At 37.5% G+C, this 50,794-nt stretch overlaps 2 protein-coding genes across 2 annotated transcripts; both read left to right on the top strand.

The window, feature by feature from the left end:
* The first annotated feature begins 3,394 nt into the window (after positions 1 to 3,394).
* Positions 3,395 to 4,634, top strand: LOC120257027. Its single transcript, XM_039264670.1, has 2 exons — positions 3,395 to 3,838; positions 3,927 to 4,634. The coding sequence occupies exons 1-2, from the start codon at positions 3,397 to 3,399 to the stop codon at positions 4,529 to 4,531; spliced, it is 1,047 nt and encodes a 348-aa protein (XP_039120604.1). The 5' UTR covers positions 3,395 to 3,396; the 3' UTR covers positions 4,532 to 4,634.
* Positions 4,635 to 23,860: 19,226 nt separating this feature from the next.
* Positions 23,861 to 27,891, top strand: LOC120257026 (LEAF RUST 10 DISEASE-RESISTANCE LOCUS RECEPTOR-LIKE PROTEIN KINASE-like 2.1). The gene is made up of 4 exons (XM_039264669.1): positions 23,861 to 24,629; positions 26,377 to 26,415; positions 26,510 to 26,605; positions 26,888 to 27,891. Exons 1-4 carry the CDS (start codon positions 23,861 to 23,863, stop codon positions 27,889 to 27,891), a joined length of 1,908 nt encoding a protein of 635 aa, XP_039120603.1.
* Positions 27,892 to 50,794: the final 22,903 nt, after the last annotated feature.

Raw genomic sequence — 50,794 nt, forward strand, 5'->3', positions numbered from 1 at the left:
TTTAAATTTAAATGCTTTGAATCCAGCGTTTGCTAGATGGGTACCTCTTAGTTGTTGTTTAAACATATTTGTGTTTTCTTAAGCACGGGTTGTCGTGATAGGTAACTTGAGTATTGTTTAACTTCTGTTTTACAATGTCGTTTTTTGTTTCCCATTGTTTTACTAGGTCTCTTTTCAGTTCATGATCGAATCACAGTTTATTCAAGATTTTGACATTTACAACATTTACAACGAATTTATTTACAACATTTACAACAGGACTTTGGTCACGACTCGACCCTGTTCTGAGCAGGTCGACATTCATGTTACTCCAACAGCGCATCAACCGACATGCAAAGCGTGCAACATTAAAAGGTAAGCAACACACATTCATGGCTATTAGTAATCAAGTAGGACTTGGCGATCGGGTGGTTAAACATGAGCGTATCGAGTTGTATGGCGTCATTTCTTAAGCGTTAACGATCTTCAGTGGTAAATGTCAACCCGTCTTAAAGGATGTTTCATGATCTCCCTCCTCTAGAAATCCTCGTTATGCGATATGTGAAACTTTCTTTCTTACCAGAGTGAAATGCTCTCTTAATTGCTTTCGGTCATCTTGTGGAGATCTGCATGGGGCGATTGTGGGGAGGACTTCGGCTTGCGAAAAATGGTTAACTGTTTGGTGATTACGGCTAGTGGTTCAAGGATAAGGAAGAGCTCAAAACCGTTTCTGATTAGAGTGGTTGTCCATGGGAAGAAGGAGGGAAGAGGAGGAGGAGGAGGAGGATGATGAGGACGGCCGAGGGTGGTTGTCCATGGGGAGGGTTCTTCGTCTGCTATGTTGCTAGAAGTCCATAGCGAGTCGACTCTTCGTGATCCCGAGAAAAAGTTAAAGCGACTAGGTGGCCGATATCGACTGAGTGAGAACGAGCGGGTGTCTCGGAAATTTTATAGTCAAATATGCGTGCATAAGAATTAATGCCGCATTAATTCTTACGCACTGGATACCATAACCTTTGCCACGCGCCACGTACCACGTGCCAGCAATTCGGATCAAGCGAAAAAGATCGCGTTTCTGCAGAGACTTTGAGAATTTTACACGCTTATGAATAGTTATACATGTAAAGATAATGTTAAAGCGGAGATGGGAAGTATTAAGCCGGATATGACAATTATTAAACATATTAGTAAAATATTTAAAGCGGATAATAGCAAATAGTTAAACATTATTTAAAATATACAAATAGATAACCATAAGCGGAAGAAGAACATTACATGAAACGAAATGAACTCTCGTCGTATCATCTTTGTTCTTCTCGCTCGTAATACAACTTTACAACCATAAAGCGAGAAGGCGACGATGGCACATGCTGCCTTTCGACTAATAAAAATCGACTACGACTCATTTGAAGATGAAGTGCGCTGACCAATCCGATGGAAAATCAATTTCATTTTCGCTGAGAAACCGAGTTTATATATTTCGGGTATGATAATGAGGAGAATAACAAGATGTAATGTAACTCTGGCATTGTCTATCGAAAGCAAGACCAAAGCCCGTTGAAAAGGTCATGAGCAGTGTGATTTTGGCGCTTCCTTTCCCACCATTTTCGGGGCTAGTGGGATTTCACAACATGGACCCATTTGAAGTGAGCGGTAGGGGGTAAAAGGGAAGTTAAACACTAACGGAAGAAATCTGTCCAGTGGTGTGTAAAAGTAGGAGGGGTTTTGGGAAGTTTTGAAAATTACGAAAGTGAGCAGGTAATTTTTCCCTATATTAATGTGTGTTTTTAAACTTAGAAAATTATTTAACCATCTACATATAGAGTATACCTAATCGGTAAGAATTTCACGGTTAGAATTTAGGATCGACTTCAAGATGAGGAGAGAGTAATGAGCGGCTCAATGGGATTTGAGAATTTGGGTAAAGAAGGATGATATTTAAAAAGATCTTTTGAGTTAAACCCTAAAAATAATTTATAATTTATAATTTATAATAATTATAATTTATAAGTTATTTAAAACTCATTGTCTTATTGTATTTTCAAAATTTTAATAGGGTTACATATTTGTAAAGCAAGTGTTTTTATTTGATTCTCATAATAAAAACTTTTGAAAAACTTTGGATGCAACTCAATTATCAAAGTAAAAAAACTTTCCATTTTAATTATTTTTATTTTTTTTTTAATAAATAGCCACAAGTGCTCCCACTTAATAAGTATTAAAGCGACGAGGCAGGTAGTGCAGATGCATTTGTGACGATAGTTTCAACGACCTCATAAGAATTTCATCAGGTATGTGGTGTACTTTACGTGCATAGAGCTTCAAATTTGTGTCGCCTTCATTCACTACTAAGGTGCCTTATCACTAGATCATGCTAGTGTTAGTGATTTTAATTATATTATACGAGACATAAATAAAAATCTCACATTTTCAAAACTTTTCATCCAATTATTAGAATTTACAATTTGAATTCTATTTAACCCAATACAATATGAATTCTATTTAACCCAACTCACAAAGCTCACAGTGTGATTTATGTAATTTTTTGAATTATGAAAAATTTTGAGGATCTGTTATGGCAGAAGAGGGATCGAGTCTCTTGATCCCCTTCCCTATGATTGCAAATCCTATTGAGAGTTTGGCAACTCCAACCTTATAGGATAGATTTGTTCAAAGAATTAAGGTTGTAAAAATACATCTAAAGAGTAGTAGAGAGTCAGGCCATAATTCATATAGAATTTATGTTAAATCAACTTGTAATCGACTTGGATTTATTTAAACATATTTTCAAATTTTATTATAAAAAATAACTTTGGCAAATTGACACGTTGTCATTGTATTCAATTTTCAACATAGTTAAATCATTTCTTCTTAATTCTTTTACTCATTACCTTCTGTTATTTCTTTTAAACAAATAATTTTCAAATCACATAATGCTACACATATAGAGTAACTTTTGTTCAAATCCTTTTGAACTCCAAATACAAATGTACCATAACACCTCTTAAAGCCAACTAGATTGAAGCTATCTTCTAATAATCAAGAACACCTTAATTACAAGCCAAGAACAAAGTACACAATAGATTTCATTTCTCAAAAAGAAAGAAAAACCATTAAAGCATGTAGTATCCCATCTTAGACTAAACTTTGACCACCTTTAATTATTTTCCCAAACATCATCTAACTCATCAATCTAACCCAAAAGCATGCACAACTCCCATGCTACATGATTCCTGAAATCAGTGGAGCATATGATTCTTTTGCAGCCCTAAAAAAGAAAAAAAGCATACATGATGAGCTCCATCCCACCACTTAGGACCACCTTCTACAATAGAAACCATTAAAGCACCACCTTTGAACCTTCACCAATAAAGAACCACCATCTTCATCACTCCTCCAAGCTTCCAACCTTCTCCAATGGCAGATAAGACAAAGAAGAAGCTCCACACTGAAGCAACAGAGAACCACTCTCCAAGAGTACTGGGTTTGAAGAGCTTCTTCAGTTGCAAACACCACCATGGATGCACTCGCTCTATCTTCAACTTGAAAGACCACACCAACACTAACAACAACCTTGTGGAGAGTCCTAAGAAGAGAGTCTCAATGGGGAGTGGAAGCAGAAGCAGTTCAAGTAGGTCCTTGAAAGCTCCTCTGAGTGAAATCAATGGTGGTTCTTTCAGAGGGATGCATTTGAGAAGGCTTTCTGGTTGTTATGAATGTCATTTGGTTGTTGATCCTTTGAACAATGGCTTTTCTAAAGTCCCTTCTTTAAGGTCCACCATTTCCCCTTGTCCTGACTGTGGAGAAGTCTTCATGAAAGCAGAGAGTTTAGAACTTCATCAATCTGTTAGACATGCAGGTAGATATATACTTGCTTTCATGTTTCTCATTTAAATTCTCATTATCATGTTTCATAAATGAGTTGTTTATTTGTTTCTTGATTTCAGTGACAGAGTTGGGAGTTGAGGACACAAGTAGAAACATAGTGGAGATTATTTTCCAATCAAGCTGGTTGAAAAGACAAGGATCAATGTGCAAGATAGAGAGGATTCTCAAGGTACAAAACACACAAAGAACATTAACAAGGTTTGAAGATTATAGAGATTTGATTAAAAGTAAAGCTAACAAGCTTGCAAAGAAGCACCCAAGATGCATTGCTGATGGGAATGAGCTCTTGAGGTTTTACTGTACTAGTATCAAGTGCTCACTTGGTATCAATGGTTACACAAACTTGTGTGATTTGATACCTCATTGTAGAGTTTGTAGCATTATAAGAGATGGATTCAAGACAGATAGTTTTGGCAAGATTAGAACAATGGCAACAAGTGGAAGAGCTCATGACTGTTTCGAGAATTCGACGGAGAATGATGAGAGAAGGGCAATGCTGGTGTGCAGAGTGATTGCAGGGAGGGTGAAGAAGAGCCAGGATGGAATGGAGGAGTGTGATTCTATTGCTGGTTTGGCTGGGATTTATTCAAACTTGGATGAACTATTTGTGTTCAATTCTAAGGCAATATTGCCTTGTTTTGTTGTGATTTATGAAGGGTTCTAATTAAGTTCTAAGGTTGATTATTAATTATATGTGGAAAGTTTTGTTCTGTAAAACAGGAACAATTTCTGTGAATGACTTTGTGTTGTGGTGTTGTGTATATGTTTGTTTAAGTATAACAGGACAATTGGAAAAAGAAGATTAATTGGAGAGGAGATGAATGGATAGTTGTCAGGATGAGGTGGGTGTGCTCTTTTTGGTTTAGGGGGTGGTGGACAGAAGGGAAGAGTGTGCATGAAGGACTGAAAAAGATCACTGAAGCACCTGACTTTGTGTTCCTCTGTTTCTTTGTTAATAGGATGCATTTTACATATTCAGGAAATGTGCATTTGAATGCAAAATAAAATAAATTATTATAGAGGGTTTTGGTTTTAAGAAATGTGATAGAAAACACTGATTTGAAACAGCACTATTTAACTTAGGGAGGAATGTTTTTATTTATATATATAAAGAGGACACAAGCACCCCTTTATTAAAAAAAATTAGGGATGTGTGCGAGGGTAGAGCGAGTGTAGAGCGTAACCACATGTTCATAATCACCTATACTCTCACTTTGGATTTAGAATTCAGATCCTCTGAAACGAATACTCTCTGTAAGAGATTCGGTATTTGTAAGTCAAGAGGGCATTGGTGAGGATGAAATATCAATTTTTTTATTGCACATGTGTTTTTGGTTTTTTTTTCAACTTAATGTTGTTTTATAAAATTGATTATAATGATTTTAAGGTAATTTTATTTGACGGAAATGGCATTGGGGCTATCTTGTTGAATGCCCAATCAACTTTTTATGCTAAATGATTACCAAAATCTTTGGGCTTTCTTTTTTTATTATTATTATTTTATTAACTTCAATTATTTTTCAAAAAACATCTTTGGGCTCTCTCTTTTTAGTTAAATGACAGCATTACTGTACAATATTTAAATATATAAATATATATTTTAAAAAATGTTAAAATTCCCTTTTCATATATAAATACATAATTGATATATATATATATACATATATATATATATATATATATATATATATATATATATATATATATATATATATATATATATATATGAGCTAATCCATTCCCTATCTAATATTGAATAATAATATGGGAAAATTACTGTTTATCTCTCGTGAATTTGAAATATTCCTAATCAGCCCCTCCAACTTTGGCAAACCCCGAACAACCTTTCCGTTATTGTTTAAGTTCCTTTTTACCTCCTACCGTTCACTTCAAATGGGTCAATGTTATAAAATTCTATTTTTGCCCTTGAAAATAGTGGGAAAAAAACCACCCAATCACATCATGTTCGACATTTATACATACAAGTTTGCATTTTTTTTTGCCTTTCTACTTGCTTTTTGTCAAACAAAGTTTAGAAGGCTCATCACATCTTTTTCCTCTTCTCCTCATTTGGTTTGTTCGATTTGAGTTCTACTGGTTTCCTGATAAGGTGAGAATTTCTTCGTTGCTCTCACTTTGATCATTCTGCGGGAGGGAGGGAGTATTATAAAAATGCAGGTTTATTATGGAGAGTTTTTGTGGTATTGCTAGATACAACGGGGAGGGACGAGTGCTAATGTTCACGGCGCTAACTTCTTGAGAATCGGTGTTAGCTGAGATATGTGAGCGATAGGGACTCGATGTTTCCAGTGTCAGGGTGAAGTTTATCACACCGATGGATATAAAATGGTTTGTCCAATAGAAAACGAAGTTGACTTCCAGCGGATGTGTCACGTGTACTCCATCTTCAAATGCGTTGTAGTCGATCTTGTTGTCAAGACAAACAATGTGCCATTGTCGAATCCTACTGAAAACTAGTTCCTTTCATTGTAAAGTTCTTCTCTTTTATGTTTATCTAGTTGTGTAAGTTAATTATTGTTTAACTATGCCAGTCTCTGTTTAAATATATTACGTTTCCATTTAAACATTGTCTTCTCCGTTTAATTTATTTTGTCTCTATTTAAATATTTGACTTAATGTTTAAATTTTAAATTTATCATTTAAACACTTTATGTCTATGTTTAAAATATTGATCGTTTTTGTTTAAACTGAAGTGTTGGGAGAAATTTGGATTCTGCCAGAGCTCCGGTCCCACCCCATGGCAACCCTGACGGTGTGGGATGCCTTCCTTCCTCATCAAATTAATCTGAAGTGTTGTCGTTGGATATCGGACAACGGTTTGAAGGCGTTGAACATTTCAGGGACGCACTTCGAAATTTTGCAATCAAACAAAATTTTGACTTCAGATTCATAAAGAACGAAAAACACTGGGTGACTGTGGAATGCGCTATCGATGGTTGTCAATGGCTCCTTCATGCATCAAAAGAATATAATAAAAATACTTTTAGAATCAAGACAATCAACCTGTCACACACTTGCGGTGGTGGAATTGGATCGGCGTCACATCCGAAAGCAACCAAAAAATGGGTAAGCGCACGAGTGATTCAGAAGCTCAAGGACCGGCCCTTGTACAAGGTCATCGACATTCAGAAGGACATGTATTCAAATGTCGCGGAGTCGTTCAATGCGTGGATCAAAGAAGCACGATATTTACCGGTGACGAAAATGGTCAACTCCATAAGATATTTTCTGTGTTTAAATATCGCAATCTTCGTTTAATTACCTACATTAACATTTAAAATTATTTTCTTTTGTTTAAGTATCAATGTCTTTGCTTAATCTTGTTTAAGTGTTTGTGTTCTACGCTGTACAGGTTCAAGTTGATGCGCCTGTTATGCAACCTCCGTGAGCAAGCGGACAGATGGGAGACATACTTATGCCCAGACATAGATTCACAGGTAAAGCTACTTATTGCGAAAAGCCGAAATCTTAATGTTGGTCGTTGTGTCGACGATCGTTATGAAGTGATTGACCAGTGCAGCAACTCTGTAGATCTTACCAATCGAAATTGCTCATGCCGCAGATGGCAAGTTTATGGTATCCCGTTCACAAGAATTAATGATGCCATTGAATTTTCTAAAATTTAACATAAATATCGGAAGCATAAATATATTTCCTCGTTATCAGTCAAGTTTGGACCCCCGTGCGTTTCCCTTTTTTTTCTCGGATCTGAAGCGTCAACTGGCTTGTGGACTTCACACCATAAATGAGAAGGAAGACCCCTTCCCCTGGACACCTCCTCCTCCTCCTCTGCTTCTTCTCAGATGAGTTTCTTCTTCATGTGCCCAGGATATTTGCTTCAGTCAAACCACATTTTTTAGATCAACTCTATCTTAAAGGATGTGTCATGGTCATTTTCTTCAGGAGAATCAATCAGCTGCAATCATGTAACAAGTTTAACTATCTTTTCCTGTTCAAGTCGTAAAGCCTCCGTTATTGCCTGAAAGGGTAAGCAATGAAGGACAAGCAATTAAGCAAGCATTTCGACTTGGTCAGGAAGAGAAAGTTTTCACTCATTGCTTGATTATGGAGTATTTTGTAGCGGAGGATGACCATGACACATCTTTTAAGACGGAGTTGATATTTAACACTTAAGAATTGTTCTTATCATTTAAAAGCTTTTCCTTACTGTGCAAACATTATTGTCTGTGTTTAACTATCTTCGTTTAATTTCTAATCATTTTCATTTAAAAATATTTTTTTTCTATTTAAATATCAGTGTCTTTGCAAAACCTTGTTTAAGTGTTTGTGTTCTACATTGTACAGGTTAAAGTTGATGCGCATGTTATGTAACCGCCGTGAGCAAGCAAACAAATAGGAGACCTACTTATTCTCGGACATACATTCGAAGGTAGAGATACTTATTTAGGAAAGCCGAGATCTTCATATTGGTCTTTGTGTCAATGATCTTAATAGACGAAAAAGGATCGAGTCGTAAGTGTCCGAGGTCCGACTAGGCATTGTAAATAAATAAATATTTTAAAAGAAACAAACTTATTTGAGTGTTAACTTTTAATATTTAAACAGAGACATTCTCTCTTAACGTTTTACTTAAACATTTTGAGGAACAAAAATGGCATTGTAAATAATCAAAAAGTTAAATAAAAACGCTTAGTATTTAAACAGAGACAATGGTATTTAAACAACAAAAAAATGATATTTACACAGCGAGACAATGTTGTTTAAACAGAGAAATCTAGAAATTAAACAATGACAATGATATTTAAACAAAATCAATTATATTTAAATGAGATACAATGTTATTTACACGGTAATTCTGTTTTACATAATTACATATTAATCTATTTTCACCTGGGTCGAGGAATCCCCTTTCTCAGTAATGCCGGCTGCGCTCCCTTCCTTAAGTATGCGCGCCAGTAAAGGACGTCCGCTTGCGGTAGCCGTAGCTTTTCATCGTTGAGTAGTTGTTCGATAAACCACATGTTTTTAAGGACGGCGCATTCAAATGCCCTCACCCGAGCAACAAGCCGAGGAAACTCGGTCATCAGTACTTGGCATGCCTGCAGCAGACGTGTGGTAATATCGTCGCCAAAGGGGCCAGGCGAGGTAGTGCGGGGCTCCTCCGGTGCCGAGAAATTCATGCGTGGGTTGGGGGCTGTCATTAAGTGAACGGCATCGAGGGCGCCTTGAAGAGGATGGCCTTTCATCCTGCCTTCGCGCCAGTGGTTCGAGAGCAATAGCATCCCCCCAGAGGATGTCCCGAACAAAGATTTCTTCATCCGCATTCGCAGCGACCAACTCAGGAAACTAACGTAGATAAATAGCACAATGTCAGTGAAAGCATTCAATTTAAACAATAACAAATAGTTTTAAACAGTTAACTTAAATGTTTAAACGACTTACATATGTTTTTAAACGATATCCAAAATATTTAAACAGGGAACCGATAGTGAAACACTAAATCACAGTTTTTAAACATAAAAGTTTGATATTTAAACAAACACTCATGATTTATTACCTCCTTTCTTTCGAGCGATGACAATATGGCTTCTATCGTCGGTTGCTTCCGGTAACTATTTTCATTGTAGCACAGCATCCTCGGGGTCTTGCCAAATCTCTTTCGATCGTGTACAAAACCCTAGACAAAAATGAAAATGAAAACAAAACCCTATTCGATTAATCTCCCTACAGACTTCAATATCATCCAATAAAAACAGAACCACAAAACAAAAACCGAAAAATCTTATTTTCTAACATAATCATTTATAAAAAAAAATCATAAATACAACTTCTTCAACGCCGTCCACCTCGGCTCAATATCTCACACTGCAAACTAATGAAATACCGAATACTTGAGCGAGAATTCTTCTTCGAGACAATGGTGGAAAGCGATGAAGAACTTCGAGACAAGGATGCCCAGGCGAAAAGAAAAGCTGAAGAAGCGGAAAGAGAAAAAAAAAATATAACCAGCGCCAGTAATGGTTGTCTCTAGAGATTACCCCCTATCAGTCACTTCAAGTGAGTCCATGTTATGAAATTCTTTTTTTGCCCTTGCGATGGAGGGAAAATACTGCCCAATCACATCATGTCTAACCTTTATGCATACAATTATGCACTTTTTTTTGCCTTCCTACTTGCATTTTCTGAAACAAAGTTTAGAAGGCTCATTACATCTTCTTCTCCTCATTTGGTTTGTTCTTTGTTTAGTTTATTTTGTATTTATTTAAATATTTAACTTGACATTTAAATTTTATAATTTATCATTTAAACACTTTATGTTTATGCTTAAAATGTTGATCGTTTTCGTTTAAACTGAAGTGTTAGCAGGAATTCGGATTCTGCGAGCGCTTCGGTCCAACCCTATGGCGACCTTGACAGTGTGAGATGCCTTCCTTCCTCGTCAGATCAATCTGAAGTGTTGTTGTTGGATATTGGACAACGTTTTGAAGCCGTTGAACATTTCAGGGATGAACTTCATAAGGAACGAAAAACACCGGGTAACTGTGGAATGCGCTGCCGATGGTTGGCGCCTTCATGCATCAAAATAATATAATAAAAATATTTTCAAAATCAAGACAATCAACCCGTCACACACTTGCGGTCGTGGAATAGGATCGGTCTCACATCCGAAAACGTCCAAAAAATGGGTAAGCGCACGAGTGATTCAGAAGCTAAAGGACCGGCTCTTGTACAAGGCCATCTACATTTAGAGGGACATGTTGCGGGAACATGGTGTCCACATTGCATTCAAGCAGGCTTGGTTGGGAAAAGAGCATGCCCGGGTGATCCTCGACGGTAGTGACATTGATAGTTGTCCCGCAAGTGCACGGGGTCGTCAAGTAATACCTCTCGCACGAGCACAAGAGGGTCATATTCCCTGGGTCCAAGGAGATACTTACTTCCTTTTTACTCGTTATCCAACCTACAAATTACTTGATGTTTAAAACTACTAACAAAAGTAAAACTAAGCAAGTAATTGCGAAAGAGCCTATTGAGATGAGGAAAATCAAGAAATGAGGGAGATCACGGATGTGGATCCACCCGAGGTTACTAAGGGTTAGAAGAATTCTAGAATTGCTAAGCATGTGGTGGTTCAGGCCAAGAGAGATCCAGAGATAGATCACCCGGATGATCACGGCGATGATCCTAATCCCATACGAGTATTGGCTCAAAATCTTTTCCGGCCAAATCCTTTTATGATTGCAATACACACAAGAAAATATCTAATTAGGGCCAATACTCAACCTAGGTCCAGCCCTAATAGTTGGAGGGGTATGAAACACCCGATGGTCATGGCGTGTTCATATATAAATCCCCATTAAGCAAGGTGTGTCTAGTGCAAGGGCGATGGTCACGCGCCGAGTACAACCTAGAAGTTGAAATACAGAGTTCTCATGCAAGATCAACACATAAAAGTGCACCAAGCTTAAACCATGAACAACCTACTGCATTAAGCAAATCAGAGCATTCAACAACACAAGTTCACCCCAAGGTTCACCGACATCCGGTGACCTTGGGGTTTAGCCGTCCATGTATGAAACTACACAAAATAGGTTCATGAAAACAACTAATAAATGCATATAAAAACTCCCTCAAACAATGAGAACAAGAAAAGGAAGGGGAAAGGCGTGGATCAAAATAGCTTGGCATTTACCAGTGACGAAAATGGTCGACTCCATAAGATATTTGAATGTTGATTTTATTTACACTTAAGAATTGGTCTTATCCTTTAAAACATTTCATTACTGTTCAAATATCATTTTTTTGTGTTTAACTATTTACCTCATCATTTAACTTATTATCCTACGGTTTAAACAAATGTGTTTCTGTGTAAATATCAGTGTCTTTGCTTAACCTTGTTCAAGATTTGTGTTCTACGTACAGGTTCAAGTTTATGCGCATGTTATGCAAGCGCCGTGAGTAAGAGAACAAATGGGATACCTACTTATGCTCAGACATACATTCGAAGGTAGAGATACTTGTTGAGGAAAGCCAGAATCTTCGTGTTGGTCGTTGTGTCGATGATCGTTATGAAGTGATTGACCAGTGCAGCAACTCTGTAGATCTTGCCAATAGAACTTGCTCATGTCATAGATGGCAAGTTTATGGTATCCCGTGCAAACACGCTTGCGCTGCAATAATGCAGACAGACACCAATATTCATCGATTTATTAGTGGCTATTTCACCGTCGACAATTACAAACTGGCGTATAAGGAAGCTATATTCCCCATACCCGATAATGACAAGCCTACAAATGGAAATTGTGAATTGCGTTTGCGACTGCCTAAGACGAGAAGTAACCTGGGTGTCTTAGATGAAAGAGGATCGAGTTGCAAGTGTCTGAGGTCCGCGAGTTACATTGCAGCTGCTGCTACACCTTCGGTCACAATCGTAGATCTTGTAATGAAACTGTCGCCGACTAGGCATTGTAAATAAACAAATTTTTAAAATGAAACAAACTTAATTGAGTGCCAACTTTTGATATTTAAACAAAGAAACTCTTATTCTTAACAGGAAACACATATATTTAAATAGAGATATTGTTTGTTTAAACAGAGACTACTTTATTTTAAACGTAAACACTGATATTTAAACAATAAAATTGAAAGTTAAGCAAAGAAAGTCAAGTATATAACTATACAGACTAGTAAATACACACTAGTAAATTTACATTGAAAAATTTGTCATGCTCTTCAAAAACAATGAATTAAATTTAAATTTATAATGACAAAACTGTTTTACATTTGAAAACAAACAATATCATGTCAATTATATTTCCCCTCAGTCGAAGACCCCCCTTTCTTAGTGATGCTGGTTGCGTTCCTTTCTATAACTAGTGGGTACTTTGTGGTCACCGTCTCACCGAACTCCATATCGATACAAGTGTCGAATAGCCTCCGCTGTCGAGGTATACAATTTGAGATTAGAATACCGATTATTTACCAAACACTATTAATCAAACTCTACTTATCAAAGAACTTACCATTTCTAACGCGTCTTTATCGTACTCCACACTTTGGCATGAAGAATAATGCATGTATTCTTGTTTATTATTGTCAAGGACCACAACATGGAAGTGGGCATTCATGATTATCAGGATGATGACAATGTCAACATGATGCAGGTTGTGCGCGGCATCTCCGATCATAGCGAAAATCGTGTCAACCACGTCTTAATGCTTTGACATAAACAGCGCCAACGGTCGTATGATGGAGACGTGCTTCTTATAAGGATATGGTACTCTACTCAGCGACTTTTGTATTATGCATACGAAAGCGTCCATCACATTGTCTGACACTATCTCCTTCCCGCCAAGCAGCGTGAATAGTCTGGACCGTGTGGTGCTGAGACAGTCATTCATCCACACGATAATCCTGCGGTTAAACGGTAACAGATATAATTAAATGATATTGTAAATATTTAAATGATATCAAAAATATTTAAATGATATTGCAAATATTTAAACGGTAACTACATAAATTAAAGGTTAACATATATATATTTAAACAATAACATAAAAACTTCAAACTTACTTGTCCATAGAGCAGTTGAGGAAGATCCTTATCAACTCCTGCTCGAATTTGTTGAGGTGTGATTGTCCAATGTATTTTTTCTTCTTTGGAATAAAGTCTTTCCGAACTTCTTTATATTGTTGGTTGGCAAGGTTCATATCTTTCGTTGTTTTTTCGGTGACGTTCCCTTACCCCTCATCAACATTTATTTTGGGATCATCGTGTAGCACTGTTGTTAACGGTTGTCAGTGTTCAATACCAACAACATCTTCCTTCGATGCGGGCATGGCGACAGCATCAACTGGAGATATATCCTTATATGCTTCTTGTTATTGTGTGATTGTGTCTGCCTTCAATGCGGTACTGTCAGCCGCTGGTTCTACTGTGACTATGATTTCATTGACAACAGAGTCAACGATCTTCTCAACCGCGGTAATGTCAAAATCATCTATGATCTTCTCCACCGTGATGGGCATGTCATCAATAGTGACAGACTCAATAACAGGATTAGCCGCCGATGGTGCTGCTATTATTTCATCGTTAGCCGGTGGTGGATAAAGAGGCATTATTGTTTTCCTCTTTTTTGCAAGTCTTTTCAAACGTGGCCGTTTTGGAATGGTCATCCCGATGAAGTCCTCGTCATCAAATTCTGACACCTCGTCCGTCCTGGGTGCTTCATTTGTTTGGAGGGACGACGCAGTCGATTGTGACCATCCTTCCAATGCCTCAACTCGAGTGACAAGCCGAGAGAACACGATCATCAATATCTGGTACGCTTGTAGAAGAGTTGCAATGACATCGTCGCCTAGTGCCGTCGGGGGGGTTGCTAAGGTCGGGAAGGCTGTCGTTGTCATGGTCGGGGAGAGGAGAGGGTGTTGCAATTGGGTGGGATAGGGGAAGGCTTCTCCGGCGCCGAGGAATGCGTGTGTGTGTTGGGCTGGAAGTAAGAGAAAGGCGTTGAGCGCGTATGGAAGAGGTTGGCCTCTCATCTTGCCTTCGAACAAGTGGTTCCATAGCAATAGCATCCACCTTGCGGTTGGTCCGAACAAATATTGTTAGTTTTACCGGTGTGGTTTGTGGGTTTTCAGGAACACTCAAGCACTCATAGAAATCTCACACAAACCAACAAAGAAAGAGACATACGATGTTGGTAACCCAGTTCAGCGTCCACTCGCCTACGTCTGGGGATCCAAGCCCGGAGATAAATAATCCACTAAAAGAGGTAAAAATACATGAGTACAAACACTTGTCACTCACACTCTTAAAACAATAAAGATCACTACTCTCTCTTGATTGTCTTGTGCACCCACTCTCTTTAGCTCCGGTCACACATACAATCTACGAGCAAGGTAGCTTATATAGACGCCTCAATATCCCAAATATAGCACATACCTCTTTTAGAATCTATGCGGCTACTAATTTAAAAACCTTCCGAAATTAGCTGTTGCAACTCCTGTTGTAACATAAGTTGCAACATGGCCCTGACTGCTAACTTAACTGAGTTCTGGTTACGTTACGGACGACCTCAAGACCCATCAACCTCCTGATCATGCTTAGTCCGAGTTGATGCAGCCAAATCTCCCGATCCCGACTGCCGGCAACTAGCCTATCTCCTCAGTTCCTCATCACGCAGTCCTCTCGCAAAAGTAGAGATGGCAATTTGTACCCTACCCGACGGGATATGCCAGAGCCCGTGCGGTCAAAGAGGGTATTACCCTCGATCTGGGACTGCACGGGCTAAGGGTAATACCCGTTAGTTTTTTTGAGCTGCAGTCGGGGCTGCAAGGGTATGCCTCACCCCTACCCTGCACTCTTACCCCTTACCCCTTACCTGTTGAAGAGGGTACGGGTAAAAACCCGTACCCTGCATTCTTACCCTTTTCATATATATATATATATATATATATATATATATATATATATATATATAATTTTTTTATTAAACTAAACATTTACTCAATATCTATTTTTCATGGTGATTAATTTGAAAAATAATACTTCAAATTTTCTCTTAATATATTATTTTTAAATTTTTATTTAATTTCTATATTTATATTTGATAATATTATCAAAAATTGAATTTTTAGATATATATTAAAAAAATCATAATTAAATTTAAAAAAATAAACAAATATAAAAAAATAATGTTATAATAATTTATTCTATAAATTATAAAAACATCCCGAAAAAAATAAGATACTAATAAAAAAATCAATTGGATATAACTTATGAGAATTACTTATAATATTTTTTTATATTCAAAAATCTTACTAGATATTTATAAAAATTTGAAGCTATATAAAATATAAATAGTAGATATATGAAAAAATTTAAAACAAAAACCAAGATAGTTAAACATGAACAAAACAAAAAGGTAGAGTTACCATTGAGTTCTAAATAAATGTCATTTTTTATGTGATTATATAATTTAAGATAAACAAATATATATCAACTTGTAATTTTGAATTTATGGAAATGTGTTTAAAGATTGTAATATAATGTATAATTAATTTATTTTTATTATTATTTAAATTTAATTCGATAATTTGAACAATGGGTAACAACGGGTAAGCGAGTACCCTGCGGGTATACCCGTACCCTGCGGGTAAGGGTAAGGGTATGATTTTTTACCCTCGAAGGGGTGCAGGTGAGTAAGGGTATGGGGTAGGGGTTACGGGTACGGGTAAGGGTTTTGGCATACCCTACCCATACCCTACCCGTTGCCATCCCTACGCAAAAGGCCCACGTCCTTGTGCGTCTTCATGAAACTGCCAACAACTATTCTTCCACTTTTCAAGTCTTCTTTCAATTTGTTGCACTTGGGTCTTATGTGGCCAGTCTCTCCACAATGAAAGCATGCAGGCACTTCACTTTTTGGTTCTACCCTTGCTTTGACTTGTTTTTCTTTAATATTTTGTAGGGCAGTTGACTTGCCAAACACAACTCCTAAACCTTTTGTCTTGACACTTAAGCTTTCTCCAATATACCCAATACCATGTCGGGCTTTACTAGTTCTTTCAACTGATAGAATCTCGTCAAGCTTGCATAGCTTTTCTTTACATATACTCAACTCTTCCTCCAAGCGTTGGTTTTGCAGCATCATTTCATTGAATCTGTTAGTTTATAACCTGTGAGAAGGTCATTTTCTGTTACCTCATTGTATTCACTGTCAGTTTCAGTGGATGTTGTAGCTGATGTTGCAACATATTCTGCAACAAACGTGGATCCATTCGTTACAGCAGGAAAAGATGTATGATGGTTGCTTAGACTTCCTTCATCTTCTTCCTCCAAGCTGCCGTCTGAATCATCACTCCATCTATCATTCAGTGATTTTCCTTTCTTTCTTAGCACATTCGGATTGATAGTGCCCAAAGCCACCACATTCTCTACACTTGATCTTCATGCGATGATCTTCGACTTTTTCCTTTTTGTGATGATCTTCGGCTTCTTCCTTTTCTTTATTTAGACCATCTCTTCTTTGGAATTTCTTGCCTTGTGTCTTGTATTTTCTGAGCATGTCATGCATCTTTCTTGACAAGAAAACAAATTCTCTATCCTCTTCATCTTCATCTTCTGTTACAATAGCCTGTTGTAACTCCTTCTGCTTTGTTGCTTCAACCTTCAAGGCTATATCTTCTACTCTTTTTTCTGGATTAAGGTTTATCTCATATGCTTGCAGAGACCCAATCAGCTCATCTAGTTTCATAGTTAAAATGTCTCTTGCTTCTTCTATTGCCGAGATTTTTGCATCAAATCTTCTTGGAAGTGATCTAAGAGTCTTCTGGACTAGCTTTTTATCCGAGTACTCCTTACCGAGCTGGTAGGCTTGATTTGCAATGTCCATCAATTTGGCATTGAACATGGCTATGGTCTCATCTTCTCCCATCCTGAGATTCTCAAACATAGTTGTCAACATTTGAAGTTTAGATTCTCTTACCAAGTTGATGCCTTCATGAATAGTTTAAAGAATCCCCCAAGCTTTCTTGGCGCACTCGCATGTTGCAATATACTTGAACTGGTTCTCATCAACTCCTCCAAAGATTGCATTGAGAGCTTTCCCATTGGCATTAGCTTTGCGCATATCTTCGACACTCCAACTGCTTTTCTTCTTCATGATCACGTTCTCATCTTCATCAACTAGAGTCGGAGGGGACCATCCTTCTTCTACGGCAATCCATGCACTCTCATCTATGGATTTGATAAACGCCTTCATATGTGCCTTCCAATATGGATAGTTGGATCCATTTAGCAATGGTGGTCGTGTGACGAAAGCTCTTTCCTTTCCGGCCATCAATGAAACTTGTTAGGATCTCGCCGACTTTGAAACCAAAGTGAAAACGGCGACCAAGGCTCTGATACCACTTGTTAGTTCTACCAGTGTGGTTTGTGGGTTTTAGGGAACACTGAAGCACTCATAGAAATCTCACACAAACCAACAAAGAAAGAGACACACGATGTTGGTAACCCAGTTCAGCGTCCACTCGCCTACGTTTGGGGATCCAAGCCCGGAGATAAACAATCCACTAAAAGAGGTAAAAATACATGAGTACAAACACTTGTCACTCACACTCTTAAAACAATAAAGATCACTACTCTCTCTAGATTGTCTTGTGCACCTACTCTTTTTAGCTCCGGTCACACCTACAATCTATGAGCAAGGTAGCTTATATAGACGTCTCAACATCCCAAATATAGCACATACCTCTTTTAGAATCTTCGTGGCTACTAATTTAAAAACTTTCCGAAATTAGCTGTTGCAACTCCTGTTGTAACATAAGTTGCAACATGGTCCTGACTGCTGACTTGACTGAGTTCTGGTTACGTTGCAGACGACCTCAAGACCCATCAAACTCCCGACTGCCGGCAACTAGCCTACCTCCTCAGTTCCTCATCACGCAGTCCCCTCGCAAGGGGCGCACGTCCTTGTGCGTCTTCATGAAACTTGCCAAACTTAGTCTTCAATCTTCCAAGTTTGTTCTTCAAAGATTCTCCAAACTTGATCTTCAATTTACCCAAGTTTGGTTCTCAAATCTTCCCAATAATAGATCTTCAATCAATCAATTCAATCATCAAGGATTCTTCAAATCATATCTCCTTCATTCATACCATAAATAGATATTTATTTAAATAAGCTCAACCATATTTAGTCTTCAATCATATCTCTCTAAGAATGGTCTTGATATGATCTTGAACAAGTTACCAAGAATAATACCACCAAGATCTTCAAGATATTTTCCTCCATACTAAAAATAGCTCCACCATATTTAGGATGATTTGCCTTGCACCCCAAGTCTCCTTGTCATGTCACCAAGCCTTCCATGTCATCAATTATACCTTGTCACCATGGTTGCCACATCATCTTGCCTTGGTGTCAAATCATGCCAATTTAAATAGTGCGGTTGCACTAACAAATATATCTTCATCAGTATTCGTTGGGACCAGCTCAGAAAACTAACATATGTAAACAAAATAATCTCAATGATATCATTCAGTTTAAACAATAACAAATATATTTAAACATTTAACTTATATATTTAAACGGTATCGCATGTACTTAAACAGAAAACAAAATGTTTAAACTCTAAAGAATATTTTTAAACAGAAAATAAACACTGTTAAATGGTAAATACTATATTTAAACATTAACTACTATTGTTCAACACATTGTCCATGATTTATTACCTCTTTTCATTCGAGAGATGACAAACTGGTTTCTATCGTCGCTTCCTTCCGGTAACTATTTTCACTGTAGCACACCATCCTTAGGGTCTTGCTGAAATGGACTTTCTTTCTGGTTCCGGTCAACTCGTAAAACCATATGTTTAGCGTGACCGAGCAACCCTTAATATACCCTGTGTTGGTCTTCTTCCCCGCGTATCTAGCTTACACTCGAGCGGCTGCTTTTGGAATGTCCTCCATAAGCCACTTGTGCGTCGCCTGTGCCCATGTGCATCACCATATGCAAGGTAGATCATCGACAAAATCAATGATCCAATTCGGAACCGAGCATGAGGTATTTAGGAAGAGGATTGTACCCATGAGGTACACTGCACCATCAGGAGTTTGACAAAATTTTCTTCTTCTCCCTTCTGACGAGCAAGTTGCTTAAGAGTTCTCTTGATGGAGTCTCTATGTCTCTTGTAAGTTTTTGTTAAATACCTCTCTTCGAAAGCTGAGCATGTTTTCTTCTTCTGAAACACGACTGCGTCTCCATCACAACGCAGACCAAGAACGATGGCCACATCTTCAGGCTTGAAACTCAGAAGGCTTTCCCCGATCCTGAATTTATTGGTGCGGCCATCGTACCTTTATAATAGAGAATCAAGAAGGGTCCTCTCTTGGAATATAGCTTCCAGCTCAGTAAATGTTGCAAACGGTGTCCTTCGGATTATCTCCTAGTGTCGAGGGGTCATGTGAACTTTCAATTTAGCCAAGGTCTCCACTACCGGTGTCAATTAGCAACGCCTATTAACTAGGTTGACCGCCATAATCACAAGCCTGCGACAATAACAACACATTCAGCAGTATTCACAAAGTTTTAAGCGGAAATATATTTTAAATGGAAGACTCAATTATTAAACAGAGATATAATATTGTAAACAGTGATCTAGTTTCTTAAATGGTAACCACAATATTTAAACGGAGACATACATTTTTAAACTAAAACTCAATTTTTAAACGGAAAGATCATTTGTAAAACTGCAACCATATCAAATAAAAGGAGAAACGTATATTATAAACATTATACAAATCATAATAATCAAAAAACTATTTCGATCGTGTACACAGAAGAAAATATAAAACAAAATAAACCCCTACCGAGAAATCTCCCTGCAGACTAACAAAACCCAAGCCGAGAAATCTCCCTGCATGCTTCAATATCTTCCAATAAAAACAGAATCACAGAACAAAACCGAAAAATCTTTCTTTGTAACAGAATAGTCAACATAAAACTATAATCACAACTTCTTCAATGCCTTAGATTACAAACTGATGAAATGCCGAATACTTGCGCGGGACTTCTCCTTCGAGACACTGGTAGAAAGGAAAAAGCTGAAATTACAGAGGATGTCCCGGTAGAGACAACTTCGGAAAGGGAAAAGCTGAAGAGGCGAGTTGAGAAAAAACAAGTATACGGCTCTAATAAAGTCGTCTCTTGGGATTTTATTTTAAGAAAAACCCCCCACTTCCTCTCAAACCGGTGAAATGATTGCAGTGCCCTGACTTCCCTTGCAAGGGGCAATTTCCTCCATAAAATTTAAAAATAACTCCGTTAACCACCGTTACATGTTTTGGGGGTTTGAAAAACATTGAGTTTTAAAAGAAGGGGTTTTTGGGGATTGCCAAATTAAGGGGGTGTTTTTTGGCAATATTACAAACTTAAGGGGGTTTTTTTGTGGCTATTTTCACTAATAATATTAATTAAACAATTCCATTTAAAATGTTTATATACATATGAAAATCAATTGTGGATATATTTGGAAAGTGAAATTGTAAAGAAAAAGGGGTTCATTTCACTAATGGCCACAAAAGTTTCATCATTATAACGCTATACCCAAAAATATTTTTTTATAGCGTTGTGGCCATTTATGTTTTCTCCGGGCGCATGGAAGGCCACAATGGGTTGTTTCCGGGCCATTTCTGGTGATTGAGATGAGTGGCTGCCAACTAGGTTATTAAATTCATAACCAACAGACGATGTGGCATTCCAGCTGGTTAAGCTTTGGACGAGATCCACATCAGTGCCTCGTCAACGTTCCACATGGTTGTCCACTAGAAACAGTCTCCTTCTTTCTCTCTCTCTCTCTCTCTCTCTCTCTCTCTCTCTCTCTCTCTCTCTCTCCCTCCCCCCACCATAAAACCATCCCTAATGTCCAAATTAGTGTAGCTCTTGTCTGAGAGGCCACATTTCAAAGTTAACACTAGTTCACTTTTTAATCTACATACGTGGACATGACACATCATTAAAGATTACCACCTGGCCATTCTTATTGACATGGCACATGCCACATTGACTGGGTGAATTGGTTAATAAGTATGTTTGTGACTCTCTTTAATGATGTAACATATCCACATATGTAGATGACATGTAAACTAGTGTTGAAATGACAAATATGGTATATATGCCATCAAATTCTCCAAAGAATCCCCTCGGTACCCTCCAGGTGAAAACAAATTAAAGATAGGTGACTAAAATGATACAAATTGAAGTTTGATACTCAAAATGAAAAATGACTATGGTACGGTACACAATCAAAAAATTTACCCGAGCATATATATTGCATTTACTTTGCAATTTATATATGTATATATATATATATATATATGCAGTGATGGGCAGGTCGCATGGTTTTGACCTTGCACCAAAGTATTGTTCATCATTATTTCTGAGCCCAAATATTGTTCATGATACTGTTCAAATGAGTTGGGTGAGTTTCTTACGGGAGGTGCATTCGGCTCCTTTAGAGTTATATGGCAAAGAGAATTTATTAGCTTGATTTGGCTTATGAAAATCTTTTGGGCTTGTGCGTAGCATGACTTTCATCAACCCATATGATGCTTAATAGAGTTAATAAATTCTTAGATGGTCAATAAATCACTATAGTTGGTGCATTACTGTAGTTGTTTGTTCTTTGACCATCTTTTAATGGGGTGATGCTTGTCACTTTTGTTAATATATATATATATATATATATATATATATTGATTTGTTTCGGTACCCATTTTATCATGTTGTTTAATTTTTGTCATTTTCTTAATTTAATAAATTATAATTTATTCATTTTTATTAAAAGAAATAAATTCAGTGGAGTCTGAATTGAATAAACCATAATTATATATTGAGTTTTTTTATTTATTTATTATTAATTATTTTTGGCATTAAGGAATACTGGACCATAAGTTGTTGAGTCTGAGGAGGTGATATGAAAATTGACATAGCTATACAGAAAAGTCCAAAGCTGGGGTTGTAGAAGATGCTCGCGGGTCAACAGAGGGGGAGAAATTTCTATTGTGGGAGGAGCAAAGGATTCTTGGGGGCTGGTGACCATCTAATTCAGAGTCCGGAAATTTGGGTTTTCTGAAAATGATACACTGCAGAGTTTGTTTCCGTCAATCAAAATGTAGAGATTGAAATTGCAGCAAAGTCTTCGAGCAAGTCTCCCCTGAACTGCATCCTTTATTTTATTCATTTGAAAATTTTGTCCTTTTTTTACGACTTAGTTTAGGATATATACAGAATTAAGAATTGATCATCCAACCCTATATCTTTATACCGGCATGCAGAGTTTAGTTGCAAATTCAAATCAACATTATGAAATTTTTACCATTACATTGTAACGGAGAGAATTTAAACTCAAGATAGTAAATATCTCCTACCGTCACTTCATACATGTAGAACCATATTACTAGACTATGAGTTAGTTAGCTACCTTTGTATTTTCAAACAAGAGTTTCCTTTTTACTTTTTACACTAAAGAAAAATAAATTTAATTTGATAAGCTAATAAATGACATTGACAATTTGATTTTTACTTTAAGTCAAAGTTACCCTCATTAGAATATATATGAAATTTGTGAGAGTTTTTATTTTATTTTATTTTTTTGAAAAAAATTAGATCAAACACCTAAAATATATTAGTTGAGTTAAATGTAAATATAAGGACATTGACTAGACTTGTGAGAGTTTATTTATAGTATTTATATGGTGTAAATATATATCATCAGGATATTAATCAGGATATATATATTGATAAAAGGGTATATTTATATGTAAAACACCCCTCTAAATATAATATTGAATAAAACAAGTTACATACCATAGACTAAAACAAGTAAAAAGATAGAGACTCAAAATTTCTATGGGAAAAGTGAATTTAATTAAGTGATAATGACCAATATATTTGTTTATATTTTTATGATTTTGAATGTATATATATATATATATATATATATATATATATGAAATCAAGTAATCTATGCACATTCGTAGAATCCAAATCTACGAACATTACTATCAACCGTTAGATCATGTTCGTAGAATCCAAATCCACGAACGTTGCTATCAATCATTGGATCGACTCTATTTCTGCGAGACTTATAGCAATCATACTTAAAACCAAAATTAAAAATGTGACTAATCAACACAGCTAATTCATTATTAGTTCACACTGTAGCAAAACTAATGTTACTGTTTTTGCCTGTGGATGATCTACGGACATCCTCAAGCAACCTTCTCTCTCTCTCTATATATATATATATATATATATAACATATCCGCTTTTATTGTTAATTGAATATAAAAAGGGAAGCTTCGCTGGGGTTATCTTATGACTTTGGTGGCTACTTTTCTGGTCAATTCAAAGACTACTATGCTCTACCAACCAATAGTCCAATTTAATTTATTTTAACAACCAGTGCTAAATTTCATCAAACATCAATCAGCCCGGAAACCGATCCCAATGAGTTTACAGCACCTCTTCCCATTCCTCCTCCTCCTCCTCCCTTTCTCATGCCTCCTCTCTGTCTCTTCATCCCAAGCAACCTTCCAACGTTACCTTGATTGTCTTCCAGTCCCATTCACTTGTGGAGATCTCCATATAAACATATCCTATCCTTTCCGCATAGATAGCAGGCGTGACTACTGTGGCTATCCAGGCTTCTACCTCAACTGCACTAACAACACCACCACCCTGACAATCACCATGAGTGGCACCTTGTACGTAATCAAGGACCTTGATTACTTCAACCATATCATCACCATTATGAACTCAGACTTCTCCAACCATACCTGCCCCTTGACATACACTAATACCACCATAGACACCACCATCTTTGAATTCTATAACCAAAACCAGATGCTCAATTTATACCTTAACTGCTCTTCACTATCAATCCCATCCTCTCTAATGAGCATTCCTTGCTTGTTAGAGAAAACGGGTAATCACTCTTACTTTAGTTTACTGAGTGATGGCCTTCAAGGTTTCCTTCGAAGGTGCTCATCGACTGTGATTATACCGGTGAAGAAGGAAGCGGCTGATCGGCTATCTAACAATTCTACGGCCTTCGGTGACGTGCTGCAGGAGGGGTTCATGGTGAAATGGATAGCCGGAAGAGGTTGGTGTAGCTTCTGCACAAATTCCGGCGGTGTTTGTGCCTACGACGGCAACGATCCCTTAGACCAAACATGCTACTGTCCTTATGGTTCAACCACGGGTGTTTGCTCCAACGGTATATATATATATATATATATATATATATTTATATATAAAACGCTCCTCTCGCCCTCAATTCTTGCTCCAATTTTTTTTTAATAAAGAAAATCACATAACGTATCAATACTTAAATAAATAAGTTGAAATTATGGTATTTTTTTTTATAATTATCTAAATGATTTTTTTTTAACTTATCATTTTAGCATTTTATTTTATATTGTAACATTTTAATTCTTTTCTATGTTTAAATGAGCTATGTCAGTCCCTTTAATGATTTAGAGTTATGATTTCAAATTTAAGGGGACTGACATAAGGCTGTAAACGAGCCGAGTATCACCAGGCTTGAGCTCGGCTCGAGTATAATATTCGAAGGCTCGAGCTCGGCTCGAGCTCGGCTCGTCAACATAAACGAGCAGCTCGAGCTCAGCTCGGCTTGTGAAAAATCGAATCGAATTCGAGCATTGACCGAGCCGATCTCGAGTAGCTTGGCTCATTTACACCCCTAGACTGACATGACTAAATTAAGATTGTAAAGATTGAAAAGTTGCAATTCAAACTAAATAGATTAAAAAAATAAATTTGGAAAAAAATGAAGTGTTTAGAGAATTATACCATTTAATGTTGCGAAGTTGAAGAATCAACTCCTTTCTTAAAATTGGTTTATCATTTAATAATAATAATAATAATAATAATAATAATAATAATAATAATAATAATAATAACTAGACATTCTTCCATGCTTCGCATCAGAGTTTTTAAATTTTGTGAGAAGTTTTGAGGCAATATCATATATAAAATAATATAATTAAATAACTTCTACTATGAAAACTAATATATATCTTGGATTTCAAAGGTTTTATGGATATTTATTGCATAAATAATTAGGTGTAATTAATGTTTTTTAATTAGTAATATTATAAGTTATATAAGTAAAAACTTAAATGTTAAAAAAAATTAAAATTGTTCCTTGAAATGCTCTCGGAGTAGATTATATATCTACTTTAATAATATGTATAGATAATATATTATTATTATTATTATTATTATTATTATTATTTTGTATACGGAATGGAAGAAGTTTGACTTGTCTTGCATATGGCGGCCACCAGCACCTACTCCTTTTAAGTATTGTTGGAGGGTTGCAAGCTTCATTTATTTATTAATTTATCTTTTAATTTATTTATTTGTGAATAGAATATATAATTCGATGGTAGATTTCTTCTCTGCCTGCATTAATTTGGGTAAATTTTTCCATTGAGCATCTACATTTGGCCTTATATCAGTTTGAGCACTAACTTTCAATTTGTATCAAAATGAACATAAAATTTTAATTTTGTTTCTCCGGCAGGGCAATTGGGGGATTCCGGTTATAATCGAGTGACGTGGAAGCCGGAAATATGATGTAGACACCTTGGAACCAAGTCAGCAACTATCCACATAATCAACCAAGCTAGAAAGGGATGATGATGTGGTAGCCAATTAGGCTACGTGTATAAGTTGATGATCTGGACATGTGCTGAGTTGGTTCGTGGGTGTCCACATCATATTTCCGGCTTCCATGTCAGTCGATTATAACCAGAATCCCCCAATTGCCTCGTTAGAGAAACAAAATTAAAACTTTGTGCTCATTTTGATACAAATTGAAAGTTAGTGCTCAAACTAATATAAGGCCAAACTTAAGTACTCACTAGAAAAATTTATCTGCATTAATTCATTACCCATTTCCTCTGCTAAGCTTTGTATGTATCTGTGTGATTCTGCAGGAGTGACTAATAGGATCAAAAAGAAGCGTATAATCATAGGCAAGTGAACATCACTTATTTGTATTTAATTCTTACCACCAAGAAACCACTCCTCTGCTCGTAGCCTCTTTATGATGTGTAAACCTTGTCACAGGTGCTCTAACAGGTGTTGCTGCCATCATTACACTAATATTCATATGCTTGTGCTACTCTTACAGAAAGAGGCAACAATACTCTTCTGCTCTCCTTGGTAAAGCATAAGACTTTGATCTTTTGTCCATCAAAGCTACACTTTTTTTAGTATTAGCATGTTAATATATCGAAATGTATGTTCTCTTTAGATGCGGAATTGCAGACTGAATTGCCCATCTCTGTTTGCATTACTTGTTACTTTCTCAATCGTTCATTCAAATTAGATAAACAACAGGAATTACAAAGATCATAAAGAGGCTTTCTAATAAAACAATTTTACTAGCATGCAAAGAGAAATAAGATATGTAGAGGCTTAATATTTCCTCTAAACTCTTGGCAGATATTGTATGCTGGCGGAATACTAGTAAAGATCAAATCATAGAGACTTTCTTGCAAAAACATGGCACACTGACCCCAAAAAGATATAGCTATCCGGAAGTGAAGAAAATAACAAGGTCCTTCCAACACAAACTAGGACAAGGTGGCTTCGGAAGTGTTTTTAAAGGTAATCTTTCAAATGGACATGATGTGGCTGTGAAACTCTTAAATAGAATTGATGGGGATGGAGAGGAGTTTCTTAATGAGGTGGCCAGTATTGGGAGGACATCCCACATCAACATTGTTAGTCTTGTAGGCTTCTGCTTCCAAGGATCCCAAAGAGCTTTGATCTATGACTTCATGCCCAATGGCTCTTTAGAGAAGTACATTTATGTTGAAGACCCAAAGACAATGCTTGGATGGGAGAAGTTGTTCCAAATAGCATCTGGTATCGCTAGGGGTTTGGAGTACTTACACCGTGGTTGCAATACTAAAATAGTACATTTTGACATCAAACCTCACAACATACTCTTGGATGAAAATTTTTGTCCTAAGATTTCTGATTTTGGACTAGCTAAATTTGGTACGCACAAAGAGAGTATATTGTCCTTGGCAGGTGCCAGAGGAACAATAGGATATATTGCACCTGAAGTATTCTCTAGAAATTTTGGAACTATTTCTAGTAAATCTGATGTCTACAGTTATGGTATGATGATCTTGGAAATGGCTGGAGGGAGGAAAAATGTAAAAGTGACTGCAGACAGGACTAGTGAGATTTATTTTCCTCATTGGATTTATGAGCACCTTGATGAAGATGAAGATATGGAACATTATGGAGTGACAACAGACAAACAAGATATTGCAAGAAAATTGATCTTGGTGGGTTTGTGGTGCATACAAATTAGACCAGAATCTCGACCGACAATGACTAAAGTGGTAGAAATGTTAGAGGGAAGCATCAATGATTTACAATTGCCGCCAAAACCATACTTATTTTCTCCTTCAAGATCATCGCCATCTACTTGACCATACCAATGGCATGACATTTCTTTGCTCATTATGCCTGTTAATTTAATTAAAAAAAAATGTTGCAATGTTTCCTTGTTCACAAAATTTGTAAACCAAAACTTGGCATAAAATGTGATAAGCTCTATGTTTCTTTTTATTGGACACTTGGCAGTTTTATTTTATTTTATATCATTTTTTGTGATTAAGATACTTTGTGACAACCACTAGATAGTCTAGTGGAAGTTACAATGAGTGGTACAAGGTCAAATCCCTATGCCTTAGTACTGTGCAGCATTGTGCAAATATACTATAAAAATACTGTATTGGTATTGCTCACCCATTATTCACTGGGTCACTTGTGGGAGAAGCTGTATTCTCCATCCTCCAAGATTGCAAGACGGAGGATTTATCATTGTGAGATTGTAGTGATTGATATATCATCTTGGGAGCACATGGCAGGCCCTAATTACCTCACGTGTTAACCCATCCCATATGGTAAATCCCTACGGAGTCGATAAATCACCGTAAATGATGCACCATCGGACTTGTTTGTCTCTTTGACACCCCTTATGGGGTAGCGCTTGTCACCATTAGTTAAAAAAAAAATGTTGTTTTTATTTTAATCTTTTTATGTATATTTTTTTTAATTATTTAATTAGTTTTTGCGTTTTATCCCTTTTGGATAAAAAAATTACTTTAAACTAATTATTTATCATTGAAACCACCACTAAAGAACCTTTAAATCAATCTTTCTCTTTCCTTTTCTTTCTAGTACGATACACATACAACTATCGTCTTTCTTACAGCATTGTTTTCTCCCAAAATCACGACACTAAATGTTTGGCCATAGTGTGCTCACTTGCAACTGAGAGAGTTACCCCACCCAGAGATGATGTACAGACCTCTTAATAAGGTCTAGAACCCCAACCTTTATAATGTGTTCTATCAAGATCATTTCTTAGAATGCTAGAGGCATCAATAAACCTATAATAGGATACTTGGTTAGGACATCCTCTTGAACTACCAAGCAGATATATGTGTTGTTTTTAGGAGTCAAAACTGATTGATGCTTTCTAATCCACCTAAACAATCGGGAGGGGGTTGACCACCATTTAAGGAATTGTCAAAGGGACAGACACATACAGAGGTACACTACTTATGATGGCTTACAGACCTCTGAGAAAAATCTCTGTCTTACAAACCTGGAGGGGTGAAACCACTGTTTCTCCCAAAAAAGACCCAGACTCAAGTTGTGAACAATACATGAACAATATTAGACCCAAGTGTACAATGCATAAACATTACAGAAATAGTACTATAAGGGGAACGATTCGAACCCTTGCCCTCCCCCTTGCACACATGTGTCATACTATTGGGTTATCCAATGGTTGACTAATTTCTAATTTGTTGTTTTCCTTTGCTTAGGTAGTTTTTGTTCTACTTTTTTTGTTTGTTTAGGTCATGTTTAAACCTTTGTTGTTTCTTTGATTCATTCTCTTCAATAAATAGCTTGATAGCTAATAGCTCTTTTTATCACACACACAACATGAAGAAGGATTTGCTTCCACTTACCTATCTTGGAGCCCTTATTTTTGATAGACACTCTTGTTGCCAAGATTGAATGAAGCTTTTTCTCTCCATTTGCTCTCTCGTCAATACTTGGAAAACAAAATGTTTATCACTTAGGGGTAGTTCTCACCCTATTGAATTTAGTGTTCTCGTTGGCCTTGATCTACTTGATATTTGTATTGAAATTGTCCAGTTAGGTCATCCATGAGATTAATTAGCAAGATTTATAAGGATTTCCTCTAGTGAGGCTATAATGCTTCCTTATTAATTATAAGCCAAGTCAAGGAATGAGGAGCACGTGACAGTGAAATGAGAAGTGAAAAGCAAAAAGAAAGGGAATGTCTAAGGAACAATTGGGGGACAGCCTGGATGATGGTAAAGATGCTCATACAACGGATGAGATTCAATCAGAGAAGAAGAGTAGACTGAGGTTGGAAAACCCTCTCTATCGGGATTTCATCTTGGAATAAATAGGCTCAAGAGGAGGGGAAAAGGATTATGACTGAAGAAGTATCAAGGCCCATCTCTGCGGAGTAGGCAGAAGGAATCTGGTGGTAGTGTACTGTCGAGTTTGGTTACTTATATTCCAATATTTTGTTCTTGTTCTTAGTTTGGATTGTTGCTTGCTTTTGATATATTTGAATTGTTAATCAGTCTATATTGTTATTGTGAACTCTTTGTTATAATGTTAGATCTGGCATATTACTCATTGATAGCTTGAAAGTTGAATCTATTGAATCATATCTATTAGACTTATAAAGGAGTAATAGCTGTTCTGTGATTAAACTTCTTTTGAAGTGTGTTTCAGCTGGGGTTGATTGTTGATCCCATTGGGACTAATTGATTTGAAGCTGTGAGTCTATTTATCTGAGCAAGGATCATTACATTTGGTGTTTTCATTATTGACCTCAAGACATGGCAAGAAATACTAGACTCAAGGAACTTTCGGCCAAGATGGAGACCGTTATGGCTGTCTTAGATAAAAAAGAAGCAAAAGATCGGGCTAAAGATGAAAGGATGTTCCTTATTGAACAATCGTTAGCTTCTATTACTAAATGTATGGAATATTTTTAGTTACAACACTCTTTAGCTTCATCTTCTCAACCTGATCAACAACTGGAGGATTCTGTTGCTATTACTGATGTGAGATCCCGCCATCTATCTCCTTGGCGTGTTGCTAAGATGGATCTGGCTCAGTTTGATGGTAGTAATGCCCTTCAATGGATTTTTCAAGCTGAACAATTCTTTGATTATTATGATATATTAGATTCCTATCGATTGAATGTTGCTACCATTTATTTTGATGGGCTGGTAGTACATTAGTACCAGATGTTGCAGAAGTCAGGTGATGTTTCTTCTTGGAAAGCCTTGGCAAAAGCAATCGAAACTACCTATGGGCCTTCTATATTTGATTGTCCCTGATTTGCACTTTTTAAATTATTCCATGAAGGCTCTATTACTGACTATTATCATACATTTACGGCCTTAGCTAATCGAGTCACTGCATTGTCTACTGATGCATTGTTAGACTACTTCATTAGTGGCTAGAAGAAAGAATTACAGAGAGATGTGATTCCTTGGCATCCTGATACAATTACTAAGATTGTTACATTGGAAAGATTGTATAAAGATAAGTATGGATTTAGAGGAGGTGGGCTTCTTCTAGGCAAATTTAAACACTCCTATGTTCCTGATATATCTGTAGCTTCTAAAAAGCCTGTTCCTTTACCTTTATGAGCACCTACTACCGCAACTGCAAATAGGCCCCCAGCGCTTCCAGGACCATCCGTTCCTCATCCATCATTTAAAAAGATGACTTGTTCAGAATTGCAAGAGAGGAGGGCCAAGAGGCTATGCTACAATTATGATGCAAAATTCTCACCTCATCATAAATGCCCCAACATAAGACTTAGTACAAAGTAGGACGGTCAAACCTACACTTGTGTTAGTATTGCCTGATTTCACTCAATCATTCGCTCTAGAAACTGATGCATCGGGGTTTGGAATTGGAGCTGTCTAAGTTAATAGAAACATCCTATAGCTTATTTCTCCAAGAAGATGATTCCCAAAATGCAAGCACAATTTGCCTACATCAGGGAATTATATGCCTTGACTGAATCAGTAGTAAAGTTCAGACATTACTTATTAGATCATAAATTTGTGATCAAGATTGACTAACAAGCTTTGAAGAACACAGGTGATCCAAACTCCTGAATAGCAGAAGTGGTTACTGAAATTATTAGAATTTGATTTTTCAATAGAGTATAAGCCTGGGAAAGACAATGTAGTTGTTGATCGATTATTCAAATGTTTTTCTTTGATCTTATTTACTGGTCAGAATTCAATTATTCAGTTGGTACAGAATTCTCAAACTTCAGATTCTCAATTTTGGCAAATTATTACTGATATTCAACAAGACAGACACAGTTACAATAATTATGAATGGAAGCACAATATATTATGGTGGCAGGGCAATATATTATAAGAAGCACGTGGCAGTCAAAGGAGAAGTAAAAAAGCAAAAAGAAAGGGAATGGCTCGGGAATAATGGGCGATAGCCTGGATGATGGTAAAGATGCTCATCCAACGGATGTGATTCAATTAGAGAAGAAGAGCAGTTTGAGGTTAGAAAACACTCGCTATCAAGATTACATCTTGGAATAAATAGGCTAAAGAGGAGGAGAAAAATGATTATGACTGAAGAAGTATCAAGGCCCATCTCTACGGAGTAGGGAGAAGGAATCCAGTGGTAGTGTACTGCCGGGTTTGGTTACTTATATTCCAGTATTTTGTTCTTGTTCTTAGTTTGGATTGTTGCTTGCTTTTGATATATTTGAACTGTTAATCAGTCTATGTTGTTATTGTGAACTCTTTGTTATAATGTTAGATCTGGCATATTACTCATTGATAGCTTGAAATTTGAATCTCTTGAATCAAATATATTAAATTTATAGAGGAGTAGTAGCTATTTTGTGATTAAACTTCTTTTGTAGTGTATTTCAGCTGGGGTTGATTGTTGATCCCGTTGGGACTAATTGATTTGGGGTTGTGAGTATATTGATCTGAGCAAGGATTATTACAGAGGCTTGATTTAGGGTCTTTTGGGTTCCATCTTGTGGCTTAGAATAGGATTTGCAAATCTCCAGTAAACAAGGAGGGTTAAGTATTCTCAATCTCCATGACTTCAACAATGCTTAATTTCTTATGAAAATTATAATGGGTAATTTGATTGGGCCAGTCATGGTGTTGGTCTCGGGTTTTCTTTTTCAACTACTAATATATATACTCACCTCTATCATAGACACTCACTGAGAAAATCATACTTCTAGACAGAGATTTTACAAATATTACTTCTTTTTTGGTAATGTGTCCAACCATTATTTGGGATGGGACCTCCACCTCATGTTTGAATGATCACTTGGATATTGGTAAAGCCCCCTAGGACATTTGGTGAAGATTGGTGAAGATTGTGTTCCAACATCATATGTATTTGCCTATGTTAGTGACCTTCTTAATAGCGTCAACTCCACTATCCTCACATCCTTTCAGATCTTAATTTTCATCTGATTATGATGAGCTAAATAGGCAATCTCATCTCTCTAACTCGACTCAAATGATTTCAAATTAAGTTTGGAGCCTGGAAAGTAATGGCTTCTATCATGTTAGATTTTTCTATTGTTTTTAAATGATGATGGGCCATCAATTTTGAAGAGATACTACCTGGTTAATTGGATCGCCTGAGATAGCAAAATCCTAAATCTTGATAATCTCAATTAATGTGGACACAATAATCTACTTTCAGCAACATGTGTATTTTATGATGTTGCTATTGAAATGGTAGATCATTGTATAATGCTCATTTTCAACGTACGTGGCAGATTATCCCACTATTGTGGGGGTTATCTAGTGTGCCTTGTGGTTCTATTTAGACTCACATATCAAAGGTATCCTAGATCTTTTCACTATGCATTTTTTAGACTATTTGGCTTAAGCAGAATAATCACATTCTTAACAAATTTTTCAATTCGCCTTCAACTAGTCAACCATGGGATATACCAATAGTATGACACAAGAGTGTAAGGGGGAAGGCAAGGGTTCGAATCCTTCCCCCTGAAGTACTGTTCCTATACTATTCATACATTAAACACTTGGGTCCAGTACTATTTTTGTAATGTTCATAGGCCTAGATGTAGGTCCCCTGTGGGGAAATAGTGGTTTCACCACTTCATGGTTGCAGATTATGGGAATTTTTCTAGAAAGTTTGTAAACCACCGTAACTGGCGCATCTCCATACTTGTTTGTTCCTTTAACAATCCCTTAAATGGGGGCACTTGTGGTCTATTAGTAAAAAAAAATTCACCTTTAACTATTGTTATTAAGATTCATCATGTGTTCATTCTTTAGTTTTATGTAATTTCAATTCATAAAAAGTTATCTAAAGGGCACAACACGTACCATCAAGCACGACATAGACTTTGTTAGTTTTTCCTCTATTTTGGATGAGATTATCATAGATCCAATTGAAAGCATGTGATTTTTGGGCTAATTTTGCAAGTGCTGCCACAAGTGAATGATCTTCATCTATTACTATTTTCGAGAAACCAGCTTGTTTTTATTATTCTTTTAGCTTACTTTCTAAAATAGAAGTTTTTTTTTGAAAAAGAGGTAAGCCCCAAAATTATTAAAAGAAAATGCCAAAGTACAAAAGAGCGCTAAAAGAAGTGCAAGATAAAAAACACAAGACCATTTGAATAACAAGATAGTGAATGAAAGTCCACTAGACGTGGAGCAAGAAACATACGAAACATACAATAACAATACTCTTACAAAGATGTGAGTGTCCTAGAAGAGCTTAAGAAAGAAAACTAGACAAACAGCGCCTGTTGACAGTCGGGCTAGCTCGAATAGGCAACCCTCAAGGGTTACTAGATTCATCCCGGTGAATACTGCTATGTCCAAGATTCGCTTGACAATTCTAATTGACTCCATCTTTGTTAAAATAATTGTTTTCATATCATTGAGGTGAAGATTTTCATATGGTAAGTGACTCATCTCACTAATATTGTGAAAAAGTATTGATACTACAATGTCTCATTTAATAAAAAAAAAGAATTCCGATGAGTGGTCTCAGGATTTTTTTAATAAAAAATTATAATTTTTAAAATTATTTGTTGAACCAAAGGGCTCATAGCCCAGTAATACTTGGCCCCATGTGAAAAATGAGGATGAAACATTCAAAGGTCTCAAGTTCAAAACTTATTGAATTGCAATGAGTTTATGGTTTATCCATTTTTTTAAAAAAAAACTTATTGAAGTAATAATGGTAATGGATAGTCGATTGTGAGTGCGAACTCATAATCCAAATTCTTCTCATTCCTAGCTAAGGGAGTGCAAACATATCCAACATGTATATAAAGCTTGTCACTTTCATAAAAAAAAAAATTGTTGATTTTGTCCAAACGCAATTTAGAAAACGGAAAGGGTTATCCACGTAATTGGAAGTGGAGGTGTTGACTAGTTGGAGGAAGGAATACAATAAAAACATAATTTGCCAACTTATTATTATGAAAAACAGCAATATGAAACATATGATTAACTATTTTAAAAAATAAACAATTAAATAAATTAGTTGCGGCGACCATGCCACATCTAGGCTTTTTTTTATATATTTCAAAAAAAAATTATTTACAAAATTACGCATGTTTCAGATTATTTACCAGAATGCGCAAGTGGGGTGAAAACAGGGAAAAATTCCCCATTTTCAACTTTTCTTTTTCTTTTTTTTTAAAAAAAGAAGAAAACAGGGGAAGCTCTCCATTTTCATTTTTTTAATTATTATAAAATAAAATTTCATTTAGAATTTTTTTTGTATTTTAGTTTAAAAATAAAAATAAAAATCCAGAAAATATTAGAAAATAGCATGATCAAACCTGCATCGGTCAAAAATTATTACGAAATTAATCAGTTCAACCAACACTAGCTAGTAATTATTACGAAGTAGGACAATCAAACCTATATCGGTCGGACGGTCTAACTTGCAATGGTTAGTAATAAGTACAAAGTAGGGCGATCAAACCTACATCGGTCAGGCAGTCTAACCTACAACAGTTAGTAATAAGTACAAAGTTGGACGGCCAAACCTGCACCGTTGGTCAAACCTACACTAGTCATTAATTACTACAAAGTAGGATTGTCAAACCTATATCAGTCAGTACTTGTACAAAGTAGGACAGTCCCCTTGCGTATATCCCGCAAGTGCACGGGTTTATCGAAGTAATAATCCCGGATGAGCGGGTATCGAATCCACAGGGAGTAGGGAATAAAAATACTTAATCCGTTTCTTAGCTATGTGAAAGATCGATGAGTGATAAGTGTGACAATGATTCAATTCTCAAAAGTAAAATCAACAAGTAAGAGAGCACGAGTAAAGGAGGAGGTGAGGCAATCGATAAAGATGGGAGTACTCAGGATAATGCTCGACCCTAGGACAATCGTTTCAAGTGCAAGAACCCTCTATTATGCTTCCTAATCAATGCGATGGTGAGTCGTGGAAATCCTTAAATACATAGTCCCAAATCTAAGGTCAACTATGCCTAACTCTATACATGTCCCGGAGGAGAGATTAGATAACCTCTCAACCTCGCACTCGAATAGAGTTGCAATGAGCTCTAGGTATTCCAAGTGATAAATCTCTTCCTAATTATAGACCTAACCCTTTGGTCCAGGTGGAAGGTCCCTGACCACGATTAAGCCCTAGATACTAAGATCACCTCAACGCTTCACTCCGTTGCACGCACAACTAAGCCCCAGCGGAGGGTCATCCCTTAGACCATTCACTCTATTATGGCCGCAAAGAACTCGAGGAACGGAGGTAGAATCTATCACGTCGGAAGGGAAAGGGGACGCTCCTGTACCTCTCGACTCACCCTCTCAACCCTCTCCAACCTACCTTTGTCTAACACTCGTGGTGTGTCATTCACTCACAAGGTTACCAATAAGAACTCTCAACCCTAGTGTCACTCTAGGGGAAATGTTCATACAATCAATCATTCAAGGTTGGAACTCACAACAAATATCAATTAATTGAAAGCATAATAAAGAGATTCAATGAAACAAATACATCCTAGGATTCACAAATACCCAAGTACCCACTAGGGGTTTAGCTCTCCATGGAGCTAAGTACAATCAAAGAAATAGAATGTAAAAGCAATGAATCCTTAAAGAAACCCCCTCGATAGTCATGTCGATGGTCTTGTGGAAAGTCCTCTACTCATCGTCCAAGGATTCCCTTGTCTGGTATAGGATACGCCTCGACGGAAACTCCCCTACCAACCTTCTTCCAAAGGAATGACGATGTCGGAGCCGTAGAACCTCTCCAAAACCCTAGCCGAACCCCTCTCTCAAGTTGGGGAAAAGATGGAGAAAAGAATGCTGAAATCGGTGCTGAAATCAGCTTTAAATAGGGCTGGAATCGGGCATCCACACGGTCCTGTGGATTTTCACACACCCCTGTGGAATTTCCACACGGGCGTGTGTAATTTCCACACGCCCGTGTGGATTCTCTAGAATTGTGATTTTCGGCCGGTTGTGAACAATAACTGCTACAATAACCTTCTACATTACTCTGCCAAAAATACTCCCGATTCCACTTTTTATCGAGGTAACATAAACGGGCACACGTTTATGCCGTGGATCACTTTGCTTCTTCAATGACGGATAAGTTGATGGAGATCTTGTTCTATGTGCATAAGTAGCAATGCTTGAGTGTGACTGCCCTTGTGCCCCTCCAAATGGTTGTGCAAACTCAAATACGGGGAGATTGGCAGACACTCTAGCATCTCGCACCCGACTTATATTTTCGTGTTTGAACCTTAGCAAGATTTCCTCCAAAATCGGTGCATTATGATCCACATTGGCTTCTTTCCTTCATAATTGATTTCACAACCCTACCTGCATAAAAGTAACATAAAAACACACATATTAATGTAAAAACCCGAGAAAAGTAATGCTCAACATAAGGAAAGAATGCTTCGCATTCATATCACAGAAGCACTTATCAGGATGTGATGTGATGGTTACTTAATAACTATTTAATTTTCAAACATTTTCAAAATCTTATAACCAACTGAGGGCAACATAGTCATTTTACCCTGTTTTTAACACCGTTAGTTGACTGTTGGACTTGAAAGTATTTGTATAGAAAAGGGAGGACTTATAGGGGATATGAAAAAGTCAAAGGACTTTTTACTCCATTGACAAAATGGGAGGGATGTTCCATGCAATTCCTCTAATCTTTTTTTGTAATATTAAAAAAAAAACCATATCCACTCTCATCAATTTTGTTGCTTTAAGCTTACAAAAAAAAATAAAAAATCGTTGTGTTTTCCTTACTGATTCGTGCCACGTCTTATCTTCCTTCTTCTGGGACACCTACAAACTTTTGCCAGTGCAGAATTTTTAGTTCTGTCCCAGTGGCATCACTCCCTCGTCCCTCTCTGGAAAAACAACATGAAGATAACCCCAACGTCCTACTGGGCCCTTCTCCTCTGAGCCTTGTTTCCCTTGCTACTTTTCTTTTTCTCATTCGCTCAGCCATCCTTGGCGCTAGACACAACAGAGCAGCAATACCTTGAGTTTCATCCGACCTTCATCACCTGCGGTGATGTTTAGACCGAGATCAAGTTCCATTTCCAGACAACTAATCACTTTGTTACTACGGTTATCCAAACTATAGTCTCACATGCGACGAAGATGTTGGTGGGGATGGTTCTTTGAGGAATAAAGAGGAAGAGATTAGAAAGAAAATAGTACACAAGTCTTCAAGGCATGGGAAACACTTTCCTTTAGGCTTAATTCGTCTCAACCTAATCTCAAGCCTCGGATGCAAAATGGATTGAATGGCGAATTTCCTTTAGGATACAATGAAGACCCTTGAGTATGGTTTGCACTACCAAACTCAAGCAAAGATAACAATGGCTTTTACAAAGTGAAATCTTGCTTTTATCTTTTGTACACTCAAGGAACAAAGCAAATGAACTTGTGAAGAGTTTGTTTGCCATTCAAATTAACTTGAATGATGATAGGAGATTATTTTTATAAGAATGAAGTGGTGTTTAGTAAAGAGACACACCACTTCAATAATGAGTGTCATTTAAAAAGACACACCACTTCATTATACCACTTCAATAAAAAGACACATTATTTCATTAATGAGATACCACTTCATTAAATAGACACACCACTCTACTAATGAGACACTATTTCATTAATTAGACATCTTTTCAAATAAAATAAAATAATCATTTATTAATTAATAAAATTACAAATGATAAGCTCTTATTAGTTGTCTTACAAGTGGTGCTTATTACATTAACGTCTTTTCATTTTTAAAATCCTCTCACATCTCTTACAGAAGAAAATAAGACTATTGATGAACATCGGTGATAAGCCATATCATGTTAAGGCAGAACATTGACTATGATAAAAAAAAGTCCTGGACTTCATAGATGCTGATCTCTCTGCCGTTCATATGCCCAATTGGGATGCCCTGACATTCCCAATCCATTATTTTATGCCTATAAATAGAAGCATTACTTAAATAAAAAATACACACAACAAAAGGAAGAAATCAAGAGATTTGCTATTACTTCTTCCATTAATTTTTGTTTTGAGTTATATTTTAGGGAAAATTACTGTTTACCCCTCGTGAATTTAAGAAATTCTCAAATAGTCCCTCCAATTTTGGCAAACCCCAGAAAACCCTTCCGTTATTGTTTAACTTCCCTTTTACCCCCTACCGTTCACTTGAAATGCGACCATGTTATGAAATTTCATTTTTGCCCTTGAAAATGGCGGGAAAAACGGCCACTCACATCATGTCCAATCTTTATACATACAATTTTCTTTGGTTTTTGGTGCCTTTGGTCAAACAAAGTTTAGAAGGCTCATCACATCTTCTTCTTCTTTTTTTTATTCTCCTCATTTGGTTTGTTATATTTGAATTCTGCCGGTTTCTTGATAATGTTAGAATTTCTTCGATTCGAGGGCTATTGTTCATGGCGCTGACTCCTTGGGAGTTGGTGTTAGCTTAGCTGAGATACGTGAGCGATTGGGTCTTGATGTTCCCCGTGTCAGGGTGAAGTTTATCACACCCGATGGATATAAAACGGTTTGTCCAATAGAAAACGAGGTTGACTTCTAGCGGATGTGCCATTATCGATCTTATCGAGACAGACGCTGTGCCATTGTCGAATCCTACTGAAAATGAGTTTTTCTCGTTGTAAGATTATTCTCTTTTATGCTTATCTAGTTGTATAAGTTGATTACCGTTTAACGTCGCCTGTCTCTATTTAAATACATTATTTTTATATTTAACAATTGTCTTCTTCGTTTAATTTATTTGTCAGTATTTAACTATTTGTATTACTGTTTAACATTGTAATGTATCGTTTAAACATTTTATGTCTCTGCTTAAAATATTTTCTGTTCCGTTTAAACTAACGTATTGCCAGGTGGCCAATGGCAAATTTATGGTATCCCGTGCACAAGAATTAATGACGGCATTAAATTCTATATCTCGTTATGGTATCCCGTGCACAAGAATTTATGGCAAATTTATTCTTTCTCGAATGAAGGAAGACCACTTCCCCTGAACACCCCCTTCTTCTCTTCCTCTGCTTCTTCTCGGATGAGTTTCATCTTCATATGTTTAGGATATTCGTTTAAAGGATTTGTCGTGATCATCCTCTTCTGGAGAATCGATCACGCAACAAGTTAAACTTTCTTTTCCTATTCAAGTCAGAAAGCCCGCCTAATTGCTTAAATGTGGAGGATGATGGGCAAGCAATTAAGCGGGCATTTTGACTTGATCAGGACAAGAAAGTTTTCACGCATTGCTTGATTGCGGAGGATTCTCCGGAGAGGGTGACCACGACACATACTTTAAAACGAAATTGATATTTATCACGTGAGAATTGTTCTCAGCATTTAAAAAAAGTTCCTTAGTGTACAAATATTATTGTCTTCGTTTAAGCTGCTTTTAGCTGCCTTTTTTTAACTGCTTACGTGTTCTACGTTATACGAGGTTCAAGTTGATCGCATGTTATGCGTGCCGCCGTGAGTATTGAAAGTGCAGATACTTGTTGAGGAAAGCGAAATCTTAATAGGCGAACTAGGATAGACTCGCAAGTGTCCGATGTCCGTGAAGACATTAGTAAATGTTAGTGGATGTTGTAAATGTTGTAAATATTTTTATTTGAAATGAAGCAAACATATCTGAGTGTGAACTTTTGATATTTAATCAGAGGCCATTATTAATGTTTAAATATTATAAATGAAACAAACTTATTTGAGTGTCAACCTTTGATATTTAAGCATTTTTAGTAACAAAAAAGGGTATTGTAAACAAACAAAATGTTAAACAAAATCGCCTTACTACTTAAACAGTGACAACGGTGTTTAAACAAAAAATAAATATGTGTAAACAGTGACAACGGTTTAAACAAAAAAATAAATATGTTTAAACGATATACAAATTATTTAAACAGTGAACCGACAGTTTAAAGAATATATATAATTGTTTAAACGTAAAAAGGTTAACGTTTAAACAGAGACCCATGAGGTACCCAAGAGGATTGATGGAATTCCTGTAACACAATGTTTTGGAAAAATATCCATCTTCAACACGATGTCGCAGAAAGCATTCAATTTAAATAATCACATATATTTTAAAACAGTTAAATCAAAATATTTAAACGATTTACATATTGGTTTAAACGACAGTTAAGAATTATTTTAAACAGTGAACAAGCAACCTGCTCAAGTGTTCTCTTCATGGAGGCTCTGTCAGTGAACACAATATCAGTAAAAGCATTCAATTAAACAATAACATATATTGTTAAATAGTGAAATGATAATATTTAAACGGTTTACATATTTATTTAAACTATATAAAATGATTTTAAATAGTGAACCAATATGTTAAACACAATATCATATTTGTTAAACATTAAAGATTGATATTTAAACAGAGAGAATCATGATAAGTGGAGTACTTTCCTTTGAGCGATGACAGGTTGGCTTCTATCGTCACTTGCTTACTTCCCGCCGCTTCTCTCTTGCAGTCGACCGGTCGCTTGCAAGGACTTCACACTGCAACATCGTCCTTACAAGCAAAGAAAAACTTCGAGACAATGGTTGAAAGCGGCAATGGTGGAAAGCGACAATGGTTGAAAACGAAGAAGAATTACGAGCCAAGGAGCCAGTAATAATTGTCTCTAGGGATTAACCCTTGTCGGTCACTTCAAGTGGGTCCATGTAATGAAATACCTTTTTTACCCTTTAAAATGGTGGAAAAAATACCGCCCAATCACATCATGTCTGACTTTATACATACAGTTGAGTACTTTTTTGTGAAACACATTTTAGAAGGCTCTTTACATCATCTACTTCTTCTTCTTCTTCTTCTCATTTAGTTTGTTCGATTCGAGTTCAGTAGTTATATTATGGATAGTTTTTGTGGTATTTCTAGATACAACGGGGAGGGAAGAGTGCTAATGTTCACGGCGCTGACTTCTTAGGAGTCGGTGTTAGCTGAGATATGTGAACGATGGGTCTCGATATTTCCCGTGTGAGGGTGAAGTTTATCACACCCGATGGGTATAAAACGGCTTGTCCAATAGAAAACGATGTCGACTTCCAGCGGATGTGTCACGTTCACTCAATCTTCAAATGCTCTATAGTCGATCTTGTTGTGGAGAAAGACGATGTGGCATTGTCGAATCCTACTGAAAATGAGTTTTTCTCGTTGTAAGATTATTCTCTTTTATGTTTATCTAGTTGTATAAGTTCATTACTGATAAGTGCTTGAGTAGATATATTTTTATATATGTTTTACATGCATTGAGCATCATTTTTACTATGGTTTATGTCTCATATTGTGTATTTGGTGTTCTTTTATGCATATAGGTTGTGAATGCCTTGAAGAGTAAAAAGGAAGCAAAAATAGGCTATAAAGGCACAATGTTGGGAGTTCTTGTTCAATTCAAGGACCAAGACACAAGAGGAGTTCATGAATGTGGAGATGTGTGCCAACTTCCAAGAAGATTCAAGTCAATTCACTAGTTGGAAGGGCACAAAGGCAGCCACATCTTCATATTCCTCCTCTTGGTGAAGATTGCAAGACCTCCCAAAGATACGTCGATGAAGAAAAGTTTTATAGCCTACCACATGGACGTGTGCCCGGACATGTGGCCTCAAGAGAAGAGTGTTTGGACCGCGTTTTGTGAAAAACTGTAGCAATTTTACTGTAGTAGAAATTTCTGCAGCCCACGCGGGCTCGTGGAAAATCCACACGGGCGCGTGGGGGCACGTGACAGACGCGATCTAAAGCCTATAAATAGCCGTTTTGCCCTATTCTTTCTCATCTTTTGTGCGGCTCTTGAAGGGTGAGACGGCTAGGGTATGGAAAGGGGGTCTTTGCGGCTTTGGAGGCGCTTCGTCACCAACTTTGATCGATTCCTCCTCCGTCATAGCATCAAGGAAGCCACTGGTGAACCTAGCTTCGGAGTGGGTTCTTCAAGACGTCGAAGCTCTCCATCAAGGCTATCAGTTCATATATAAGGGGGTTTATTTCTATGGTTTTAATGTACTTTCATTCATTGATGGTGTGTTTTGTATGTTGCTCCATGGAGAGCTAAAACCCTAGAGGGTATTTGGGCTTGTGAACCCTAGGATTCTCATCTTTTGTGGATTTGCTTAGTATTTCTAGTTAATCCGAGTTTGATTAAGTTTTAATCTTGATTGTCTAATGCTTGCTTGCCTTATTGATCTTTTGGTTATTTGGTTTGCATGATTTGTTACCTTGGTGAGAGATAGGTCTCTATTAAGGTTAGAACCTCAAGATTAAAGAGGGTTGAGAGGGTGAGTCATGAGATAGTGGAGTGTCCCCTCTCCCTTCCGATTGAGTGTTTCCTATCTCCGTATTCCCTAAACTCTATGCAACCATATTTGGTGTGAGGCGTGAGATTGAGAGATTTCTCCGCCGAGACCTTGTAGGGGGTTAGAGATCCTTCGCCGGGAATTAGGGTTGGATCTATCTTTAAGAATCGGTTTCACTCTTAGGTGTCCCTAGAGCGTATTGCGGTCATATGGGGTGTGAGGTGTTGAGATTGAGCGATTTCTCCACCGGGACCTTGTAGGGGACTAGTATCGGTGATCGGGAGGCCGGATCCGATTATATTTGGATTTCCACGACTTAACTTACTCTTCATAGAAACACTTTGCTCATTCGGTACCTAATACCTGAATCCTAGGGGGAGCATTGCCTGAATACCCCACTTTTACTGATTGAGATCTCCATCCATTTAACCCTTGCATATTCGTCTCCGGTATTCATTTCTTCGCACATTAGATCACCACACCTTTCCATTTATCATTAGGTTAGAAAGCAGAGAAGAAGTTAGTACTAGTAGCCCTGTTCCCTGTGGATTTGACTACCCACTCACCGGGGTATTTTATTACTTCGACACCCGTGCACTTGCGGTTTACACGCATATTTCGGAGGTGTCAATTACAGTTTAAGTTTAACAGGCTCTGTTTAAATATATTCTGATTGCAATTAAATTTTATCTTTTTCATGTAACTCTTTGACTTAACGTTTAAATTATGATTTTATCATTTAAGCACGTTATGTCTCTGTTTAACTTATGGATGGTTTCGTTTAAACTGAAGTGTTGGCAGAAATTCGGATTCTGCGAGCGCTCCCGGTCAACCCCATGGCGAACCTGACGGTGTAGGATGCCTTCCTTCCTTGTCAGATCATTCTGAAGTGTTGTCGTTGGATATCAGACAACGTTTTGAAGGCGTTGAACATTTCAGGGATGCACTTCAAAATTTTGCAATCAAATATAATTTTGACTTCATATTCATAAAGAACGAGAAACACCGGGTGACTGTGGAATGCGCTGCCGTTGGTTGTCAATGGCGCCTTCATGCATCAAAAGAATATAATAAAAATACTTTCAGAATAAAGACAAGGAACCTGTCACACACTTGCGGTGGTGGAATGGGATCGGCATCACACCTGAAAGCGTCCAAAAAATGGGTAAGCGCACGGGTGATTCAGAAACTCAAAGACCGGCCCTTGTACAAAGCCATCGACATTCAGAAGGATATGTTGCGGGAACATGGTGTCCACATTCCATACAAGCAGGCTTGGTTGGGAAAAGAGCATGCCCGGGTGGTGCTCAACGGTAGCGACATCTCCAGCTACGATTTGTTGCTTTGGTACGTGGATAAGGTGGTTGAGACAAACCCCAGCAGCATTGCGATTGTGGAAAGAGACGGTGAGCGATTTAAACATGTATTCTTTTCTTTCAAAGCGTGTATTGTCGGATTCAAGAAGGCTTGCAGGCCGCTGCTGTTTGTCGATGGTACCCACCTCCTTGGAAAATATCGGGATACTCTACTGGGTGCTACAGGCAAAGATGGAAACAATGGTTTTTTCCACGTATCCTTCGGTATTGTCGACAACGAAACCGATGCCAATTGGACTTGGTTCATATCCAAGTTAGGTGATGCTTTATACGAGGAAGGAGATTATCATGAGATAATTACATTCGTCTCGGACAGGCACATCACCTGAAGCCCATCACTAGTTGATTAATAAATCGGATATGGCACATTGGTCGAATTATCTATTTAGAGGCGAACACTGGGGTGAGATGTATTCCAATGTCGTGGAGTCGTTCAATGCTTGGATCAAAGAAGCTCAGCATTTGCCGGTAACGAGGATTGTCGACTCCATAAGGTATTCGAATGTTCTTTTTCACTTACGAATTCGTATTATCCTTTAAAATAGTTTATAAATATTCAAATATATTTCTCTGCGTTTAACCATCTACATCATTGTTTAATTTATGATAATACTGTTTAATAAAGTGTGTTTATGTTTAAATATCAATGTCTTCGCTTAACCTTGTCTGAGATTTGTGTTGTACGCCGTACACGTTCAAGTTAATGCGCATGTTATGCAACCGCCGTGAGCAAGCGAATAAATGGGAGACCTACTTGTGCCCGGACATACATTCGAAGGTGGAGATACTTGTGGAGGATAGCCGAAATCTTTGTGTTGGTCGTTGTGTCGATAATCGTTATGAAGTGATTGACCAGTGCAGCTACTCTATAGATCTTGCCATCAGAACATGCTCATGTCGCAGGTGGCAAGTTTATGGTATCCCGTGTAAACACGCTTGCGCTGTAATAATGCAGACAGACACCAACGTTCATCGATTTATTAGCGGCTACTTCACCGTCGACAATTACAAACTGGCGTATAAGGAAGCTATATTCCCCATACTCGACAATGACAAGCCTATGGACGGAAATCGTGAACTGCGTCTGCGACCGCCTGTGACGAGAAGACAACCTGGGCGTCCTAGGCGAAAGAGGATCGAGTCACAAGCCTTTGAGGTCCACGAGTTACATTGCAGCCGCTGCCACGGCTTCGGTCACAATCGCAGATCTTGCAATGAAACTGTCGCCGACTAGCCATTGTAAAACAGCTGATTTTTAAAAAGAAACAAACTTAATTGTGTGCCAACTTTTCATTTTTAAACAGAGAAAACCTTATTCTTACAGTTAACACATGTATTTAAAATAGAGACATTATTATTTTAAACGTTAAATAGTTATTTTTACAAGTGACTAGTTCTTCTTAAACTGTAACATGGATATTTAAACAATGACATTGATAGTTAAACAATTAAACTTAAAATTAAACAATAAAAGTGCAAGTTAAACAATGATACTGGATGGTTAAAAAAAGAGTCAAGTATATAAATATAGATACATGTAAATTTACATTGACAAAATTTGTCATGTTCTTCGAAAACAATGAATTGAATTTAAACTGGTTTACATTTGAAACTAAGACAACATATTCTATGAACCCGCTTTTGAACACTCCCCTTTGGCAGTGATGCCGGCTGCCCTCCCCTCCTTAAGTATGCGGGAAACATACTTTAATCGCAGATAAGGGACGTCTGTCTGCGGTAGCCGTAGCTTCTCATCTGCGAGTAACTGCTCGATAAACCGCATTACATAGACGGTGCAGTCGACACTTCCTTGTTTTTGTCATGGGGTTTCAGTGTCATGAACAAGTGGGTACTTTGCGGTCGCCGACTCGCCGAACTACATGTCGATACAAAGGTCGAATAGGTTCGGCTGTGAAGGTATACAAGTTCATATTATAATACCGGTTATTTACCAAAAACTATTACTCAAACACAAATTATTAAAGCACTTACCATGTCTAGCGTGTCTTTATCGTATTCCTTGCTTTGGCATGAAGAATAATGCCTGTATTCTTGTTTGTCATTGTCAAGGACGACGATATGGAAGTGGCCATTCATAATTATCGGGAGGATGACAATTTCAACATCATGCAAGTTGCGCGCGGCATCTCCGATCATATCCATAGTGGTATCATATGCGTCTTCCTGCATTGACATAAAGCAGTCGCCCGATGGTCATGTGATGGAGCGCGCTTCTATAACGATATGGCACTATCGTCGGTAATTTTTAGATTATACATACGAAAGCGTCCATCACATCGTTTTGCGACCATCTCCTTCCCTCAGCGGATCGAATAACCTCGAACCAGTGTGAGGTCGACGAGTCATTCTTCCACACGCATGACGGTCTTTGCGGTTAAAGCGGTAGATGAGATACGTAAACAATATTGTAAATATTTAACTGAAACATCAACCGTTTAAATTCTATGTCGAATATTTAAACGGTTACTATATAAATTAAATGGTAAAATATAATAGTTTAAATTCTATCTTGAATAGTTAAACGTTAAATATATAACTTAAAGGATAACATGTAATAGTTTAAACAATATCATAAAAACTTCAAACTTACTTGTCCATAGGGCAGTTGAGGAAGATCCTTATCAACTCCTGTTCGTACTTGTTGAGGCGCGATTGGCCAACGTATTTTTTCTTCTTCGGAACAAAGACTTTCCGAACTTCTTCTAATTTTTTATTGGCATTGATCTTCGGTGACATTCCCTTGACCCTCGTCAACAGCTGTTTTGGGATCATCATGCTGCACTGTTGTTGACGGTTGTCGGTATTTAGCACCAGCATCATCTTTCTTCGATCGCAGCGAGCCGGCGATCAGCGAGACATATCCTTACATGCTTCTTGTTGTTGTGGGATTGTATGCGCCTCGATCGCGACAATGTTAGCCGTTGGTTCCACCGTGACTATGATTTTGTTGACAATAGAGTCAATGACCTTCTCAACCGTGGCCACGGCAACAGCATCAATGAGAGACACAATGTTAGTCGGTTCTTGTTCTTCGTGGATTGTGTCCATCTACGATGCCTGCATCGTCGACCGCTTTGTTCCACGGGTTCATGACGGAGTCATTGATCGTATCAACCGCGGCAATGGCAACATCATTTGCGATCTCCTCCACCGTGACGGCCATGTCATCAACGGTAACACCATTAGCCGCCGATGGTGCTGCTATTATTTCATCATCAGCCGGCGGTGGAGACGGGGCATTATTGTTTTCTTCTTTTTCGCAAGCCTCTTCGAATGAGGCCGTTTTCGAATGGCCTCCCCGATGATGTTTTCATCCCAGGTGCTTCATTTGTTTGGAGGGACGATGCAGTCGATTGTGACCGGCTGAGGGAACTCGGTCATCAATATCTGACAAGCCGAGGGAACTCGGTCATCAATGTCTGACAAGCCTGCATAAGAGTTGTAGTGACATCTTCGCCTAGTGCCGTCGGGGGCGCTGCCACGGTCGGGGGGGCTGCCATGATCGGGGAGACAATCGATGTCGTCGTCGGTGGGGGTGTTGCAATTTGGCGGGGTAGGGAATGGTTTCTCTGGCGTCAACAGCGCACGGAAGAGGTTGCCCTCTCATCTTGCCTTCGAGCAAGTGGTTCCAGAGCAATAACATCGAACCGACGGTTGGCCTGAACAAATATATCTTCATCGACGATTCGCGGAACCCGACTCATGAAACTAACATGTGTAAACCAAATAATTTAGCGAAATCATTCAGTTTAAACAATAAAAACTATAGTTAAACATTGAACTTATATATTTAAACATTATAACATAAACGTAAACAGAGAACAAAAGTTTTAAATATTGAAGATACTTTTTAAACGGTAAATGAACAAAGTTAAACGGTAAATAATATGTTTAAACATTAACGTCTACTGTTAAACACATTGTTCATGATTTATTACCTCTTTTCCTTCGAGAGATGACAAACTGGTTTCTATCGTCGGTTGCTTTCGGTAAGTATTTTCACCGTAGCACAGCATCTTTGGGATCTTGCCGAAACGGACTTTCTTTTCCCGGTTCCCGGGTCACTCGTAAAACCGGATGTTAAGCGCGAAACTGCAGACCCTAAATATACCACTGTGTTGGTCTTCTTCCCCAGCGATCTAGCTTGCACTCGAGCGGTCGCTTGTGGAATGTCCTCCATAAGCCACTTCGTCGCCGCTGCGCCCGTGCGTGATCGCCCCCATGCTAGGTAGATCATCGACATAATCAGCGATCCGGTTAGGAACCGAAAGCGAGGAGGTATTTGGGAAGAGGATTGTACTCCCATGAGGTACACCATCGATGAGTTTCACAAAATTTTCTTCTTCTCCCTCCGTCCGACGAGTTCTTTGAAGAGTGCTCCCGATGGAGTCTCGTGTTTCTCGTAGGGTTTTGGATAAATACCTCTCTTGAAAAGTCGAGTGTGTTTTCTTCTTACGAAACATGATCGCGTCTCCATCGCAACGCGAGACCAAGAACGAGGGCCACATCTTGAGGGCTCGAAAGTCGGCATGCTTTCCCGATCCCGAATTTATTGAGTGCGGCTATCGTACTTTGCAACGAGAGAATCAAGAAGGGCCCGCTCTTGGAATACGACTTCCAACTCGATGAATGCTGCAGAACGGTGTCCTTCGGATTATCTCCCGATGTCGAGGATCATGTGAACTTTCAATTCGACCCACGGTCTCCACTCATCGGTGTCAAGTAGCATCGCCCATTAACTAGATTGACCGCCATAATCACAAGCCCTGCGACAATAACAACACATTCGACCCGACCCGTATTCAGAAATTGTTAAGCGAAAATATAAGTTGTTAAACGGTAAACTCTCAATTCTTAAACAATGATATCACTTATTAAACAGAGACCTATATTATCAAATAGGGATGCCAATATTTAAACGGAGACGACAAAACTTAAATGGTAAAAGCTCATTCTTTAAACGGAGACCTCATTTGTACAATTGTAACCATATCAATTGAAAGGGGAAACGTATATTATAAACATTACACAAATCACAACAATTGAAAAACTATTTCAATCGTATACACAGACGAAAATGTAAAACAAAACAAAACCCTAGCCAAGAAATCTCCCTGCAGACTAACAAAACCCCAACCAATAAATTCCCCTGCAGGCTTTAATGTCTTCCAATAAAAACAAAATCACAAAACAAAACTGAAAAATGTTTCTTCGTAACAGAATAGTTAACATAAAACCATAATCAATACCTTAGATTGCAAACTGATGAAATGCCGAATACTTGCGCGGGACTTCTCCTTCGAGACACTGGTGGCAAGGGAAAAGCTGAATTTTACAGAGGATGTGCAAAAATGGTTGGAGACGCGAGTTGAGAGAAGACAAACAAACGGCTCAAATAGCTGTAGCCCTAACAAAAACCCCCCACTTCCTCTCACACCGCCGAAATGGCTGCAGCCACGACTTCCTGTGCAAGGGCATTTTCATCCATAAAATTTAAAAATCACTCCGTTAACCACCATTACATACTTTGGGGGTTTCAAAATCATGGAGTGTAAAAGGAAGGGGGTTTTGGGGATTGCAAAATTAGGGGGGTTTTTTTTGGCAATATGACAAACTTATGGGGTTTTTCTGGCAATTTCCACTATATTTTATAATATGTAAAATTTTTATTTAGTCTTTCTAGTATAGTTAATCTGTGTTTGATCATTTTAATATGATTTATCTCTTAAAGGTCTCTCTATCTTAATATTTAATTTTTTATAGATATCTTATAAAACAAATTATACTAGAGAGAGGGATTTACGTTTGTCAAATATTAAACTAGAAGGATCTCCTAGTTATAAATTATATTAGAAAGATCAAAAGTGTAAATTGACTATATTAGAAAGACTAAATAGAGTACTTTACATTTATATTATGTATTTGATAAAATAATTTCCATTACTCGGAGTTTCAACAGATCGGATCTGTATCAAGATCCGGATCCGAACCCGCTATTAAACGGGTCGGGTTATTGG

Source organism: Dioscorea cayenensis, unplaced genomic scaffold (genome assembly GCF_009730915.1).
Source record: "Dioscorea cayenensis subsp. rotundata cultivar TDr96_F1 unplaced genomic scaffold, TDr96_F1_v2_PseudoChromosome.rev07_lg8_w22 25.fasta BLBR01001803.1, whole genome shotgun sequence".
In the NCBI taxonomy this organism is placed as follows: Eukaryota; Viridiplantae; Streptophyta; class Magnoliopsida; order Dioscoreales; family Dioscoreaceae; genus Dioscorea; species Dioscorea cayenensis.

What these genes read in the sequence shown, in the direction of transcription:
- LOC120257027 (XM_039264670.1), top strand. Translation starts at nt 3,397, where the DNA reads ATGGCAGATAAGACAAAGAAGAAGCTCCACACTGAAGCAACAGAGAAC. An exon ending in TCAATCTGTTAGACATGCAG is followed by an intron (nt 3,839 to 3,926) that starts GTAGATATATAC and finishes TCTTGATTTCAG; the next exon opens with TGACAGAGTTGGGAGTTGAG.
- LOC120257026 (XM_039264669.1), top strand. Translation starts at nt 23,861, where the DNA reads ATGAGTTTACAGCACCTCTTCCCATTCCTCCTCCTCCTCCTCCCTTTC. An exon ending in CACGGGTGTTTGCTCCAACG is followed by an intron (nt 24,630 to 26,376) that starts GTATATATATAT and finishes GTGATTCTGCAG; the next exon opens with GAGTGACTAATAGGATCAAA. An exon ending in AAAGAAGCGTATAATCATAG is followed by an intron (nt 26,416 to 26,509) that starts GCAAGTGAACAT and finishes ACCTTGTCACAG; the next exon opens with GTGCTCTAACAGGTGTTGCT.